We start from the raw sequence: 72,089 nt of genomic DNA, 5'->3' as shown, positions 1-72,089 counted from the left end.
ATTATAAAGTACTCAGCAAATGAAATGTCTATAATTACAAGGGTGCAGTCTCATATTTATAGTGGAATAATCATAAGATTAATAAATTAAGATTATTTAATTAAAGAGTTTAATTAATAATCTCAAATTTATTGGAGCTTGGAATTATAGGTCCATAGGTCCCCATAGCGGCTCTATCAACACTATTCAAGGTAAGAGTTGATGTGAAGGGAAAAATAGTTTAAAGACATATTTAAGAAGAAATTTATTCTTCAAGCCAAATATGCAATTATATGATAATAGTGATTAATTAATTAATTACAAATTAGTTGTAGTTAACAAAATTTTTTTTTAATTATTGTATAATTTTTTAAATTATATTAAATAATTAAATTAATTTTGAAATTTAATTAAATAATTAATTAATTATAATTTTTGAAATTATAATAAATTAAATATTTATTTTCGAAAATATTGGATTTAATTAATTGGTAGAATTAATTAAATATGTTTATTTGAGTGGGAAATAATAATCTGATAAGTTCAAATTGGATTTGAATTTAAAAGATTAATATTTATTCAAATAATTAATTATATTTGATAATTTGTTAAAAAGATAATTAATTTAAATTTGAATTCAAATTTTGAATTAGTTATTAGGTTGTTAGATCTTATTTGACAAAGTAGTTTGAATAAATAATTAAATAAAAATTGAAAAAACCAACAGCCTAGGCTTGGATTTGTAACCTTGGAAATCGTCTATGCATGGATCTGAAACCCTAGAAATTGCCCTATCATAGGGTTTACAAGCGTGAAAATCGTCCAGGATAGGAAAACCCTAAGGGTAGTCGCCCTGTACCCTAATCCCTTAAGCCAGGAAATTTCCCAGGCTAGGGAAATGATGGACCCAAAATGGGTACATTTTAAATGTGAAAACCGCAACGCACGAATCGTTCATATAGAATAATGATCGTGTAAGCAAGGATGTCGAACCCAAAAGAGTTGTCTAAAATCAAGAAGAAAATTATTTTAAACAAAAATTAATAAACTCTAACTTAGCTCCAAAGATTGATGAGATTTTCGTATCAAGAAAATAAAATAAAAGATAGTAATAAAGATATTAAAGTAAGAAAGAATAAACAAGATAAGAATTGTAAATAAGTTGTAAGAGCAATATTATTAAGATAATAAAATCCACAAAATATAAGTTCAATAATATTTATAAGTACATTGATTCCCAAGTTTTATTAATAGTAGAAATTAATCAAACTATCACCTATTCAATTTAGATATTCTTTTTAAGTACAAGTTATTATATTAATATAGGATTTATCTGCACTTTTAGCAATATAATATCAAAGTATTTAGTGTGAATCAATCTAATGAAACAACAATAAAATCAAGGAATATTATTATAAGGCAAAACATAATATTTTTGTTCTAAGCATTTGATTGCACAATTTAATGGCACACCTTAATCAAAGAATATTATGATTTTGCACTAATGAATGACAAAGTGTAAATATATGCTAATAATAAAAAATATATGATATTTAAGATGAAAGAAGATATTTGAAGAAGAAAAATTCATAAACTTTGTTGCACAAATGGGAAATCAATATACAAAGTAAATACTATATAGTTACATATTATTCCATCATCACCTTAATAATCTTAAAAATATTAGAAACTCATAACTACAATAGAAATTACAAAACAAAGAGAATACATACTTGAAAAATGCTCTTGAAAAACTCTAAAATGGAGGAGAAAATGGTAGAAAAGATTATGGTAACAAAAAATTAAGCACCCCCCAAATGCTCTTGAAACTACCTATTTATAGCCAAAAAAAAGTGTTTAAAATAATCAATTTAAATTAATTAAATTGAATAAATTAATTCTTAAATGAAGAATAATATGGCATATAGAGGTAAAATTTATAGTGTAATGATGAATTTTATGGTAAAATAGCTAAGAAAGTTGGGGGGGGGGGGGGGGGGGAGGGGGGAATGTGGAAATTTTGGATAGAGGGGAACAAGGAAACCATGGTGGGCTCAAGTTGAAGGGGAAGGTGGCTGGTGGTGGCAGGCGGGCCTGGGAAAGGTGGCAGGCCCACGATGGCTGGAGTGGCTGGCATGTGGGCCGAATGGGGCAGGCGGGCCCACGAGCTTGGAAGGAGGCTGGCAGCTGCTGGGTCGTGGGTGTGTGGCTGCCTTGCATGGGTCTGGCGTGGGCCTGGGCAGCTGGAGCTGGCTGGTGGCTTTTTAGAAATACCATTTTTTTCCTTTAAAATGCCACTTTTTTCTTCATTTTTCTTGCTTTTCAAGAACCCAAAAATACAACATATTTCCTATAAAATAAACATAAATTAAATATTTTTAATAATAAAATATACAACATAAGTTCCATGAAATACTAATTAAAACTTAATTTACTTAAAAATTTAAGCTCAAAAGTGCATGCTTTATTTCTAACTTAACAATACTAATTTCAAATAATTAGACTACAACATATTATAATAAAATATCTATAAAAACATATAAAACCCTAAAAAATAAGTTACAATAAGACTAATACATTCAAAATTACTTAAAAACTTAATATGTTACTTAAAAATTCAAAGACTAAGCAACAATTAGCATAAAAAAAGTGGTAAAATAACTCTATTTTGTAGAGTTATCAGGAAACCCTAGGGTGGTCGGCCTATTATGAGATGTGTAGGCCTGGAAATCGCCCAGGATATGGAAACCCTAGGGTGGTCGACCTATGATGGGATTTGTAGGCCTGGAAATCGCCCAGGCTAAGGAAAATGTAACGCCCCAACTCCAGGGACCGCTATGGTGCACATTACAAACAGTGCTAAACTCGCTAATCGAGTCATTTGGCCATAAACGTGTAACTAAGTACGATTAGCGGTTTAGGGATTAAAAATTTCGGTTAAGATATAACGTTTCACTAGAATGTTTACTGTATACATTGGGATCCGAAAAAATATAATTTGAAGGTTTATTACAACAAAATATTTACAACCAGCCGATCTAAGCGGCAAAACAGGGTTTAACCTTAGTTCCTCTCCTTCAAACCTCGGCCGTGGCGGTTGAGCAGCTGCATATGTACACATCTTCACCTAAGCTCTCCAACTTAAGGATGGTCCAACTTTCTTTTGCCTTTACCTGCACCACATAGCACCCGTGAGCCGAAGCCCAGCAAGAAAACTCAATATGCTCATGAACAGTCATATCATGATATCAAATCATATTTGGCATGCCTAGCAAACATAACTTTATTCAAGCATGCAAATGAATTCAGACAATGCTGGGGTATCCAGGATAAGAAATCCTGCCCTTCTGATTAGATGACTATCAAGTCAATCCTAATCAGATGAGTGTTTTAATACTTGAGGTTCTGTAAACCATACTGAGTGACCAACAAGCAAGTCACTACGGGGCTCAGCACCCAAAGCCATGCATATGATGATCAAAATGATCATACAGAGCTTATAGCTCTGAACAGATGAGTGATTATCACTTTGAGGTTCTAGAAAACCATACTGAGTGACTGACAAGAAAGTCACTAACTTAAACAGAAGAGTGGCTGCTGGGTAAGCCACTAGTCTTAAACAGATGAGAGACTGGTGGGTAAGTCTCTAACTTAACAGATGAGTGACTGATGGGTAAGTCACAAAAGCACTTATAATATTCATCGAACTTGAGGTCAGTCTGGCATTAATGCTCTTTGAGTCATCCAAGGCAAAATGTCGATTAGATCTAATCTTTATTGGCTTGCGTTGAACACGCTAAGGCCATCCTGACTTATGAGTCAGCACCGTATGACCAGTGCCCAGTACCACTGCCGAACCTGACTAATGAGTCACAGCTTCACAGTTGATACTGACACCTTTGCCAATTCTGACTAATGAGTCAGTACCATGCACAAGTAAGCAATGCTACCAAACATATGTCATATGTCGAATATTCAAACGTAGGGCATTCAGCATGCTTACTTAACAGTTGCTAGCACAATTATGATCATGCACAAACACAAAGACTCAAGCTCTGATCAATCTCACAGTCAATATTCATGGCATGCCCTAATCACATGTTTCTCGTGCATCACATGCATCACACTTAATCATCCAGCATGCCTCAACAATAACCATATGCAAATGAGCAAGATTGCTAAGCATTCAATATGCTATCAATGTTTACATTTAAACATCCAACATGCATCAAGAATGACCATGCATGTCACATATGGGGTGCAGTTTTCTTACCTTTGGTCCAAGCACAGGTTACCAATAAATAAGCTACAAGCACGATCCTGATTCCAAGCCCCTAGTGATAACCTAGTCATAACCATAATATAAAACCTCATCAAAATGAGTAAATAAATACTTCCAAGCCCAACCCAAGCCTCCGGGACAACAAATCCCACTCAACTAGGTAGTAGGATCGATCCCAGGCCCTTAGAGTTAAGTTCTCATGCTCAAAACATCAATTTGGCCAAAAATGGCACCAAGCGCCGCAGCCCTCCTGGCAAGCGCCGCGGCCCTTAGGCAAAACGAGAACCTCCATCTGCTTCTTCAAGCCTGGGCCGCGGCGCCCAAGAACAGGGTCACGACTCTACCTCGAACCAGCCATTTTTCCCCATTTTCAACCTTTTAAAACCTGCCAAAAACATATCCAAACATCTCCAAACTCAAAAATCAAAGTTCCCAAACATCCCCATCATCCAAAACCAACAAAACCCAAGTCTCAAATCACCCAAAAACTCATCAAAACACAAAGTCCAATTCAAGCTTAAAAACTTTAAAAACTTAGAACTTAAAACTTGAATTACCTCTAATTGAGTTGTTTCCAACTAAATCCTCTAGCTAATAAGCTTCTAATATTTCCTAGGATCGCTATGCCTCGATCCTCGCCTGATTCCGAGTCCTAGAATTCAAGTTATCTTCGAAAATGCGATCGGGAGACGAAAAGGAAACTTTGAGGGAGAGAGAACGTACAAAACGTTATTTTATTCTTTTAAAAGGTTACTTCAAGCTTAAGTAGCCTCAACCAAATCCTAATGCTCGGGGTCCCAAAAACACTCCCGGGGGCAAAATAGTCAAAACCTCCTGAATTTCCCCCTGATCTTACTAACTCCCAATTTATCACCAAATATTAATTCTCACTACTCAATAACCCGGTAATGCTCTAAATACCCCTTGACTCACTCCGAGTCAAGAATAAATCCCATTGTGACTTTCCCACTAGCTTACCTCCTAGGATCGTCTTGTGCTGAGTAACCCTGGCATAACCAAATAATAATATAGCACCACACACATATCACATATATGCCAAATATGCCCGAAATGGCCAAAATATGAAAATCACCCAATTACTCAAAAATGAATTCACATGCATATTTAATACACTTAAACATGCACATTATCATTTAATAACAAAATAAATCAATTATGGCCCTCCCGGCCTCCTAATCAAGGTCCTAAACCTTATTAGGAAATTTGGGGCATTACAGAAAATCTAAGGGTGGTCGGCCTACATACCTCTAAACCCTAAAGCATCACTCAAAAAGAAACAACGATCAAGAATATTTGATTGAAAACAAGTTTTTTGATTCAAACAAGTCAATTGTTTTAAATCCAATTGAAGCAAAGCAAAGAAATTCAGACAGATTCATCAAAGACGTAAAGATTGGGAGAAAATACTTACCCAAGAGAAGAGACGCATGGTTGATGAAGAGTTGGAGAATTTCACAACTCATAATTTCCCTGAAGTATGCGCATAGGTCTGGGATATGGCGAGTGAGTCCCTACTTATAGCCTCTCAGGCTGACCATATTTTTAGGAATTCAAATTCCTTGAAAAATATTTTGTATTTTTAGAGATTAATATCCTTGAAAAATATATTATATTTTTAGGAATTCAAAATTCCTTGAAAAATATATTAGATTTTTAGGAAATTAATTTTCCTTGAAAAATATGATTATTTGTAGGAATTACATTTTTTTTAAAAAAATATTATTGTTTATAAGAATTAAAAAAATATTGTGAAAAACAAATTATGTTTTTAGGAGCCGAATTCTTTGAAAAATGTAGCTATGTTTAGGATCAAAATCCTTGAAAGATACGTGCTGAGAAAATTATCGATAGTTTATAAAGTTCTACGTAATGTCCCAAGGGACTTTGCTGTTAGAGTACTACTATGATATGTTTCTCAGGCTAGATCAAGTTTATTGTAAAGTTGGACACAATATGATAAACCCAGGGGAAAAAATGAGAAAGCGGCACGTGACACCACAAATCATGGAAAAAATGGAAAAGTAATGAAAAAGACCGATGAACAAAGATGGATAGGTCCAGGAACTATAGGGAAGTTGACCAGGCCTAAACCCCTTGGGGTGTTCGGCCTAGCCCTAGCCCCCTAGGGGTGGTCAGCCTGACCCCAACCCCTAGGGGTGGTCGGCCTAGCATTCCTAAAAACCACATGGGGTGGTCAGCCTAAACTCCCAAATACAATTTGCTGGATAAAGTTCACGCTCGTTCAAGCTGAAATCAACAAGCCTAGCACCTAGAAGATCAACAGGCCTAGCTGTTGGGGTTTTATGCCCTAATTAAAACCCAATTTCTTTGTAATCTCATTTTATTATCAATAAAAGAATAAAAATTATTTTTTGACTTGGTCAATCACTTTGCGTACATGTTTTATTTTCATGATTATTTGTTTAATATAAACTTCTATTAAATCTCGAGCATATAACTAATCATAGTTATAGTGATGTAATCACAATAGAATATAGATATGACTATATGTTCAAAATAAGTTATTCCTAAGATTAGTCAGTGCACGGGATTTACACTGACTTGCCAATCTACGATATGATCTACTTACACATCGTAGTATTATGTTCTTTCCAGAACATTAGAAAAGTAGATAAGATCAGTTGTATTTGTTATATCAGACTGGACCGATATTGACAGTTAGTATGATAAGTAAACATACCGTTATTATCTATTCTAGTCATATCATATAGTTGACCATAGGTCAATTCAATCGAGTGGTTAGTATTCTAACTGATTGTATTACTTGACTTATTTGACTTGTTCGTTACCAACTTACCCTACGGACTAGCCCATACTTATATCTTGGGAACTCGGTAGTATAATTGAGTGGGAATGTTAATCATAGATATGAACATCTATAGCTTCTGATGAAGAAATGAAATGATGGTTTCCTTTTAGTTTGGTTTAATGTGCTAAATGATAGAGATCTCATTTCAGTAATTAATATTAGTTTACTAAAATATCATTTACAAGGAACTAAGTATTTTAAAAAATAAAATACAATGAGGGGTAAAACGGTATTTTAGTCCCATCTCATTGTAGATCGTCTATAGAGGATTGAGTGACAATTATGGTTGTAACAATGGATAAATAATAACGTATCTATATTTGTTATAGAGCGTTCTATGAATTCAAGAGTGCAATTCTGAGTCTTTAGTGGAGTCACGACGAATTAATAAGTTAGTAAATTTATTTGTTAGATTTATGATAAATTATTGGAGCTTGATTTCATAGGTACATGGTCCCCACTGTACCTTGGATAAAATCATCTATATAGTCTCAATTATTGATTTAATTATCAATTAGAATTATCAAAGTTAACCAGGTAAATTTTGGATAGTTTCACAGAGTTATGTAATTTAGAGAAGAAAAGAGAAATTAGGGTAGATTTTTAATTAAGATAAATTAGTATCTAAATTAATAAATAAGTTTAAATCAAGGTTCAAATTATAAATAATTAATTTGATAAATGATTTGAATAAATCTTTAATTAATTAAATCAATAGAAAATAATACAAGCATTGATTTTAAGTCCAACGAGCTTATAATCAAATGGGAATTTCACTAGCCTAAAGCCCATGATAATTTCGACCTAGGGTTGTTAATTGGCTATTATTTTATTGATTTTCTTAATTAAATAAATGACCTAATTGAGTCTATAAAAGGAATGCTTAGTGAGAGTTGGAATCAGATTATAGAAAGACTATCTGACTAAAAATCAGAAGATCTAGTAGGTAAACATAAGTCATTTTCTAAGCCTCATTATTCTTTTCTCTTCTTCGCTCTATATCTATCTCATGTGTTGAGAATTTCCCACCCTAGTCTAGGTGATTCTAAGGATATTTGGAAGGCTGTGAAGAAAATTGTAGAACGGTTCAGTTTCTTGGTAATACTTTGCGACAGAAATGATACAAGGGTTAAATAAATTGAAGAAAGGACTCCGCCGCGTATAATGTAAGTGTTCTTATCATTATTTCTTTTTAATTCAATTTTAGAAACATATTTTAGGTTTTCTTATATTAATTTGTTTAATATAAGATCTACATAAAAATAAACAAGATCCTATATAAGTTTTCCTAACAACTGGCCTCAGAGCCTTTGGTAATCTTTATTTTCATGCATTAACATGTTAAAAATTGAATTATTTGATGTGTTTAAGTAATTGGATGGACTTCATGTTTTTATGAAGCATATTGAATTCTATGTGAATATTAACAATTTTAGGTTATTTTGTTGTGATTTCTATGCCATTAATTTTTATATATGCTTTATTTTGTGTAAAACATGGTAAAAATTAATTAGAAAATGGTTTTGGTTTGAAAAATTGCACAATTTTTTTTTTCAGAAAATTTGGCCTGTCTACCCACACGTGCGCGCGCACCAGCACGCGTCACCCCCTGCGCACTCACACCAGCGCGTGTCCCCCCTACGCGTGCACACACCCTCGAAAGCCAACCCCCGCGCGCGCGCACACCCTCGTCAGCCAGCCCCTTCACGTGAGTGCACACGCCCACACCTGTGCACACGATGAACAGTTCCCGTCATGCGTATTGTTCATCCATAAATTTTTAAAAATTTTTTTTTTAAGAAATTAAAATTGTAAAATTTATAATTTATAACAAAGCCAAGAATATCAGATTTATTTTATCATTTAAAAATCTTTTTTAAAATAAGATATTTTTGTTATTTGAGATTTAAATAATTAGATATTTTCTACAAAGATTCAAATTCAAATTTAAAAATAAGGTAACAACTTAATTTTAAATCTTTTAATATATTAAAATATTAGAATTAAGATATCAGATATTAAAGATATTTTCTTTTAAATACTTGTTGTTTTTATTAAATCTTTATTTGAAAATATTAATATCTGATTATTCTATGGTTTTTAATATTTAAATTATTTGAAATTTGTTAGTTAGATGTTTTTATGGATATTTGAATGTGTTTAACTATTTTAAGATATTTTATGGTTGTTATAATTATTAATATTTTATTTTTTTTAGGTCTTGTTTGGTAACACTTAAATAAATACTTTTTTATTTAATTAATTAAAAATTTGATAATTAAACATAAAATGTGTTTGGTAACTCAATTTTTATTTATTATTTTTTAAAATTTTAATTAAATTTTGAAAATATAATTTTTTTTAAACAGTTTTCAATTTTTCCTTTCTTTTTTTCTTATCTTCTTCAAATCAACACCTCATATTGTTAAACAAAAAATAAAAATAAAAGTTATCAAACGTGTTTATTATTTTTTGTTTTTAAAAACAAAAAATAAAAATAGTTATCAAATATATTTTTATTTTTTTTAAATAAAGAAACAAAAATAAAATAATATTTCAATTTTTGTGTTTAAAAAATTCAAAAACAACAATTTTACCAAACGGGCCCTTAATGGTTAAAATATTTGCTTATAATTGTAACAACACAATATTTTTTTAAAAACAGTTAAGATAATTTGTAGTATCATTAGGTTGTGACTACTCCCATCCTTTCTCAACTTTCAATGGAGAAACTCAGTGGAGAAAACTTCCTTAAATGGAAGTAAAACATCAACATTGTGTTGATTGGTGACAACTCCAAGTTCGTCATGATTGAGGAATCCCCGGAAGTTCCAGCTGAAGGAGTTACCAAGTCTGTAAGGGATAAGTATGATCGTTGGCAGGCGACTAACAACAAGGCGTGCTACTACATGTTGACTAGTATGGTTGACACTCTCATGACAAAGATGGAGAATGCCAAGACGGCCTACGAAATCATGGATCAACTCCGAGACATGTTTGGTGCCAAGTCAGCGCAGACTCGTTTTGAGGCCACCAAGAAATATGTCAATGCTCGGATGGCACCTTCTCAACATGTTCGCGATCATCTGATCAAAATGATAAACTACTTTCAGGAAGCTGAACTGTATGGAGCAACAATATATGACAAAACTCAAGTCGGCTTAATCCTCAACAGTCTCTCTCCAGCTTTCCTGCCATTCACCACCAACTATGTGTTGAATAAACTCAACTATGGTCTGACGCAGCTCATGAATGAGCTTCAGAATTTTGAGTCTATCATGGGTGGACTGAGTAAGGGAGGAGAAAAGAAGACAACTCCTACTACTATTGTTGATCCAGCTAAGGCTGAAGCTAACCAAGCTTCATCTTCGAAAGCTGGAAACAAGAGGAAAGATGGACATAAAAACAACCCCAAGCCTGCAAAGGCTGCAAAGACGAGTGCACAACTAAATGCACATACGCCTAAGGGAAAGAACAAGAAAGGTAAAGGTAAGTGTTTTCACTGCAAAGAGAAGGGACATTGAAAACAAGATTGCCCTAAGTTTCTAGCAGCTGAAAACAAAGGTAATGATTATAGTTCATATATCTTATAAACATGTGTTTTAGAGAATGATAAATCTGTTTGGATTATTGATTCGGGATCTACTGACCATGTTTGTAGCTTTTTACAGCTTCTTGAATTGTGGGAGGAAGTAGACGAAGGCAGCTTAAAACTTAGAGTTGGGAACAGAGCGTTTTTTGCGGAACAAGCTAGAGGAAGAGCTCGTCTAAAGTTCGAAAATAAACTTTTTAATTTTAAATGATTTATTTTTTTATTCCGGATTTTAGTGCAAATTTCATTTCAGTTTCCATGTTGCAATTAGAACAATTTGTTATGACTTTCACAAGGTCTAATATATCTATTTCTTTCAATGGATCACAATTGTGTATTGCATGTTTGGAAGACAGGCTTTATATTTTGCGACCAAACGAACCCATTGCGCTTAACAATGATTTATTCAAAGTAGCTAAACCTAGGACCAATAAACGTTAAAAGACCAAAAATGACAACATGATGTATTTATGGCATTTGAGACTAGGTCACATTGGCTATGATAGAATTCAAAGACTTACAAAGGATGAGCCTTTGAGGGAACTCACCTTGGCTGAATTACCTATCTGTGAATCTTGTCGAGAAGGCAAACTGACCAAGCGTCCATTCTCTGCAAAGGGTGATAGAGCCAAAGAACCACTTGGACTTGTGCATTCAGATGTTTGTGGATCTTTGAATGTACAAGCTAGGGTTGGTTTTGAGTATTTCGTCACTTTCATTGACGATTACTCTAGACACTTATGTCTTTACCTAATGCATAGGAAATCAGAAACATTTTCAAAGTTTCAAGAATTCTTAGCTATGGCTCAGAACCAATTAGGTAAAACTTTAAAGATCTTGCGATTTGATAGGGATGGAGAATATTTGGATATGCAGTTCCAAGATCATTTAACTGAACTTGGGATTTTATCACAACTTACTGCCCCAGGTACTCCGCAACAAAATGGTGTAGCAGAATGCCGGAATAGAACTTTATTGGAAATGGTTAGATGCATGCTTAGTTACTCAACTCTACCAACTTCATTCTGGGGACATGCAATTGAAACTGTAAATGACATTCTCAATGTCGTGCCATCCAAATCAATCCTCAAAACACCTTTAGAACGCTGGAATGGTCGTGAACCTAGTTTACGCCATTATAGAATCTAGGGGTGTCCCGCCCACGTCCTGAGGAAAAAGGAGGGAAAGCTAGAACCGCGAACTAAAGTTTGCATGTTTGTTGGCTATCCTAAAGGTACTCGGGGTGGACTTTTCTATAGTCATTTAGAAAAGAAAGTGTTTACTTCTACGAATGCTACCTTTCTGGAAAATGAATATGTCCAAAACTTCAAACCACGCAATCTTCAACGTGAGTTGATGATGAAATTCTCACTCTTCATGTCCAACCGACGCAAGTTGATTTAAATGAAGAAAGTACCACTGTTTTTTAGCAAACAGTCACAAAGCCTCATCGTAGTGGGAGGGTTTCTAAGAACCCAATTCACTATGGTTTGGATGGTGAAACCAATATGGTTGTTGGTGACACTAGTATGATGATCCGTTGTCTTTCATACAGGCAATGGCTAGCCCTGAAAATGAACTATGGCTCGAAGCCATGAAATAGGAAATGGAGTCCATGTACTCAAATTATGTATGGGATCTTGTGGAAGCACCTAGTGACTTTAGAGTCATTGGGTGAAAGTGGATCTATAAGAAGAAACAAGGTGTTGATGGAAATATCGAAACTTATAAAGCTCGATTCGTGGCAAAAGGTTATACCCAAAGAGAAGGTGTGGACTATGAGAAAACTTTTAGTCCAGTAGCCATGCTCAAGTCCATTCGCATCATCCTATCCATAGCAGCCGCTCTCGACTATGAGATCTGGCTAATGGACATCAAGACAACTTTTCTTAATGGAAAGCTTGACGAAGTCATTTACATGGATCATCCAGAAGGATTTAAAGTAGCTGGATAAGAAAGAAAAGTTTGCAAGTTGAATAGCTCTATTTATGGACTTAAGCAAGCTTCTCGTTCCTGGAACCTTAGTTTTGATGAAATAATCAAAACGTATGGCTTTGAACAAAATATTGATGAGCCTTATGTTTACCACCTGAAGGCAAATAAAATAGTGATATTCCTAGTTCTTTATGCAGATGATATCTTACTCATTGGAAACAATGTTAAGAAATTGTCAGATGTGAAGAATTGGCTGAACACTCAACTCCAAATGAAGAATTTGGGTGAAGCAAGTTATGTTCTAGGTATCCATATCATCAAGGATAGAAAGAATAGACTCTTAGCTCTATCTCAAGCAGCTTAAATAGATAAAGTGCTTGAACGTTTCTCAATGACAAATTCCAAGAAAGGGCGTCTACCGTCCCACCATGGAATTCATCTTTCAAAGAAGCAATCTCCCCAGACTCCTAAAGAGGAAGATGCAATGAGAAAAGTTTCTTACACATTTGTAGTTGGAAGTCTGATGTGTGCTATGTTGTGTACTAGACCAGATATCTGCTATGTAGTGGGAGTAGTGAGCAGGTATCAGTCAAACCTAGGACCAGAACATTGGATAGCAGTTAAGCATATCCTGAAGTATTTAAGGCGAACTAGGGATTATATGTTAGTCTACAAGGGTGGTGTTCTTAACCTTGTAGGCTACACTGATTCAAATATTCAGGCTAATGTCAATGACAGGAAGTCTATTTCTAGAATGGTGTTTACTCTTGGGGGTGGAGTTGTGATATGGAGAAGTGTAAAGCAGTTTGCGATCTCAGATTCCACCATGGAGGCTGAGTACATAGCTGCGTCAGAAGCAGCTAAGGAAATAGTCTGGCTAAAGAAGTTCTATTCAGATCTTGGTGTTATTCCAGAAATGGATAACCCGCTTGTGTTGTTTTGTGACAACACAAGAGCGATTGCCAACTCGAAAGAACCTCGTAGTCACAAGAGGAGTAAGCATATAGAAAGGAAGTATCACATTATTCGAGAATATGTGGCCAGGGGAGATGTGAAGGTTATGAAGATTGCATCTATAAACAATCTTGTGGATCCGTTTATAAAGACACTACCAGAAGCTACATTTGATAAGCATGTCAAGGACATGAGACTAGTAGAATTAAGGCATTAGTTTCAATTAGTGCAAGTGGGAGTTTGTTGGGGTTTTATGCCCTAATTAAAACCAAATTTCTTTGTAATCTCATTTATTATCAATAAAAGAATAGAAATCATTTTTTGACTTGGTCAATCACTTTGCTCACATGTTTTATTTTCATGATTATTTGTTTAATATAAACTTCTATTAAATCCCGAGCATATAGCTAATCGTATTTATAGTGATGTAATCATAGTGATATATATATATATGATTATATGTTCAAATATAAGTTAGTCCTAAGATTAGTCAGTGCACAGGATTTACACTGACTTGCCAATCTACGATATGGTCTACTTACACATCGCAGTGTTATGTTCTTTCCCGAACATTAACAAAGTAGATAAGATCGGATGAATTTGTTACATCAGACTAGACCGATATTGACGGTAGATAGGATAAGTACCGTTATTATCTATTCTAGTCATATCATATAGTTGACCATAGTGCAATTCAATCTCAATTCTAAGTGGTTTGTATTCTAACTGATTGTATTACTTGAGTTCTTTGACTTGTTCGCTACCAGCCTACCCTACGGACTAGCCCATACTTACATCTTTGGAACTCGGTAGTATAATTGAGTGGGAGTGTTAATCATAGATATGAACATCTAAAGCTTCTTATGAAGAAGTGAAATGATGGTTTCCTTTTAGTTTGGTTCAAGGTGCTAAATGATAGAGATCTTATTTCAATAATTAATATTAGTTTACTGAAATATCATTTACAAGGAACTAAGTGTTTTAAGGATAAAATACAATGAGGGGTAAAATGGTATTTTAGTCTCATCTCATTGTAGATCATCTATAGAGGATTGAGTGACAATTATGGTTGTAACAATGGATAATTAATAACGTATCTATATCTATTATAGAGCATTATATGAATTCAATAATGCAATTTTGAGTCTTTAGTGGAGTCACGAGGAATTAATAAGTTAGTAAATTTATTTGTTAGATTTATGATAAATTATTGGAGCTTGATTTCATAGGCCTATGGTCCCCACTGTACCTTGGATAAAATCATCTAGATAGTCTCAATTAATTGATTTAATTATCAATTAGAATTATCAAAGTTGACCAGGTAAATTTTGGATAGTTTCACAGAGTTATGTAATTTAGAGAAAAAAAGAGAAATTATGGTAGATTTATTAATTAAGATAAATTGGTATCTAAATTAATAAATAAGTTTAAATCAAGGTTAAAATTATAAATAATTAATTTGATATAGGATTTGAATAATTATTTAATTAATTAATCAATAGAAAATAATACAGGCCTTGATTTTAAGTCTAACGAACTTATAATCAAATGGAAAATTTCACGGGCCTAAAGCCCGTGAAAATTTCGACCTAGGGATGATATATCTATTATTTTATTGATTTTTTAATTAAATTAAATGGCCTAATTGAGTCTATAAAAGGAATTCTTAGTGAGAGTTGAAATCAGATTACAGAAAGACTATCTGACTAAAAATCAGAAGAACTTGTAGGTTTTAGATTCTCTTTAGAAACATAAGTCCTTTTCTAAGCTTCATTTTTCTTTTCTCTTCTTCTCTCTATATCTATCTCATGTGTTGAGAATTTCCCACCCTAGTCTAGGTGATTCTAAGGATACTTTGGAAGGCTGTGAAGAAAATAGTAGAACGGTTTAGTTTCTTGGTAATACTCTGCGACAGAAAGGATACAATGGTTAGAGAAATTGAATGAATGACTCTATCATTCTGTTGCATAAAATGTAAGTGTTCTTATCATTATTTCTATTTGAATTCAGTTTTAGAAACATGTTTTAGGTTTTCTTATATTAATTTGTTTAATATAAGATCTACATGAAAATAAACAAGATCTTGTATAAGTTTTCCTAACACTAGCACCCAAGCTCTAAAGGGTCATTAGGCCTAGCACCCAAGCTCTAAAGGGTCATCGGGCCTATCATCTCAGTCTCATAGACCAACCAAGACTTAGTGTTTTCCCGAAGGTTTCAATCGTGCATGGTCAACCACGATCCAGAGAAACGACGAGAAGACCCACGATCTCATAATCATGGGAAGGTGGACGAGTATCTCCACTCCCAATGATCGTGTACCTAACCACGATCCCCAGTCTTGCTGATCATGTAACAGCCCCTGGGTACTATAAATAAAGGACCCAGGATTTCATAAAAAAAATGGGTCTTTTTTGGGGATTTGAGAGACTTTTGGATCGATCATTTGATTGACTTCTTGGTAAATATGTGACGAGTGAACTCTTCAGTTCATCTTTGTAATTGTCAATTGAGTGATTCAATACTAAATACTAAGTGGATTAGGTTATTACTGTTAATTAGAACAGGGCTGAACCACTATAAATTTTTGTGTATTTTGTTTAGATATTTGTACGTTGTCGTATATTTACATTTATATAATTCAAAATGTGTCGTATATCGTACATACAACAATTGACCAATTTCACAGGTCAACAAATTTTATAGATTATTTAAGAAAATTTGTAGCAATGATTGGCTTTGCAAAGATATGTCTTGATCGCATGATCAATTAGCTCCTTCATTATGGACCATCTACTCGCAAAATCGTCCCAAGTAATTTAACACCTAAAAGTCTCTTAAGAAGTTCACTCACTTTGAAGATAGAATATTTTTGTGAAGTCTGATTCAACAATAATAAGGACAAAAGGAATGTGGGGTTCACGACCCAAGTCTCACTACCACTACCACTACCACTCTAGCCCAATGGTAGTAAGTAGAGAGTGGTTGTCGGCTCTGTACAACTAACAGGTCAGAACGCGTTGGAAATGAAGTCATACTTGGGAAGTGGAGGTGTGGCCTCAACACCTAACACACCTTGGCAATCGCCAAGATGTGGTCGTACGAATACATCCTTGATCACCCGACTAGCTCGAGTCATTACTGTTCAAAGGTGCGAGTAGCCGCACACTATTGAATATTGGGAATCCAGCAAATTTTGTGCACTTAGTATATTCTCCCTACTTTGACATTATAACTGTATTTTTTTTTGTATGTAGCTAGGAAAAGTAGCTTGATTAACTATAAATAGAGCTTTCTACAAATAGAGTTGTAGCAGTATTTGTAAAACACAACACAACTTGCACAAGCCAGAACATTGTGAAATTGTAAACAAAATTTATGATTTTTGTTTTCAGATTTGAAAATATGAAATTTGTAGAATTTCGAACAATTTTGATGCAAATTGATGGTTCGATCAAAACTTAATATTGAAAGTAAATTTTGATACATAATTAATTGAAAATCAATGAAAAACGGGTTTTTTCAGCTTCAGTCCCCATTCTTTACACTTTATAACACTTAGGTCCCAAAAATTGATTTTGTATGAGTTAGGTCCCCAACCTTTTCAAATCGTATCATTTAGGTCCTTAAATGTTATTTTTATTTATATTAAAATATATAAAAAATACAAAATAAATGGTGAATCATTCTTAAAATATTTGGACATATAATTTATGACAACAACAAACATAACATGATAAAAAAAATATTTTCATGACATTTTTAAAAATATTTAATATTTTTATAAATTAAATTAATGTTTCTCAAAAAAAAAATTTACCAACATTGTTGTTTTATAATTAATATTAATAACTATATTATCTCGATTATCTTGATATTATCAATTTTTATTATGTTTATGCTTGTTTATTTCATACATTTTTTAAACTTAATAATTGTACGCCCTAATTTTCCACGGGCTATTAGCGAGCTGAGATATGGTATAATTATATCAGCCACGTGGAGGCCACATGCCCGGAGCTGCTGTTGTCAGGTCCTACCTCTTTAGCTCGAGGTGACCAAAGGCTTATTAAGATCACTAAGGATCCGAGTCAGAGGTATGAAGATCGCGAGTTAAGAAGGAATCCAGCTCGAGGCCGAGCTTGAGTTGGAAGTCGTGACCCTTTATAAAGTCAACCACGCAATGTAAACATGCATATATCAGACATCACATATCTGATATATCCCTGAATTCTCAGACACGCAGCATAAACATGCGTGTTCAGGCACCCACGACTGGGTTGGGCCGTGCGGCCCATTATCCCCCTTACCAATTGATTAGACCACACTTCATTTGTCAAGTTTTAGGAATTAATCATGAATGTCACAGAAGTGACATGATGGGTAAGAAGGTCACTGGATGATCCCCCTTGCCGATCCCCAGGTGTCCTCTCCTATAAATATGGAGACCCTGGGAGTTGCAAAGGGTTGGATTCTATTGTGTAAAGAAATACCCTGTAAAGAATACCAGAAATATAGCAATAATATTGGCTAGTGGAGTAGAAAGATTTTAACCTTTGAACCACCTAAAAAAGTATTGGTATCATCAGTTCATTTTAAGATTATTCATTTGTTTCGGTTCATTACTTAGCACTAATCCCATTCTCTTAGTTTCTTAATTACCTGTTGGTGAAGAACCGCGTCAACAGTTTGGTGCTTTCATTGAGAGCTTGTTAGATTGGTGCTATCGCAAATACCCAACCATGGTGATCACTCGCTCAAGACACGGTAACGAGGCGGACCAACATGATGGGCAGGAGGCCCATCATGCCTGTTGACCGCGTTTTTGGCCAACGACGTGAGAACGTCAAAACAATAAAACCTTCAAGAAAAATAAAACGACACAGACGGTTTTGAACAGAAAATAAATACCACACGCAATTTTTATAGTGGTTCAGCCCCAATATGTTGGTAATATCCTAATCCACTTAGAGTTGTGATTATAGATCTGTACTCAAGATCAGATGAACTGAGCCAACTGAGTTTCTTCAGTACATATTGCAAGAATATAAGAATTCTTTCAGATACAAGCACTTTCTCTCTCTAGAAAGCTCAGACCCAAAATTTCCCAAAAGTATCCAAAAAAGAAGAAGACCCCTCTTTCTGATCCCATAAGCCATATATTTATAGGCTTAGGATCATACATCTGATATCCCCTAGAATCGGGATATTTCATTATATTTATTATATATAAATTACAAAAATATTCAAAATTTAACAGAACACCAAATTTGTGGGAAGAATGAGAGATTCCCGCGTGTGCCAAGACCGGTTCTGGGAATCTTGACTTAGTCCTCCTCTATCTGGTCGACCCATATCTCCTTCAAGCTGGTCGAACACACCTCTACTGGATAGTCACGCACTTAGCTGGTAGGATATACACTTGTTGGTCAGACATGTGCATGCTGGTAGGACATACACTTGCCGGTAGGACCACTTGCTGGTAGGACATGCAAGTGCTGGTTGGACACATGCATGCTGGACATATGCAAGTGGTAGGACATGCAAGTGCTGGTCTAACATGACACTCTGGTCTAGCATGCCATGTCTCTCCTCTAACATGGCACTCCGGTCTAGCATGCCACTCTTGGGCAGCAATGTCACTCCTGGGCAATAATGTCGTGACTGGTCGGACAAGGTCATGCCTGGTCGGTCATGACACTTCTCAAGCCAGTCAAAATTTTATCACAACTCTGAGGAGTCAATGTATTTATTGACTATTTAATGTGTCTTTTACGGACCATGTACTGCCACTTGTCATCTCTATTGCCACGTCATCGATCTCCATTTTTTGGGGATAACAATGCCGCCATCTCCGGTGAGCAAAACCTTCAAGTTCAACAGCGGCCAGGCAAGCAGCCAATAGGCCAAGATGACACTGGAAGTTCGGTGCCCCGGCCATCTAATCCGAACCCAGATTTTTACACGGCAGTAGAAATGGAGAATGCTCAACTGAGGAGTCAGCTGGCGAAAGCTAACCAGCAAATTAAGGAGGTGTTGGCCCGACTACCCCTCTTACAACCGATGCTAACGTCGGAAAGAGGCAAGGAGAGACTCATAAGTCCCGCCAGGGTAATCGGTCCAGGCCTAGCCGGTCAGCCAGACCCCCGACATCCAACTTTACTCCCTCATCGCACCGCCAAGAGATAACCTTCGAAGAACTACCCAGGGCCGAGCAACAGTATAACCGCTCGGTCCGAACTTCAACTCCCATCTCACTACCACCCTCGAGCGCACCCAGGAGGGCCCGAGGGAATTCTAGAAGGAGATCTGGGGAGGGCTCACAGCGACAGCCCGTCCTGGCCAGCCATCCTGTGCCTCGCTCAGACTGCCAAGCGCAAGACCCGCAGGTTGGCAGGGCCAAGAGGCCCCTACCTAACCTGATCCACCCTGACGGGACCAGGATTGCATCCCTGGTCAGACATCCTCCTTCATCGATAAGATATTCGTCTCCTCCTTGACCTGTCCGAGATATTCCAGCTTATGGGAGCAGCAGGAGAAACCCACCTTCCGCAGGACCTTCCCATCATAGCAGGGCGCCCAGAGAAGTCTCGGATCCTCATCCTCAGAGGCGGGCTCCGAGCTTCTCAAACGGGAGCTACTGGACCGGAAGTCGCCGAAGTGACCTTTCTGGCGAAGACCTGTGCCAACGCCTAAGCTCGGCACAGATTCCTCAAGCCACCCCGAGGGGCGATCTCCGAGATCGTCTTACCTCTCGAAGGGGAAACCCAGTAGAAAATGGCAGCCGTGCTCGGCCAAGGGAAGACCTGTCCGAGGTACGCGACAGCGAGAATGTCCCATATAGCCTATCTCAAGATAGGAGGGACAATAACCTGCCAAACGTGTACAATGGATCTGGAGTTGTTGAACAGCCCCGGAATAACCAAGGAAATCAGGACAAAACCCTTGAGCGCCTGGCTCAGATGGAGGAGCTAATGAGGAAGCTCTTGTCAGAAAAAGAAAAGGACGAATACGATTCGGGGGATGAACTTGAGCTCTTCACCCTCAGCATAGCAGCAACAACATACCCGCCCGGTTTCCGTATCCCGCACTTGTCCAAATTCAACGGAGATGGAGATCCGTCAGATTATCTGGGTATGTTCAATACCCTGATGATGGCCCACAACATTGGCCCCGAGCTGAGGTGTTTAATATTTCCCTCCACACTGACGGGCCCGACCAGGCAGTGGTTCAAATAGAATAAAAAATAGTCAATCAGCTCGTGGAAAACTTTCTCTACTAACTTCAAGAGAGCATTCCGAGCTTCCCAGGCTGCCCGCGTCAAGGCCGAACCCTGGCCAACGTGAGGCAACAACCCGACGAGCCTCTGAAGGCTTACCTGAGCAGGTTCGCGAATGTCGCTGCTCAGGCTAGGGACGCAGATGACAGCTCCAAGCTCATGGCTTTGAGAACTGGAATCCTCGTCGGAGGGGGACTCTGGAATGAGATACAAAGGAAGGGAGTCAGCTCCGTAAACGAATTCCTAAATAGGGCCCAGGGGTGGATCAACTTGGAGGAGGCCCAAGCCTCAGCTGCAGGAACCAGCCAGGTCCCTGAGCAGCCCGCTGGAGTGGGAACGGAGGTCGTGACAGCGACCCAGAACGTTACACAGAATAACCAGCTTGGTGGAGGCAAGAGAAAGGGGAACGACAAGGGCAACCAGCACGGCCCGAAGAAGAATAAGTCCCTAGAAAAATTTAAGCCAGTCTACGCGAATTATACGGAGCTCACCCACTCTAGGGAGAACATCTTCCTAGCAAACTCTGCTCGCCTACCCTGCAAGAAGCCGGAGCCGTTAAAGCACCAGAAGGGGAAGCGAGACCCCTCCAAGTTTTGCTGTTTCCACAATGACGTTGGCCACAATACCGATGACTGCAGACACCTAAAGGATAAGATCGAGACCCTCATCTGAGCCGGCCCCTTGGATCAATATGCGCGGAACAGAGTTCCCGCGGCCCGTCCAGCTCCGGAAGTCTCAGTCACTCAGCCCGGGTCTCGGGTAGATTAGGACGTCCCTCCTCCAATGATAGGATGAGAGATCTCCACAATCTCTGGAGGTCCTCATTTGGTTGGCACGAGCAGAGGTACCCAAAAGAGGTACGTCAACGAACTTAAGGCTCATAATGGAGTAGAGTTCATCCTCGACCAGCATCTGCCAGAGCAGCAGCGATTGGAAAGGCAACCAATCATTTTTACTGAAGAAGATGCCAGCCACGTTCAGTTCCCTCATAACGACCCTCAGGTTGTAACAGTTCAGCTCGCTAATCGAAGGGTTAGGAGAGTGCTGATCGATAATGGGAGCTCGATGAACCTTCTATTCCGGTCCACGCTGGAGAAGATGGGTTTTTCCATCGCCAAGCTAAAGGCGACCTCCACAATGCTTTATGGTTTCTCTGGAGAAGGATCAGCGGCTATAGGGACGATCGAGTTAGTGATCACCTTAGGAGAGGGACCTCGGATAGTCTCAAAACTCCTTGAATTCGTGGTCATCAACTGTCCCGCCGCATACAATGCCATTTTGGGTCGACCTACACTTATATCTTTTGAAGCCATCACCTCCATCCGCCACCTCGCGCTAAAATTCCCTTCTTCCACAGGGATATGCACAGTTCGTAGCGATCAGCTTGCTGCCAGGGAATGCTACAGCATTTCCATGAAGGGAAAATTGAAAACTGGGCAGTTAACGATGGTCGTCCAAGGTGGAGAAGAGGAATCTCAGGAACCTTTGCCTAATCCTGAGATTGAAAAACCTCAGAGCGCCGAAGGGGAAAATATCGTCCTAAGTGAGGATATTGACCCCCGAATAGGCGAGGATAAGTCCGAGCTCCAAGCTATTGAAGAGCTCGAGGAAGTAAATATCGATCCACACAGAATCCCTCATGGATGGTTAAGCTCGGGAAAAACCTCTGTGGCAAGAGGAAGGCGGAGCTGATCAAGTTCCTGCAGAAGAACCTGGATGTGTTCGCATGGTCACACGAGGACATGGTGGGAATCAGTCCAAATGTCATCATGCACACCCTTCATTTGGATAAGAGTGTTCCTGCAAAGTCCTAGAAACAGAGGCGCCTGGGAACAACTCGAGCTAAAGCCCTAGAAGAAGAAGTAGCCCGGCTCAAGAAATGCGACTTTATTCGTGAAGCCAAGTTTCTGATTTGGGTCGCCAATCCTGTGCTGGTCCCGAAGCCAAATGGGAAATGGCGGACCTGCATCGACTTCTCCGATCTGAATAAAGCCTGCCCCAAAGACTGTTTTCCCTTGCCAAGGATCGACCAATTGGTGGATGCCACGGCGGGGCACAAGCTCATGTCCTTTATGGACGCATACTCAGGCTATAATCAGATCGCCATGAATCCGGCGGACCAGGAGCACACTAGCTTTATGACCACAACTAACGTCTATTGTTACAAGGTCATGTCGTTTGAACTAAAGAACGCCGGTGCTACATACCAGAGATTGGTGAATAGGATGTTCGCCAGCCAGATCGGGAAGAACATGGAAGTATACGTGGAAGACATGCTGGTCAAATCGAAGACTGCCAATAACCATATTTCTGACCTGGAGGAATGCTTCAAGATACTAAGGGAGTACGACATGAGGCTTAACCCACAGAAGTGCACTTTTGGGGTCGCGTCTAGAAAATTCCTGGGTTTCATTGTCAACACTAGAGAAATCGAGGAAAACCCCGATAAGATCAAGTCATTGCTCGAGCTTCCCTCACCTAGGTCGCGAAAGGACGTCCAAGGTCTGACAGGAAGGGTGGCAGCCCTCAATCAATTTATTTCTAAATCCACCGACAAGTGCCTGCCATTCTACAACCTGCTCCGGGGAAATAAGAAGTTCGAGTGGACAGAGGAGTGCGAAAGTGCCTTCCTCGACCTGAAAGCACATCTGGCTGAGCCACCCGTATTGTCCAAACCAACGACAGGGGAGCCTCTTTTCCTTTACCTAGCTATCACAGAAGATGCAGCTAGTGTCGTATTGGTCTGAGAAGAAGACCGGGTTCAAAAACCAATCTATTACATCAGCAAGAGACTTCTCAGGACCGAGTCCCGATACCCGTTGATGGAAAATATGGCATTCTGTCTTATCACGGCCTCCCGAAAGCTCAGGTTGTATTTCCAATCCCACTCAATACACGTCATAACCAATTAACCTTTAAGGCAGGTTTTGCAAAAACCTGAAGCATCGGGGCTGTAATGCCCCGGATTCCCTATTGTGGTTTAGCGGCTGGATTTGTAGGCCGGGAGGGCCGTAATTGCTTAATTACGCTATTAAATGTGTTTATGCATATTTATGAGAATTATATTATAGTATAATGTTAATTGTATGCATGTCGGTGATATATGTTGAGACCACATTATGATGTGGGTTTGTTCGAGCTGTTCGACATGAGACGATCGTAGATTATTGATTAGCGGTTTAGTCACAACGGGATTAAGTGTCGGGACTTGGGTTGAGTCTCGGGGTGATTTTGATGATTAGAGCGTTACCGGGAAATAAAGGGTAACGGGATGTGAATTATTGGTGTTTATGATTTTCGAGAATAACGGGAATTGGAGAGCGTTAATTATGATTAACGAGTTAGGAGGAAAGTACCAAAAATGCCCTTAGGAGCCTTTAGAAAGTATTAATTGACGTAGGGGTAAAATGGACATTTCACCCCTAGGATAGATATATCACTTGTTGGCTGAAGAAAGTAGTGAAAACAGAGTATGCAAAAAGGAGTTCTCCCGTACCTTCTTTTCTTCATATTTTCTTTGTGGTTTTTGAGCCAAATTTGAGGATTCTAGCTTGGGAAGCAAGCCTTGGGAGTTTAGGAGTGTGATCCACCATTGAAGGCCATCATAAGCCAAGCTTTGGGTAAGTTTCTAACCATAGTTTCTCTGGTTTGCTCTGTTTTGGTTTTGTTTTGCAGCTGAAATGTTTAGGATGAATTCATGGGTTTTGTTGGGAGTTTTGGCTAGGGTTCCCATGCTTGTGATGTTTGGGGTGTGATGGGATGTTTTTTGGGTTCATTTGGCATCAAGAATAGGCTTTGGAAGCTTGGAGATCGAGTTAGAAACGAAGGAGATGAAGAAGGTCGGTTCAGGGATGTTTTGGGCTGGAGGTAGCGCTACAGCGCCCACCCTAGGGCGCTATAGTGCTCCTCAGGAGGGTTTTTGGCCTTTGGGAGGTTCTGAGTAGAGCGCTGTGGCGCTAGGGGTTGAGCGCTGTAGCGCTACCCTGTTCCTTCCAAACCCCGTTTTGAGTGTTTTTAAGGGTTTTTGACTTGGGGTTTCAATCCTTAAGGCCCGGGATCGATTCTACCCACCGTGTGGGCATGTTTCGAGGTCCCGAGGATGGTGCTTAGGTTAAGACCCTATTATTGTTGATTCTCATGAATGGAGGTTATAATTGGTTGTGATTAGGTAACCGCTAAGGAACTAAAAGGTCGATCGTTCTCAGGGGTCGTCTTTATCATACTTCTCGCTCGAACTTGAGGTAAGAAAACGGTGTATGGACACAGTTGCACCCTGTACAGGTATATGACATGCATGGTTTGATATTGAGGCATGTTGGTTGTTATATGTGAACGTGGATTGCATATTAAATGCTAATGAATGCTGATCACCTGTTTAAGACACTAACTAGTCAGGGACCGACTCTAAAGTCGATGATCACGCATTGAACGACTCTATGGCATTAATGCGGGACCGGCCCTAAGGTCGATGAACTTATAAGCGCTTGCCTGGTCTACGACCAGATGACTATAGCCAAGGTATATGACCCTGGTGACCGTTTGTCACATGGCTAAGGGACGTTGTCCATAGTTTCGACTCTAGAGTCGTGAGGAAGGTTATGCTGGTGACTAATCACCATGCACCTGTCCTGATCAAACATATGAGAGAATCACTTATCAGTTAAGCCCTGGTGACCCTATAGTCACATGGCTAGAGGGAGTGTTGCTCATTATCGTGGCTTTTGGTTATTGTCACCTATTTGTTTGGACTGATAGTCTTGGATGGTTATTATGATCGCTGTTGATATTATATCATGTTTTATTATGTTTTCTTGCTGGGCCTTGGCTCATGGGTGCTATGTGGTGCAGGTAAAGGAAAGGAAAAGCTTGGCCAGCCTTGAGTGGAGAGCTTAGGCGTTGTGATGTACATACAAGGCCGCTTGACCGCCACGGTCAAGAAGTTCTCAGAGGGACTAGGGGTTTACCCTATTTTTGCCGCTTAGGCCGGCGGGGATTGTAAATTTGGAACTGTAGCGACTCCTTTGTATTACAAACTACTTGTAAACATTTTGAAAGGCTAATGAGCAGTTTATTTACTTAATGAAATGTACCCTTTCCTTTTTACTGGTTTTCTACCTTAACCTGATAACAACACTTAGATCACGTTTTTAACCAAAGGACTCGGGTAGCGGGTCAAATTTCCGGTTCACCGTTCACCGTAACTGTTCTGGGGTAACCAGGGCGTTACAGGGGCGCCTGTTGAAGTGGGCTATCGAGCTCAGTCAGTTCGATATTTTGTACACCCCACGAACTACAATAAAAAGCCAAGCCCTGGAAAATTTTGTGGCGGAATGCACAGGATTCAGAGAAAATTCTGTGGAAGATTCACCCCAGGTCACCTCGGCCCGGACATCATGGAAGATCTTCGTGGATGGCTCATCTAATGAGAACGGCTCCAGGGCTGGAATCATGTTGATATCCCCAGAAGGGCATAGATTCCACTCGGCGCTGAGATTCGGATTTAAGGCATCCAACAACGAGGCCGAATATGAAGCTTTGCTGACTGGGCTAAGGGTAGCCCAGGAGCTGAAGGCCAGCTCCGTTTAATGCTTCAACGATTCCCAGCTCGTGGTAAACCAGGTGCTAGGTGAATATCAAGCAGGGGGGACCAAGATGGCTGCTTACCTAGCCAAGGTGAAAGTCGAGCTGTCCGCATTTGAACGGGGCTCAATCTAACAGATACCTAGAGAGCATAACGCTAACGCATACGCCCTCGCCAAGCTTGCTACCTCCGGGGAGACGGAGACTTTGGGGTTAGTAGCAGTAGAGTTCTTGGAGAAACCAAGTATAGAAGAGGTCGGGGCGGAGGTCGAGATGATCGACGTCAGACCGACCTGGATGACCCCCATCCTCGAGTATCTCACTGTAGGAAAGTTACCCGAGGGGCGTAATGACGCACGGCGGATACTGTACCAAGCTCCAAGGTATACGATGGTAGACGAGGTGTTATACAGGCGTGGGCACTCCCTACCCCTCCTACAATGTGTTCTTCCAGGCGAAGCAAAGACCATCTTGCAGGAAGTGCACGAGGGTTTTTGCGGGGACCACACTGGGGGGCAAAGCTTGGCCCTGAAAGTCTTAAGGCAGTACTGGCCCACTCTGTCGAAGGACTCAGTCTTGTACGTCAAGAGATGTGGCAAGTGCCAGCGATTCGCCACTATTCCCCGAGCTCCCCCAGTCGAGCTGAAGATGATCTCGTCCCCGTGGCCATTCGCGGTATGGGGAATCGACCTGGTTGGCGCCCTCCCTACTGGAAAGGGCAGGGTCCGCTACGCTGTGGTGGCTATCGACTACTTCACAAAGTGGGATGATGCAAAACCTTTGGCAATAATCACTTCCAAGAAAGTCCTCGACTTTGTGGTCAAAAGCATTATCTGCCGGTTCGGGCTGCCAAAGAAAATCGTATCCGACAATGAGACTCAGTTCGACAGCAACCTCTTCACCGAATTCTGTGAAAGGTACGGCATTGAAAAAATTTTCTCCTCCGTGGCCTACCCCTAGGCTAATGGGCAGGTCGAAGCGGTCAATAAGATGCTAAAGGCGAGCCTTAAGAAGAGGCTGGACGAAGCCAAGGGGGTCTGGCCAGAACAGCTCCCCCAAGTGTTGTGGGCATACCAGACCTCGCATCGGACTCCTACGGGTCACACTCCTTTCTCCCTGGCTTTTGGGAGTGAGGCAGTCCTTCCTGTCGAGATAAAGGTATCTTCGCATAGAGTCCAGGCATATGACCAGGAGCACAACCACGAACTACTTTGCGCGTCCCTCGACCTGATTGATGAAAGACGAGAAGATTCGCAGCTCCAGCTCGCGCATTACCAGCAAAAAATCACTCGTTACTTCAACTCGAAGGTCAAAAAACACGCCTTTAGCATTGGCGACCTGGTCCTCAGAAGAGTCTTCTTAACCGGTAAAGATCCCAAAGATGGAGTATTGGGACCAAACTGGGAAGGGCCATATCAAATAACCGAGGTCATAAGGGGAGGAACCTACAAGTTAGCTCGGCTTAATGGAGGAGCGGTCCCGCGAACGTGGAACGCCATCCATTTGAAGAAATATTATCAGTAACACCCTTGTAAGGCTTATTCAGAAAGGCCATTTTTTGTTTATCAAGCAATGAGAATTAAATCTTTTTTCATTATTGTGTATATTTGCGAATGTAATCTCAAGTAACCACGAAAGACCCTTTCCTAATTACTTGGGGGGCATATGGTGCCTGGATATAACCAGGTCACCTTAAAGGCTTAGAAGTTGATTCAAATTGATTGATCGATGTTTTTCTTAAAAAACACGAGATATTGATAAAGGATTAATGTGAACTAAGTCCTATCCTGGATATAACCAAGTCTTAAAGCTTAGAAGTTGATTCAAATTGGTTGATCGGTGTTTTTCTGAAAAAGCACAAGATATTAATCAAGAATTAACACGAACTAAGTTTTCAAATTAACGTCCTGGATATAACCAGGTCCTAAAACTTAGAAGTTGATTCAAATTGGTTGATCGGTGTTTTTCTTAAAAAGCACAAGATATTAATCAAGAATTAACATGAACTAAGTTTTCAAATTAACGTCCTGGATGTAACCAGGTCCTAAAACTTAGAAGTTGATTCAAATTGATTGATCGTTGTTTTTCTTAAAAAGCACGAGATATTAATAAAAAATTAATGCGAACTAAGTTTTTAAAGCAATGTCCAGGATGCAACCAGGACTTATATTAGAAGTTGGCTCAAAAATTGTTTATGTTTTTTCCTAGAAAAGCATAAAATATCAATCGCAGCACCAACAAAAACTAAGACTACTGCCAAAACGCATAAAGGTAAAATGATGCAAATCAATTAGAAGCAAAAAGTTGGGAAAACCAATTGTCTCGAGGTTAGAAAACCTCATACAAAGTTAAAAAAAAAATGTATACAAAGGATAAAAGGAAAAAAAGTCCTAGGCCCCGCCAGGCTGCTCCGATGAGGTCACCACCTCGCCCTCCTGCTCGGCGGTTGCGGAGTTCTCTCGGTCTCGGAGGGCGCCTCGTGCTGAAGGCGAGCTTTAAATTTCTCCAAGAAGCTCTCCCACGCATTCGCCCCCATGAAGGAGAAGTCTCCATCTGGGTTATAGACCCAGCAGTGGTACAGCATAGCCTCCATGGAGGAGCTGGAGGTCGCCCTCTCCGTCGCCAGGGCGGCTTTGGCCTCGACTTTCGCGGCGTCCAGTGCGGCCCGAGCAGCCCTGGCCTCCTCGAGCTCAGTCCTCGTAGCAGCTAGCGCGGCCTTGGTAGTCTCGGCCTCCTGCAGCTTAGGCCGGGACGCGTCCAGCTTGGCCTGCACGGTTGCCAGGGCATCCTTAGCCTCCTGCGCCTCCTTCTTGGCAGTCTCAAGGGCGGCTAGGATAGTCTGGTGTTCCCCCCTCATGTCATCGAGCCTGGCCCGAGATCGGGATATGCTCCGGTGGAGAGCCAGGGCACCCTACAAAAAGCCAAAAAGATGATAAGGCAACTGCCTTAGATAAAAAATAATAAACATATGACGCATAGCGAGAAAGGAATACCATAGGTGAGGTCAACTTACCGTGAGAGCCATCCCCAGCGAAGACTCCATCACATTCTCTGGGCTCCTTGTCTCGATCGCCCTCAGGTCCCTCTCGGTGGCATTGTAATAATGGTCCACGGTGTAGCTCACCGTCTCGTAGACCGTTCCCCGAAAGACGTCGGGGATCTTCTCCAGAGCCCGGGGGTTCACCGGGACGCGCACCTCGGGGGTTGTGGCCGCCAGGGTCCCGGGGGGCACCTTCGTTTCCCGAGCTGGGTCGGGAAGTCACGGGGGAGGAGGGGGTATCTTCATAATAGGAGGAGGTGGAGGCAGTTTCTCCGAAGCTGCCGGAGCCTGATTCTTCCCCTTTGCAGGAGACTTTGAAGTACTCTCGATGGCCTTCTTTGCCAGCCGGAGCTTTTTCACCGAGGGCCCAGAGGTCCCGGAAGGGTTCCCTCCAGGGAACATGGCTCGCAGGTCATTGCCTCCGGGCTGACACATCTCCTCTAAGAAAGCAAAGGCAAAGTATTAATATACAAGTAGAAATATTTATGCAAGACAACAAAATTTAAAGAGAAAACAGATCTCAAGTATATTGAAAGGGATCCTACCCTCCAAGTTAGAGGAGGAATCTATGGTTACGACCATCGTCCCCGGAGCTGTAGCGGGTGAGTCTAGGATAATGACGTCGCGGGTTGGAAGAGTTTCCGGGTCCGAATCTGGCTCGAGACTAGACTCTTCTACATATTGCCTAAGGCCCGGAGCTATTGTACCCTCCCGAAGGGAGGGCCACGACCGAAAATTAGTACCATACTCCTCGAAAAAGACCAACCTAAATGCTATGGTGTTATCTACGACTACAGTGCCCCTAGGGCAGCTACTTTCGTAATCCAGCACGAGCTGGTTGACGCACTGGAGTAGGGTTATATTGCGGTCTGGGTCACTTCGATGACGTTGAACAGGCTGGTTGGGATTGAACCTAGCTAACCGAGGGTCTGCAGTGGCCCTATCTAAGTCCCTAAACATATAAGGATTATCTTTCCCAGAGGGATCGGCGGCTGCTCCGGACCGGACCCTCTCCTAGTCTGTTTCTTGGGCGACCTCCAGCGCCCACTTCCGCCTCACGAGGGGCACCTCGTCCTCTCCTTCCCCCGCGGCCTCCTCCTTGGGGATGGGTGCTATCTCGCGGGCTGGAGGGAGGCCCCGAGGTCTCCTCAAGGCCAAAGTCTGGCCGGGAGAGATCAGCTTGCATGCCAGCATCGTCTCGTCTGGCACAAGCTGGCGATAGCCCTTTTCGCTGGGGGGCAGCCCCGCCAAGGTCTCGTATTGACCCCCGAGGGTCACAGACTTGGCCGTCCTCGCGAAAATGGCTGCATGATTGTTTCTAAGTTAGGAACAAATGAGGGGAGCTATTCAATAGTCAACTCACGAGCTAAGAGTAAAAGATACTTACGAGGACGGTTGAAGTAATGAAGTTCGCAGTTGCGAAACCCCTTGGACATAAAGAACTGGTCTTTGAAGTCGTTGGGGTGACTGGGCAGCTCGATGACCGCAGCCGTGTTTGGAAAATTGGTCAAGTAGTAGAACCCGTCGCCTCGCCCCCGCTGCTCCGGCCTAGCCTTGAGGCAGAAGAAATATAAGATGTTCGCCGGGGTGGGGACCTCCCATTCCTGCTTCAAGAATAAATATTTCAACCCCGCTAACAAACGGTACGAGTTAGGGGGGAGCTGGAAAGGGGCCAACTTCACGTAATTGAGGAAGTAAGAAAAATATTGGTCCAGCGGGAGGAAGGCCCCAGCCTTGAAGTGCTCGTCGCTCCAGGCCGCGTATTCTTCATCAAGCGGTGCGCAGCTCCACTCACCTTCTAGGGGAGGTCGGACGATCAGGGCGCCCCTCCCAATCTCGATATTGTGGGAAAGGAATATTTTATTCACTTTCCCCTGGTCGGTGATCTTCAAGACGATCCTCTCGGCCTCGAAGAAAGCGTCGGGCGCCACCTCGAGCTCCTGCTCCACGGCCGGGCCAAAGACGGGGATTGGAGAGTCCATTACCACCCCATTTCCTTTGAATTGTTGAGAAGACGAGCTTTCAGCGGTCTTCTTAGGGGCGTTCTTCTTGGGTCCCATCGGGTCGCCTAGCGAACAAAAGAAGAAAATTTTAGAAAAGGCGACCTAAGCATAAGAAAGAATCTGGAGCTAAGTGTTTCCTTTGCACAGGCTGAGGTAATCTCAGCCCGTGGAGAGTGAGACCACGCGGTTCTATGAACACGTGCCTGTGCTCCCAACGAATCCTCGATTACTCGGAATTCGTGTGTCAGGATAAAAGTTTGCCTTGGAAGGAAAGTTTTAGTAGGCAAACAGTGCAAAAACCGGCTATGAAGCGTGTCCCCTAAGCTACCCGGTTTTGCACCCAAAAGATTGGATATTTCAAACAGGCATACCAAAAATCCTACCCAGAAAATTTCCCCAGAAAGCGTACCCTATGAGCCATGCTCCTAAATGGTTTTTTTCACAATCGATGCCCTAAAATAAAAACCTACGCCTATCATACCCACAGAAAACCAGCAGAATGTTGCATGCAGCTACAGGAACAACTTACCTAAGCTACAGTGAAGAGGAAATTTAAAGCAAGAATAAGCAGAAAACTTACAGAGTATTTTGCTGTGGGGAGGATGAAGGGGCCGTCTGGGTTGGAGCCTCGTCGGAATAGCTGGTGCCAAAGCCTCAAAGGAGCTCTTGCGCCTGAACTTCTGGAATGTTGGGAATAATAACCGGAAGAAAAAGAGGGTTTTTTTGAGAATGAGAAGGAAGAAGAAGATGGGAAATTTAGAAAATTTTCAAATAAACGGGTGGCCCATGCGTAGGGTGGCCACCCCTTTTATATACGTAGAAGGCCAAATGAGGAGGGCCGTTGGATTGCCCTGATGTGGGATACAAGGCTCTCTACTCGAAAGGTGAAACAACGGCCAAGTATAAGCTAGGCCATTTAATGCGGTTCTCGGAAGACGTACCGTCACCAACCACGATGCTCCACGTAGTCGGCGCCTGCGGAATGTGAAGAGTCCATAAGGAAGCCTAAAAGCCCCCACTGTGGCCCCAGGTGACGTCATATGCCACGAGCAGGGGCTTGGGGGGAAAATGTACGCCCTAATTTTCCAGGGGCTATTAGCGAGCTGAGATATGGCATAATTATATCAGTCACGTGGAGGCCACATGCCCGGAGTTGCTGTTGTCAGGTCCTAACTCTTTAGCTCGAGGTGACCAAAGGTTTATTAAGATCACTAAGCATCCGAGTCAGAGGTATGAAGATCGCGAGTTAAGAATGCATCCAGCTCGAGGCCGAGCTTGAGTTGGAAGCCGTGACCCTTTATAAAGTCAACCACGCAATGTAAATGTGCATATATCAGACATCACGTGTCTGATATATCCCTGAATTCTCGAACACACAGCATAAACGTGCGTGTTCAGGCACCCATGACTAGGTTGGGCCGTGCGGCCCATTATCCCCCTTACCTATTGATTAGACAACACTTCATTTGTCAGGTTTTAGGAACTAATCATGAAAGTCACAGAAGTGGCATAATGGGTAAGAAGGTCACAGGATGACCCCCCTTGCCGACCCCCAGGTGTCCTCTCCTATAAATATAGAGACCCTGGGATTGCAAAGGGTTGGATTCTATTATGTAAAGAAATACCCTGTAAAGAATACCATAAATATGGCAATAATATTGGCTGGTGGAGTAGAATGATTTTAACATTTGAACCACCTAAAAAAGTATTGGTATCATCAGTTCATTTTAAGATCATTCATCTGTTTTTGTTCATTACTTAGCACTAATCTCATTCTCTTAGTTTCTTAATTACCTGTTGGCGAAGAATCGCGTATATAAAGTTATTTGGCTTCGCGGATCTAATGTATATAAAGTTATTTATATGTGCATGTATATATAATTAGTTATATGTTGCATTATAGAGAAAAATTACAAAATAAAAATAAATATGTAAATGATAAATATTGATCATCTCGTAATAATTCAATTATTAATATTAAAGAATTATAGGTAAGAATTTTTTTTAATGAAAAACTAATTTGATTTGTAAAACTATTAAATATTTTTAAAACGTCATGAAAATATATATTTTTTCAATGTCATGTTTGGTATTGTTATAAATGAAGTGATTCAATTTTTTTTAAGATTGAATCACTATTTTTTATATTTTATTTATGTATTTTGTAGAAAAAATAAATAAAAATAACATTTAGGGACCTAAATGATACAATTTGAAAAAGTTAGAGAGTTAATTGATACAAAATTAATTCTTTCAGACCTAAATGTTACAAAGGGTAAAAAATGAATATTGCACCTGAAAAAAAAAACAAAAAAAAACACATGAATTTAGATGCCAAAAAGAAGTTTTTTTTTTTAATTTAGAAAATAATGGGACAAATATTTATAATAACAAGTTAAAATAACATAATAATCTATAATTTTAAGAAAAAACTTTCAAGTTATTATCCCAATTCTGACTTCTTTAGACATAAAGAAAAAACAGAAAACAGTAAAATACTATTTGCACAATTTGCGAAAGAGAAAATGATTAATGCCTAAAATTGGTATCAATTGAACAAGAATTAATTGATAATTTATATATCTCCTTTTTTCATTAGATATGAAAACTCAAACAAATGAAAATCAACAATACAATCAGTTCTAGATTTAGATATAGAAAAAGAATGTGCCCTCGAGCTGAGGTCCTAATTAAATAGTGCTAATTGGTACATACGCATTAAATCATATCACAATGAAAACGCACCCAACTAAGAATACAATACTAATAATAGAGTAATTAGAGCCCAATATACTCTTCATCAACTAAAGCTTCGGTAGACCTTCCTACCTAAACCGTAGATGTCTTTCGCAATTGCCTGGCTGCCTTGTTACCTAAAGGGGTCGAGTACGTCTTCCACTTGCTCTTCCACAAAGAAGTGCATTCTTTGGAATTGGGAACTCATCCCTCAAAGAAGTTGATGCTGTATATACACGCAAATATAGTTGTTGTCCCAAATATTGCCTAGCCCAGAACTCAGACCTCAAGTTCCACATACCCACATTGTCCAAAGCCACATGTATGGCAGTCCATGACTTGGGATATACCTGCACTCACCAATTCAAGTGTGTCGCACATCAAATACCATATTTCTTTTATGTCTGACATAGTTAAAGGTGTTAAAATCTATGATATTCGGGTACCTCATGATATGATCACATTGTTTGTTTTGGATTGCTATTGGGTTCTGATAGCATGTTAATATTTATGGAGTTTCAACTCACATCTATTCAATATTGGAGATTGTATCAAAGTTTTTTTTTTCTTCAAAATCATCTCTTACCTGAGTGGTGCAACGTGAAACTGCATCTCGGAGATTGTACTGATTCCTACTAGACGGTGTCCACTGGCCCCCATCCATTCTGCCACCAAATAATTAAACAAAATGTTTATTATAAATAAAAGACTCAAATAAGAGTAAATATACATGTCAATTATAAATCATTATTATTTGCTTACCCAACAACAAAGAAAGAATAGCCATCCAAATGCAAGCTCTGCACTATGTCTTCATTGTTTTGGAAGACAAATTCCACAAAAGTTCTATAATCAGCTCCAAGAACAGCTGTGTCAAGGTACAATCCACCACCACTAGGCCTATCGGAAATGCTTCCCACGCGGAAGCCCCCAAGTTTGAAGAAGTCAGCTATCTTAAGGGGAGTATCAGTTGGGCTGAAGGAAACACTGTTGAATCCGTATCTTTGCTTGCCGTTTATTTGTCCCGCGGAACTTGCAAGTACGAAGGTTTTGATCAAGGGTATAAGACCATAGTGGTACGACCCTTGTGGATTCGGCCTTGGCCCACTTGCTGTAAGATTCGTCCTGAAATGAACTTCCATGTTTAGCATAATATTCCATAACTATTACCCTTGTATAATATCATGGTATCATCTAAAAATTTATTGAATAAATAGACATGCAAAAACAATATACAATAAAAACAATGTGGCCCTTAATTGTTATATTTATAGTTTGGTTGTTCAGTTATAATCATAGAATTAAGACTCAACAAACATGGGTCACACACAGTGTATAAGTAGGAACAATAATAAAAGGGGAGAAATTAAATGAAGTACCTAATAGAGCGCGCCTGGTTCAAAGACCAATCAATTTGGATGGTAGGACCACCAGGAGGTGGGCCAGAGACTTTGCCAGCAGAGTTGCTATAATGAAGAACACCAGTTGTAGTGAGGGAGTGAGGGCCAGTGGTGAAACGAGAGGAAACTACTATGTAGTAATCTTGTCCAGGTTGGTCTGCTGTCACCAAAACGGAGTACGATTGGCCTACGTGTACATCCAGGGAGGAGTAGGTGGTCTGGAGTGTATGTGTTCCCTCTACTTCTACCAACTTCATTTTGTGATTTTGGATGCGGAAGTTTAGGGAATTTTGCAGCCCAACGTTTGAAATTCTAAGCCTGTAAGTTTTTCCTGTAATGGGAAAATTTTATTTATTTATTTACACCATGCCAAGCAATAAGAGTGCTATAATTATATAGCATGTGAGGCTTCTTAAGAGCTTACCTTGGTCAACAGTAAGAGAATAACCATTAGGCCCACGACCATTGATGAGAATTCCATCAGGAGAAGGCAACTTCTTACCCCTATCAAGATGATCATTCAAAACCTACACACAAACACAAACACAAAATATAATCATCGCTTAACATCTAATATAATCGAGTTATGGAAGATAATTAGGCAAGTACACAACAATGCTGTGAAAATGAATTGTCTTATATGTATATCAGCTCAACTGTGAACTTTAGAGCAGAACACAGTGATATTCTTTAAACGACTTGGACATGACTGAAACGACAACTTTTGAAAGAGATTTTATTTTTAAACGTACCAGACAATCACTATCAAAATTGTGTTCCATTCCAATACTATGAATTTAATCCTAACACTTGAATGATTTTTTATCTTTATTACCTTGTATGTTTAGTATAGAGTGAAGACAAAACAAGTGACCCATTCAAACCATTAAATGAAACGAATAAACATGGGCATCCGTCGTGTGCAAGTTTTTAAGTGTAGAAACAAAAATATTAAATAAAGGAAGTTGCATTATCCAAACATTTAATACTCACAATTAAAATACAGTTAGCAAGTTGGCCCGCGCACCAAAGCAGTGGCAATTACAATGATGATATTGTTGATTCTATTTCACTTAAAAAAATATGTTTTTCTCCTTTCTTTTTTTTCTTAAAAATTTTTTAGGGGATGCTTTTGAACTTGTTTGGCTTCGAAGGAAGGCAAGCGATATATTATTTAAAAACTTACAAGTGACATGAGTAATTATGAGTATAATGCATCATAACCATATGAAGGAAAGCAAAGAATAACCTAAAAAGTGTTAGTTGCTCTTGACCAGATCAAATGTAATAATTGAAATATAATTTTTTTTTTAAAAGAAAATAGCCCTTGGTACTTCTACAACTATTACTACTAGTACGAACTAAATTTAAAAACCGCGGTACACGAACGCAGATTTCAGCAAAAACAAGCAACATGGAGAAAAACTTTTGTCCGAGCCGAAAAGTAGTGGTGGGTCAACTCATTCACTGTGGACAATGTACAATTGTCTTGACTTTTGCTTAGTACACAATTTTTGGGAATAAAGGGGAAAATAAATATTATGTTTTACCGACAATAGAGATTGATTAGGAACCCAGCTGTCAAAAGACACAAAAAGACAAAGAGAAACTATTATTGTCCATCTAAAAGCACGTTTATATGACTAAAGCCACGTCACGGCCACAGTGATTTTTTCCTCCTAGCTAACGTACTGACCACTAAAAATATTTTCTAATAAAACAACTCATGGTGGTATTTAATTTCAAATTATCAATGTACCTAAAAAAAAGTAGATCACATGCACATTAAAACGACTAATAAATAGTTTGTATAAGAAAACGTGCTTTACCGTGTGGTTGGATTTGTACCAGTCCCCAATAAGAACAGTGTAATCACCATCAGGGTCTGGAAAAGGAACAGGGATTCTGGGCCTGCTAAGGATTCTAATACCTCCAAATCCACCAGCAGCTTTGTGGAATGCAAGAGAAGGGAAATAGTAAAAGCTCCCAATCTGATCCTTCACTTGGAGAATGTAGGTGAAATTCTTGCCTGGGGGTATAGGGCATGTCGTACCCCATACACCATCTTCAAAAGAATTCCTCCTGTTTTGAATTCCATTCCTATAAACACCACAAAACGACATCACTTCTCTACTAGCCAAAATTTAAACCCATTATCTAAAATAGGTCATTATTAATTATGCATTGTTATTTGAGCTACAAGATTTGTATCCATTTTGCATCTAAAATCAAATTTTGATAAAAGTATCCATTCTTCCATAATAGAAGTATCGATTTTGCATTGAATTATATCCAAATTGTTCAAAATTTAGTATATTTCAAAATTCTAATGAAATTTTTTTTAACAAAAATTAAAAAATCATGCTCAAAAGTATTTCAAACATACAAATATCTTAAGTGAATACTTTCTTGGATTTAAGTTTTGAATTGAATTTTGAATCTTAAAAGAAAAATTGAGTTCGTGGATAATAGCGTTAATGGCTGATGAGTAAGAAGCATTAAGTTGTTAATGGTGATGGGTGTCATCGCCAGTAATGGAATGAGTTAGAGACGGGATAAGATGAGGGACTTTTTGGTATTAAAAAAAAGCATATTTTTCCAACATTTATTAAGGTTGGTAAGCAAAGAGACTCAAAATTCCCTTTCAGTTTTCTACATGATTTCTTGGTTAGTTATAATTCAAAGAAAAATGCCACCATCAAACTTGCACCAGCTGTCGTATCTCCATTAAAATAATCATGTTTTCAATAATGACAGCTAAATGAAAATGAACCTCAAGGTGTCACTGTACTAATGGATACTTAATATTTCCTACAAATAATCCCCACATTAAATTAATCCTACTTAAACTTAAGTTGGTTTAGTCAATGTTAACAGTATATTTTAGATTTGGACTTGACAATGATAATTATATAAGTATGGTTTGTGGGACCCGTATTGCAAACAAGGCTATGTTTTTCGATAACCGATTTTGCTAATGACCGATAAGATAGGAGTTTATCTCGGTTGGACATTGAGTCACGGGCTTTATGTTTTGCCGTGACTATGGGAATTTAATTAATACCCAATAGTGAAAAGGGAATTTCAGTTGACACAAATCTGAAATTTCCAGATCTAAAAACAAAGTCGCCAACCAAAAATATCATAAGTAAAAAAAATCACATGATTCAAACATTCTCATAAATCCCACGATAACGATTGATTTACGAAAACGCCACCAAGCTCACATGTATACTACGTGCTTCTAAACTAAGATTATCGAGGGTAATATAGTCTTTCGAACAGCTTAAATCAAAATAATTGATCGTTAATTAGTAGAGAGAGAGAGAATGGTTTGGTTTACCAAGAAATGAGAAAAGGCTCGTCCAAGCTATTGTGGACATTGATAATGAGATTGTCGTTGGTAACTGAATGGATATCCGGGCCTGGAAATTGTCCATTGATAAGGATTCCCTAGAAACAAACAGATCGATCGATTCCTTTACAGTCGGATCAGATCGAAATGAAGAACAATAATAATAAAAAGGTAAATCAAAATAAAGCGCAGGTACCTGTTGGCGAACACCGAGCGGGTATATGTTACCATAAGTGACATTCCAGTCAAAGAATCTGTAAGGATCTTCAGCCCTAACAATGGCGAATAGAGAAGCGGTGAAACACAGCAGAGCGCAGAGTTTAACTCTGGCTAAGCTTGTTGGAGCCATAGAAACTGAATCAAATTGTTCAGTTTGTTTGTTTATTGATTGATCTGGTTTCTTGTACAATATTGGAGGTGTTGTCTTGGTTTGAAGAGAGAAAAAGCAGTGGAATAGAGAAGGGAGTAAAGACGAAAGGGAAAGCAGGTGTTTATGTATGTAAGTGCGGTACAGGAGAGAAGAGAAAGGAGAAGGTGTATGGTCTGCTGTAGCCGCAAAGAAAGAGAGGGAAATATAGTTTTTGCTTAAAAAAATGATTATAAAATTAAATATATATATATATATGAGAAAATTGTGGTGTCGGTGGTGGGGTCCTCGTGAGAGTGTAATTAGTTACTAACAACTAAACTAATATTAGTATTTGAAAAAGTGTTGTCTCCCACCCACATGGGTACGTAGGGTATGAATTTTGGCGCGACACATATTGAGTTGAGTTGCATGTTAAGTGTGACTCCTTTTCTTTTCAACTATTCGGTCCATTTAGGACCCTTCCTTTTCTTTTCTTTTAATAAAAAGGGAAAGAAAAATATGTATGAAATGAAGAACATGGTGAGGGTTCTCTATGTAATTCATTTGGAAGATTTGTTTTATTCTAGTAATTTTATATATTAATTAAGAACCCCATTCATTAAAAAAAAATATTGTATACGGCCATCGTAACCATTCATAATCATCATAAATTTTGAATAAAGGATAATCATACTTTATTGTAATGATCACAATATCAAAATAGAGAGCTTTGGCATCACCGCACAACGACGCCTACAAGCAGCATCAACGGACGCGTCAGGATCTATTAACACTAACTTAAGTTTTTAAACACAAGTCAGATGCTCGAGACTCGTTTGTTCTTTCTTCTCCAAACCTTTCTAGCAATTTTCCTCCCCCACACAAACGTCAACCGCCATACCAAGAATTTCAAGGTAGTTTGTTCACTTTTCTCGACTTATTATAGCTTAAAAATTATGATTTTTTTTTAATATAGAATTTAAATTAATTTCAAAGTTAACTAGAATCTATTGTTTAAAATTCAATATTTACACTACATAAATAGAAAATAATTACACTTGATTATACTTATCCTTAAGATTTTTGCTTCTTTAGGTTCACACTCTTTAAATATGCAACAAATGCTAACTAGTATTTTCAACGATATTATTGAATCCTAATAATATTATACTATATATTAAATCAGGGGCGGACTTAGAATATATTTTTATTGGTGTAAAAAAAAACATCAATTAACAAAAATACATATGAATAATATTCTTATGAATTAAAAGTAAAGTACACGTGGTAAAGTTTGAAATAAACAAACAGAACTATAAAATCTTAAAAAAGAAAAAAGAAAATGTAAATATTTTAGTAGGGTCAATACATTTAATTATTAAAATACTTAAAATATTACAAAAATATTAACATATGTACATATAATTTCTAAAAGTTCACTGGGGTCAGTTGACCCCACTCGTTCCACATTCGGTCTGCTCATGTATTAAATAATATATAGAGCTTTACTGTGGGATACCATAATTGACATATTGGTATAATTTTATATTAATCCCGTATATTTTATTTTAAATTAGTATAAATCAAATTGAATATTAAATTTGATCAATCATCATATACGTGTGGTGTCGAACACCAGATGGTGTTTCGTATTCATAAATACAATTAGTTGGTTATTATAAAAATAGTGAGCATTAGAGATTGTTTTGGTAGAAGAAAGGCAACGGAATTTGATATTTGCATTAAAATGTGATGGCATGGGAGAACCAGAAGGTGTGTAAGTGCCAGTCAGAGAGAGCACAACAACTCGAGAGAAAGAGATGTGAGACTTAAGCCAATTTAAGATATTGGCATGGGTCTCTAGCCTATGGTTGTGTGCTGTAATGCATAAATGTTGTTGAAAAATGATCCAACTCCATGATAATTAATATCTAATCATAAATTCATACCATAAATTATATTCTTCATTGTGACTCGCTACTCGCTTAAAAAAATGAATAATATCAAAAATCAAATTGTAATGGTATTCTAAATGAAACTCGAATAAGCTTATAATAACCATAAATTTATATTTATTATGATTTTTTATTTATTTTTGTCTGATATGTACGGCAGTAAACTTGAAAAACAACATAAATTATAAAAAAAAAATGACATAAATAAATAAAACAAAATGCTTTATGAAAACAATAAAAATTGACGAAAACAACAATAAAGTTGAAAAACGACATGAAATGTGAAATCGACAATAAAGTTGAGAAATGTGAAAACGACAATAAAGTTGAAAACAACAATTAAATGTAAAACACGACATGATTTGTGTAAAACGATATAAATTAATAAAAACGGCATTTAAGATGAAAAACGATTATAAAATGGAAAAACGACATGAATATAGGAAAACAGATTTTTTCTGTACCTTGAATTTGTCAAATTAAATGTCTAAATAAATTCTGAAAACGACATGAATTTTGGAAAACAGTGTTTTGTGTACCTTGAATTTGTTAAATGTCCAAATAGAGGCTCAAAAGTCAAATCTTATCGAAACACAACCTTATTATCTAGGGGAAATTTGACTTTTTATGCTTAATAGCATGGTGTAATACAAAATAATGCTAGGGATTTTTAACATTACAAAATAATGCCAAATTTTTTGCTAGTACCCAAAATACCCCTAAAAACAACTATTTCATCTCTTCCCTCCCCCTCTCTTCCTTCCTCATCTCTTCCTTCTTCTTGTTTCTTCCTCACTCTCACTCTCACTCACCTCACCTCACCTCACACCACCACTAAGAGCACCACGGTAGAGCTTGGGACCGCCACTAAGAAAGCCATTTGTAGACTAAAGTAAGGGTTGAGAAATCTTGGAGAAAAATTTAATGGGTAAGCAATTTTTTCTTAAATACTTGGATTAGTGATGTTTCCTTTAAACTTTTTGAGCATTTCGTATAGATCTGAGCAATATTTGTACATTTTTTTGGGTTTTTTCTGGTTTTTTGTCGATCTGCGTTTTCTGGGAATTTTCTGGGTTAGTGTTGTGCTCGATGGGTGCTCGATGCCTGCTCGATGCAGGCTCGATGACACACCAATTTTAGCGTTGCATGTTCTGCTCGATGGGTACTCGATACCTACTCGATGGGTACTCGATGGTAATGTTCATTCTCACTTTTTCATGCATGCTCGATAGATGCTCGATGCCTGCTCGATGCAGGCTCGATGACACACCAATTTTAGCGTTGCATGTTCTGCTCGATGGGTACTCGATACCTACTCGATGGTAATGTTCATTCTCACTTTTTCATGCATGCTCGATAAATGCTCGATGCCTGCTCGATGCAAGCTCGATGGCACATCATTTTTTACGTTGCATGTTGTACTCGATGGGTACTCGATACCTACTCGATGGGTACTCGATGGTAATGTGCATTCTCACTTTTTCATGCATGCTCGATAAATGCTCGATGCCTGCTCGATGGTACATCATTTTTTACGTTGCATGTTGTACTCGATGGGTACTCGATACCTACTCGATGGGTACTCGATGGTAATGTGCATTCTCACTTTTCATGCATGCTCGATAGATGCTCGATGCCTGCTCGATGCAAGCTCGATTGCACATATTTTTTTACGTTGCATGTTGTGCTCGATGGTTACTCGGTAGCTACTCGATGCAAGCTCGATGGTCATGTTTTTCAACATCATTAAAATACCATTTGTGTTTGTGTTTTTTTATTTCGGGTTCTACTGTTTACGTATTTGTTTCTTACAACGGTGTTTGGGAAATGCATGGTAGGAAATGGTATTTTAAGGATGCTGAAGGTGAAGTGATACCAGTAGAGAATGATGTCACTTACTTGCAACTACTTGACATACTGCACGAGACATTTCAGGTGGATAGAGATGTGTATGAATTGAAACTCGAGGTGCCATACGTATGCGGCGAGCAACCATTTGCACCGGTTCAATTGAAGAATGATCGTCAAGTTCGTGTATTCTTAGGAATAAGCTTGAATGAACGGGTAGTCTTATGTGTGACTCCACTTAAGAAGAATGTCATATCAGATCCTTCTCCTAGTGTGAACAAAAAAGACACGACTAGTATCGATCCATCTCTTGCAGGTAGCAGTTACAAGCATCTTAGCGAGGTGGGCACTTTTGTTCCAGTTACTGATCCGATGGCTACTATTCAGCTTGATATACCACAAGGAGGTCCCACAGGTGTGCTTGAGGCATATGAGTACGATCCCTATGTGAATGATGATCCAGTTGGTAATTGCTTTGAAGATAATGATGATGGTTCCGAGGATGACTCGTATTATAGTGCAGATGTTTCAAATGAGGAGTTAAACATTTCCCAAGCCCAACAAGTAGAAGAAGAGTCAGGACTGCCTCTTGCACAGGCACCTCTCCCAACTCAAGGACGCCGAGCACCTGCTCGAAGCAGTAATCAACCTGCTAGGACAGAAGATAACACTGGGTGGAGGGAGACAATTGTATCAAGAGAAGATCACACCAGATGGAGTGCCCCAATGTTTACAAAAGAAGATATTGAGGCATCTGCTAAAACCCATTCCTCATCATCTGGTGGACCAATGGGAGAAATATATGTTGGGAAGACTTTTGAGGACAAGAATGATTTAAAAACCAAAGCTGCTCTATTTGCAATGAATAATAACTTTGAGTATATGGTGAAAAAGTCTCGTACTGACGTGTGGCATATCACATGCAAAGATCCTGACTGTTGTTGGAGATTGAGAGGGAAAAAACAACCAATGTCCCCCATGTTTGAGATCACGGTATACAAGAGCGTACACACATGCTCACTAGAAGTGCGACAAAAAGGTCATCGTCAAGCTGCACCGTGGGTCGTTGGACACCTCATAAAGAACAAATACGCAGTTGATGGGACCAGTTACATGGCAAACAACATAAAGGAGGATATGAAGAAAAATTTTGGTATTGATATGAGTTATGAAAAGGCATGGAGATGTAGAGAGAAGGCACTTACGTATGTTAGGGGGACATATGAGGATTCGTATTGCAAGTTGCCATCCTACTTGCACATGTTGCAGCAAAAGAATCCAGGTACAATTACTGATTTTGTCACTGAAGATGGTCATTTCCTATATTGCTTCTTTGCCCTTGGAGTTTGTAGGAGAGGATTCAGATTTTGTCGTCCTGTGATATGTGTGGATGGCACGTTCTTGAAGAATAAGTACGGTGGCCACATGCTATGTGCCGTTGCTTTGGATGCGAATAGTCATTTATATCCAATTGCCTTCGGGTTGGTGGATAGTGAGAACCACAACTCGTGGAAATATTTCATGACGAAGTTGAAGGAAGCCATTGGGGACGTTGATGACTTGGCTTTCGTGTCAGATAGGCATGCGAGTATTATTCATGCTCTAGAGGTTGTCTTTCCTGATGCCTACCACGGCGCATGCTACCATCACATCAGTATGAATGTGAAAGCCAAGTTCAAGACTGATCACTGTCACAGTGAGATGTGGGCAGCAGCCTATGCATGGAAGAAGACGGAATTTCTAAAGCATTATGAAAATATTAAGCGAATGGATCCTCCTATAGTTGCCTATTTGGAGGGAATTGGTTTCGATAAGTGGTCTCGTCCTTTCTTTCCTGGAAAACGATACAATATAATGACTAGCAACTACGCTGAAAGCTTCAACAACAAGACCAAGGATGCAAGAACCTTTCCAGTTACAATTTTTTTAGAATTCATTCGGTTCACACTACAGTCTTGGTTTTCTGAACGACGTAGTGTGACAGAGAAGACTACCACCAAATTATCCACCCTGATGGAGGCAGATGTATCGAACAATGCTGACAAAGGAAGGTTCATGAATGTCTATGCCCTTGGTTAATTCGAGTTTCATGTAACTGGTGCAGACAGCGATGCTGAGGTGAATTTGATGACGAAATCATGCTCATGTGGGGTATTCCAGCTCATAGGCACACCTTGTCCCCATGCAGCTGCAGCAGCTATAGAGCGTGGAGTGAACCTTTACTCTTTGTGTTCACCGTTTTACACCATTGAGTCATGGAGGAATTCGTACAAAGAAACCATTTACCCAACTGGGAACGAGGATGACTGGATACTTCCAGATGACATTAAGAATATGGTAGTTGGTGTACCCATAGAGAAACAACAAGTTGGTCGCCCAAAAAAACCAAAGCTAGGAAGACCAAGGACAAATCGTTGGCCATCTGGCGGGGAAAAACCAGTTACAATGCTTAAGTGTAGTAGATGTGGTGGTCGTGGCCACAACAAATCCTCATGCAAAGCTCGGCTTTGAGTTTATTTTTTGTTGTATTTTATTTAAACTTGAAGTTGAAGGTTATTTTTCGTTTTCTTTTTTTATTGTCGTTAATGAATTTTGGTTGTTAATTGTCGTTAATAAAAAGATACTCGACTCAAAAAAATTTCTTAAAAATCTACATTTTAAGCAAATAAATATAACATGAGAATGTTCAATGTCTAACATTCTGATACCATAAGTCAACTGTCCATTTGTTTCTGAACAACTCCATGTTGTCATCGCAAATCGTGTCAAGTGGTAGCCTACCCAATAAGTGTTCGATGTGCTTGATGGCGTACACACCACAATCTCCACTGTAACCAAAACATAAATTGCATTAGTAACAAAATCAACATGGAATTTAATTTAAAAAACTTGAATAAAAACTAGACTTTTGTTTACCTGACTTTGGTTTGGGGTACTGAATCAACTGGCATGCGGTGCACATTGAACTCTTTGCATCTTTTAGCTTCAGGTGGAATCGTCAACCGAGGGTCGTCCTTGAAAAGTTGTGACTGTAATAACAACGATGGGAACAAAGTAGACCATGACTTCATAAAAGATTGCAGTTGTTTATCACTTATCACGGTCACGTCCGAATCATAAACATTCAGAGTCCAAGTAGAAATGGAGGCTTCAACTGCAAACCAATGCGCTTGAAGGTAGTTCTGGCACCAATATACAGTGTCTACTCCCTTCCACGATGCCAGAAATTGATTGTCAATTCCCGTAATCATTGATATCACATCTGAATCCCACAAAAACCTTTTCTTATCCGCTTCCTTGGCATTCTGATATGCATCATAACGGGCCGGTACCACTTGTGAGAACATAATATTCATCACAACACCATCTTGCCGATACGCCCCGGGATAGAACTGTCGACGCCTACGTAGCATATGCATGGCCGCATCAATATGCTGCAAAAATGATTGGAAAGTAATTAATCAGCCTATCGAAACCCCTATTGAACCCACTGCTTATACCAGATAACAAATATTAATAAATTTAATAAAATTACTTACCCCATCATCGATCCAAAACTGTGGTGTCTTCATCGTCAGAAACCAACTCGGACCATACACACCAGATTGGACATCCCTCTTCATCTTGTTCGGAATATCTCCAAGCAACCACTTGCCGACCGTTTTGTACTGTGTAGCAAGTGGCTTCTTTAGAGGGTCGAGGACTAATGGCACGTCATCAATCGCATCCAAACGAGCTTTCTTTCTGGTTGGGTCGGTGTAGTCTTCAAATTTCTTAGGTTTGCGTCTTTTCCTCTTGGCCAATTGAAACTCTACACCAGCAACATCCCCAGGTTCTATAATAGCAACACCTGGGGTCTCAGGATTTGCTGTGAGTACTATCGGGGGAGGAGTGCCTATGTCATGTGAGACAAAATCATCTGGGAGGTCAAGTGAGTCGGAATCAGAATCAGAATCATTTGGAAGATCTTGTACGAATGTCAAGATCTTATTGACAGCATCCATGATGACCGCCTGGTTCTCTAGGATGGTATCCTGATGACTCTCGACTCGCTCCAACCTCTCCAACACCTCCCGTAAATCAGGTTGATCAGGACTGGGGTGTACCGATGGGGCTGGGGCCGAGGGTGTGGGGTCGATGGGGACTGGGGTATCCTCATCATCAGGGCCATCAACAAAAATATTTGCTGCCTTCGCAACCTCAGCAGCTATCTCCGCCACCTTCTCAAAATCAGTGGGAGTTTCTACCTCTTCTTCTTGGCCCAACCCGGGATACAAGGGAGCATCACCCTCCGTCAGAGCGCTATAATAATCTATCTCCGAAGGCCGGGGCTTCAACATGGACAACACAATCAACTGCATCAAATACAAAGCATTAAGTCAGTTTGAAACCACCAAAGAATACTCTATTTTGACATAATATAGCAGAACTTACACTCGTCTTCTTGAACATCGGTGCAAGGTCGGCCTTCGAAATAGGACGCTCCTTATTGCTCGACCAACTAAGCATCCTCGGAAACTGGTTTCCATGGTTAATACCATACTCACGTGCAAACTGCTGGATGGCTTCATATGCCCAATACTGCAATGCAGGGACATAACCATACAAACTGTATTTTGCTTCTTTCTGTTTCCCCTTAACTTCCTTTTTCTTCTCATAGTTCCTTTTCTGATGATGCATGTCTTTCTTACATGAATCCATAAGCTTGTTAAAAGACACCTTCCCCCATGGGTAAGTAAAGAAGTACTCAGTGTCCTCCACCATCTTCAGCGAATCTATCCAGACATTTAACTTGCCCTCTCGTGCAAGTAAAACCCCCTCAACAAAGAAACATAGGCCCAACTTGTAGGCATCTTCAACTACAGTGCAGTTTTTTAAAGCAGCCTCCAAATGCATTAACTTCACTGTTTCTTCATCATTAAAGTACTCCTTGATTAAGCGGTCACTAGTCAAGTGTTTCTTCAAATCAGTCTCAGATGGCCCGGAACTGAAGTTCAACCCCGTAACCAAAGCAAACTCGCCTCTACCAAATCTGCAGGGTCTAGATCCCAAATGTAAATGCAACTCATCCTCTTTGAAGCACTGGATCTTGCGCAACATTAATTGATGCATGAGAGATGCAGAGAAGTCCAATTTCTCAGCCATGAAAAATTGTTTGAATGGGGATTCCTTCACCCTTTCTATCAACTCGAGCTCCTCAAACTTGTCCTTGATTGTTTTAAAGTAACCATTGCCCCTATATGTGACTCGTCCAGGAAAGTGATCTGTCAAGGGTAAAAGATACTTCGGCATCTGCAAAAAATAAAGATAACAATAATACAGTTAAATAAAGTCGCATGAAAAATCCATAAATAAACATACATGCAACCATCGAACCCATCTCGAACACCCATCGAACCCCAACCCGAGTACCCATCGAACCCCCTATCGAACCCCTAGAGCATGCATCGAACCACCATCGAACCCAACATAAGACCCAATCCATCGAGCATGCATCGAACCCCCATCGAGCATGCATCTAATTTCTTAGTTTTAAACCCGGAACCCATAATGGGCCTACCCCATCGAACCCCTAAGGCCTATCCTATCGAACCAACATCGACAAGCATCGAACCCAACAAATACCAAACCCATCGAGCATGCATCGAACCCCATCGAGCATGAATCGAACCCAACAAATACACAACCCATCGAGCATGCATCGATCCCCCATCGAGCATCGAACCTAAACTTGGAACCCTTAACGGCTTAACCTATCGAACCCCCATCGAGCATGCATCGAACCCCCCCATCGAGCATCGAACCTAAACTTGGAACCCTTAACGGCTTAACCTATCGAACCCCCATCGAGCATGCATCGAACCCCCCATCGAGCATGCATCAAACCCCCATCGAGCATCGAACCTAAACTTGGAACCCTTAACGGCTTAACCTATCGAACCCCCATCGAGCATGCATCGAACCCCCCCATCGAGCATGCATCGAACCCCCATCGAGCATCGAACCTAAACTTGGAACCCTTAACGTCTTAACCTATCGAACCCCCATCGAGCATGCATCGAACCTCCCATCGAGCAACCTTACAGACCCACAAAAATCCCAGGCTTCACTAAAACATACCCACACTATTCCATACCCAAAACAAACCAGATTAATCCATACACACAAACAATCCCACACTAATCCATACACAAACAATTCCACACTAATCCATACACATACACACAAACACAAACAATAAGCTTACCTTTGTTTTGGGTATGGAGAAACTTGAACCGTGGGTTTTGGATGACAGACGGCGAGAGGCAAGACGGAGGCGCGGGATTTCGACGGGGGCTGTGACGGGGGCTCGACGGGGGGCAGCGCGGCTTCGACGGGGGCCGCGACGGGGACTCGAACCGAGAGTTTGAGAGAGAGCTTGAGAGAGAGAGAAAGCTTGAGAAACCGATGGGGAGATTTGGGTAGTTCAATGGTCGGGGGGTTGGGAGTTTGTGACCGAGAGTTTGAGAGAGAGAGGGAGAATCAAAACTGGGATTGGGGGGAATTGTGACAGGGGTATTTTGGGTACTAGCAAAAATTTTGGCATTATTTTGTAATGTTAAAAATGCCTAGCATTATTTTGTATTACACTACACTATTAAGCATAAAAAGTCAAATTTCCCTTATCTAGTAATACAGGTGTACCTACAACTCAAATCAGTTATATGCAATTTACTAAACACAATATATTATGCTGTTTGTTCCGTCCACAGCAAAGTAAGTCACATTGTAAAAAATAAAAAAGAAGGCATGATCATAACCAAACCAAGGTCATAATATAAGTACATCAAAATCTGATGGTGGATCGTCCAATTTAAGAAGATTATAATTTATTTATTTTTTCTATCATCCCTTTATTTATATTAGTGTATTTAGATTTTATTGAGTGGGTAATAACAAGAGTTGGAGGGGGCTTCTAGTTGATAAGACCTTACATTGTACTACTTTTACAGGGAAGAAGTTAAATTACGAAGATCAACAAAGCCAGCAAGCACAGTCCGATTGCGTTCTTTCACCTTAGTTTGATATATGACCCTGCATTTATAGAAGCACCAATATTTCATATCCATGTTAGTATTCTACTTGTGCTTGTTGTGTTACACAATCCACCAAAACGACACAATTGACAATAATTACCTCATGCCTTGAAGCCACATTTCAGTGATCAATGTTTCCCCAGGGTACACATGCAAAAGGAATCGCCCTAATATGCTCTTCACCATGTTTGGATCTCCCTTGCAGATGCATTTAATGACAGCTCTAACTGCAAATCCAAGAGTGCACAGTCCATGCAGTATTGGCCGCGAAAATCTTTGACAGTACAATAGCAACATATTTAGTCAAATGTCGGTACATGTCAAATGCAATGCGATGAATTAAAGCTGTGATTTGAAAATATAAAAACTTGGGGTGAAAATGGAAAGTTGTTTGGAAGTTGAGTTTAGCAATATACACACCCTGCAACTTTTGCAAGCGCGGGATCTGAATGTAGAGGGTTGTAGTCACCTGATAGCCTATAAAGTAATGCCTGCAGAGAGGGGAAAAAATAGATTGAGATATTTCATGGTATCTCAAAGTCTAAGGAAAATAACAGAAATTAAAATGAAGATGAGCAAAAAGTACCAAGTTGTGTATATTTCTACTCTCCCCAATAAAGAAAAAAACCAAAATATGGAGTATACCACCCACATGGAATTTCCTGAAGTAGCAGAGTTAATATGGACCGCTAACATGTGAACCAATGATTAAAAACCTAAAAAACAGAACATCTAGCTTTCACTATCTAATGAGCAAGTTCCAACTCTTAGTTAATCAAGGTAACATGCCTGAGATGGTTGCGTAGAATCTTCAAACACAGTGAAGGGTTGTTGTTCTGGAATTTTAATTGCTGGAACCTGGTTGGCTGGATAGTTTGAGTAAGAAAATGGTTTAGATGAAGTTGAGAAACCGCCAGCACCTCGAAGAAAGGCAGTCAACCTGCAATATAATACCCAAGCTAAGTGATTGCATGAGAATTTTGTACCAGTTCATTAGAAAGGGTGCTTACCGGTTCATGCATAACAATTCACCAAATTCATTGTAACTTTTTGTTTCAATCTCAACGATAGCTGCTTTACCTATAAAAGAAAGATAGATAAGATGAAAAGTAGCCACCAAACATTTATATCAACTACTTAAATTTATGTTTTCGACTGAAATATCAAATTCAAGTGTCTCGTGTTCTTCATAATGCATTGTATATGATGTTTGTGCACATGTTCTTTGAATTGTTAAAAAAGTTACTGCCAACAGATATACGTACCTTTGTCATGCAATCCTGCCAGAGCAACCTTATTTTGTATCTGCCTCAGCAAAAGAATGACATACTATTCAGTTTCAGGATAAGAAAAGAATCATGATTTCGTTGATTCTATAACAAAACAGACTAAACTTAAGTGTTGTATAACAATAAAATTGTCCTTATAGCATGCCTGGTAGGGAGAGACAATAATTTGATTATACATACTTCGGCACTCAAAAATGTCCAAAGCATAATAATCTAATTTATACTACATTTAATGGGACTTGAACCAGCACACGCACACCCAATTAACAATTTGAGATAGCCTCAACTGGCATATTCTAATCAATATTGACTTATAAAAGAGAAGTATAGCACATTCTATTACTATCCACGATGGCTTGTGGTTAGAAAGAAGCCTTACACGACCACTTGAGGGCAGTGGCTTGTACAATTCTATGTATTGTTGTCCATGCAACAGGAGGCGTGGATCATATCTGGCGCAATAAAATCAGAATAAACATGGTTAACTACCTCACATTATGTGAAATACCTAAACCCATATTGCAGGCATAGACGTAAATAATCAAGCTGGTTGATGTAGAGACGATAATGAAACTAGATGACTTAACAAAACAAGACAAAGAAACTATTTGCATGTTTACTTCACCTCAATATGAATCACTTGCATTGTAATGTCAACTTAAAATTGGGAATGAAAAAACATGGTGGGCTTCACATACCACGGGGCAAAACATATCCCTGAACCCGAAACGGTCATGTATTTTTCAGTTTTTATACTTAAATTCTAAAAATCTTTTATAACTAGAATGGCAGTTCAGTAATTTCAATTCATTTTATTTATTATTCTAAGTTAGACTAGTTTAAGAAATACGATTAAGGATTCATATTCTAATACATGAAAACTAAGTAAACAAGCTAATGAGAATTATGCCTCTAATATATAACTTACTCTAATCCTGGTAGAAGAGAGCTCATTGATACAGACCCAAGGGCAAATAGAGCAGCAAATGTTGGCAATACCTGGAAAGAAAAAAAAAAGAAAGAAACATATTCGTTCAGGCTATGAGTCAACGTATCATAGAGAATCAAATTCCCGCGTTGCAAATAGTAAAACCTGTATAAACTCCTGCCCGTCCTCATGATAAACATATTTCAGTTCGTCACCATCCACGGCATCCCTAGCACAAGCTCCAATACCTAGCGCATAGAGCGTTGCATCTCTGTTTTCCAAAAACAATCATTAGCATATATAAATATATACATACAAGAATCCGAAAAACTAAGAAATTTACACGGAAATGATTACATAATAGAAGATTAAAGTCGAAAATTTGAAACTTCACCTCTCGGAATAGGTATATGTCGCCTGTAGTCCATCCGGGGGAGCGAAAATTGAGAAAGAAATGGTTAAGAAAATGGGATCGAACCAGAAAATTGAGAAACTACGTAAAGGGACTTTGTACAAACACTTGGTAAGCAAATAAAAGTACCTCCGGGAATTTTTGTGAGACAACGAAATGAGGATTGAAAGCCGGAGCATCTCCCGCCATCAGATCAAAGCGAACTTAGATTCCAGCCACACTCCACGGACCACGGGAAGAAGAAATATAATATAAACCAACACTCCTTTCAAAGCACGCATCTAGTCTAATCCATATTCATACATGTATTATTATTATTATTATTATTATTATTATTATTATTCAAATAAATATGATTTCTACTCAAAACTATTACCAATTCAAATGTCAGCCCTCGAACCATACTTGTTACTAAAATATGATATTTTTATTAGATCTCATCATAAGTAGTTAAAGAATGATTAAAGATATAAATGGTCCGGGGTGGAGATAATTTTTCATTTACCACTATCATCCTAGAATTGTACAAGCCACTGCCCTCAAGTATCAATGGTCCGGGGTGGAGATACTTGTTACCATTCACCACTTAATTTATAGCCGGGTAGTTTTGGAGAATCCCCATCGAGTATCAAACTCCTCGTTAGGGTAGGGAAATTTCATAAATAATACTTAATAATGCATAATATTACTAAAAAATTCTAGCATTATTAATATTTTCAATTTGATGCTAAACATTCATCTCATACCCAAAATACTCCTCACATTATATCAATAATCCTAAAACCTTCTCTTCCTCTCTTTCCCTTTCTCTCTTTCATTCTCACGAAATCATCCCTAAAACCTACATATTTGTATGATTTTCTTGTCAAAATCTTTGTTAGCCATCTCCATTGTCTCTGTGAAGTCGTCAATATCAAAGGCAACATCCATTTTGAGGATTTTTGGAGGAGAAAAACCATTGGTAATAAGATTGTACATTTTATGTATTGGGTATTATTTGTTTAAATTTTTTTGGCTATTTTGAACAGATCTGAGCTTATATCGGTGTGATTTTTTTTTTTTTTGGTTTTTTAAAGAGATTCCGCGATCTGCGTTTTTCTGCAACTTTTTTGCTCAATATGAGCTCGATAACGGTTCGATATGAGCTCGATGGTATGTAGAAGAAGGTCTTTTATGAGCTCGATGTGAGCTCAATTATAGCTCGATAGGTTTAGGTTTTGTTACTCGATTGTGCTCGATGACAACTCGACAAGGGTTCGATTGGACCCTACAATATTTGGTGTAGTTGTTTTCTCAATATGTGCTCGATAGGGTTCGATGGAAGGTTTGGTTAGGTTTTATGTTCGGTTTAAGAAATGGTAGCTCGATACTAACTCGATAAGAGCTCGATTGTGGGCTCGATGCTAACTCGATAAAGTTCGATGATAGCTCGATAAAGCTCGATAATGTTCTTTTTTCATGAATTTCTGAAAAAATGACAGTTTTCTTGACAATTTCAATGTTTTTTTTTTCCAACACAGGTTCTATTGTCTACATTTTTGTATCATACAATGGTGTTTGGGAATTACAATGAAATAAGTGGATTTTCAAGGACCCTCAATGCATGGTGATACCAATGGAGGATACTGTAACGTACTTGCAACTTCTTGACATATTGCACAAGGAACTTAAAGTTGATAAACAGATGTATGAGTTGAAATTGGAGGTTCCTTACACATGCGGCGACCAACCGTTTACACTCGTTCATGTTGAAAGTGATCTTGGTGTTCGTGCCTTCTTAAGAGTAACATCTAAAGAAAGGTTGGCCTTGTGTGTCACTCCTGTTAAAAAGATTGTCATTGCAGACCCATATTCCACTCCCGGACTTGAGGGAGCAGCCAGTACTTTAGGATGTCCTATTGGTGACCTGAGGGACAACCAGTATGAGTACAACCCCTATGTGAATGACGATCCAGTAGGTGAACATAATGAGGACTTAGGATACAATTCATTGAATGACGATCCAGTAGTTGAACATTTGCAAGTAGAACAAGCACAAGAACAACTAATACGTCATATTGCACGGGCGAACCCACCAAGTCAAGGACGTCAAACACCTGGCACCAGCTCTAGTCACCCTGGTGGAACAGAATATAATTATACAGGGAACATTCCAATATGTTCAACAGAATATCACAGAAAATGGAGTGCTCCCATGTTTACAAAAGAAGATATCATGGCTTCTAGTCGTTCTAAATCACCCTCATCCGGTGTAGCGTTGGGGGAATTACATCTTGGGAAGACTTTTGAGAACAAGTTGGAATTGAAAACCAAAGCGGATCTCTTCGCAATGAAGAATAATTCTGAGTTTATGGTTAAGAAGTCTAGTACTGATGTGTTGTATATCACCTGCAAGGATCCTGATTGTGGTTGGAGAATAATAGTGTACATACTTGCTCACTAGAATTACAACACAAAGACCACCGTCAAGCAGCACCTTCTATCATTGGGCACCTTATCAAGAACAAATATGCTACTGATGGCACTAGCTACCCACCAAACAACATATAGGAGGATATGAAGAATAATTTTGGGATTGATATGAGTTATATGAAGGCTTGGAGATGCAGAGAGAAGGCACTCGGTTATGTCAGGTGGCACCTGGAGAATCGTACTCCAAGTTACCTTCTTACTTGTACATGCTGCAGCAAAAGAATCCAAGCACAATAACTGATTTTGTCATAGATGACAGTCGCTTTCTTTACTGTTTCTTCTCACTCGAAGTTTGTAGAAGGGGATTTACATCATGTCGTCCCATTATATGTGTGGACGACACTTTCTTAAAGTCAAGGTACGGTGGCCACATGTTGTGTGCTGTCGTATTGGATGCAAATAACCACATTTATTCAATTGCGTTCGCGATTGTTGACAGTGAGAATCATGCTTCCTAAAAGTATTTCATGATGAAATTGAAGGAAGCCGTTGGAGTTGTTGATAATCTGTCTTTTGTATCAGACAGGCATGCTAGCATTATTCATGCTCTTGAGTTGGTCTTCTCTGATGCCTACCACGTCGCATGCTACCATCACATAAGTATGAATGTAATCGCTAAGTTCAAGACCGATCACTGTCACAAGGAGATGTGGAATGCGGCATATGCATTTCGGAAGTCAAAATTTCACAGGTTCTTCAACAATATAAAGAAAATGGATCTTGCCATAGCTCAATATCTCGAGGGCATTGGCTTCGATAAGTGGACTCGTGCTTACTTTCCTGGGAATCGATACAATGTAATGACAAACAACTATGTTGAAAGTTTCAACAACAAAACCAGAGACGCAAGAACCTTCCCAGTCACTACTTTTGTGGAATTCATTCTGTTGACCACGATTTTGGCCAACGATGAGTAGACATCAAAACTACAATAAACCTTCAAGAGAAAGAAAGATATTGATAATTTTTATAGTGGCTCAGCCCCAATATGTTGGTAATAGCCTAATCCACTTAGAGTTGTGATTTATGGATCTACACTAAAGATCAGATGAACCTGTGTCAACTGAGTTTCTTAAGTGTAAATGAAAAGAATACAATATTTCTCTCAGAATACAAATACTCTCTTAGGAAAATCAGAATCCCCCTAAATGATTCCATGAGCCCTCTATTTATAGGCTCATGGATCGTACATCAGATATATTCCTTTGACCAAGTCCTTAGTTCTTCCAACAGACTTTAATTAATAAAATATAAATGAATTTAAATACAATAATATAGCTATTATTCTGGGATATCTGAGAGATTCCCGCGGAAGTTGAGAATGATTCGGGTTGAAGCTATTACTGAGGACATAGGCAAGCACCTCTCGTCGGCAAAGCACACCTCTAGCACACCTCTGGTCGGTATAGGCAAAGCACTCTTCTAGCACACCTCTGGTCTAGCATGACACGTCTCTGGTCTAGCAAAACACTTTACTGGTTGGGAAAAACCAATGACTGGTTGCCCAAAATAAATGACTGGTCGTCCAAAACGATTGACTGGTCGGGCAAAACAAATGACTGGTCGATCAAAACGACTGACTGGTTGGCCAAACTCCTAACTAGTCATTCAAAAATCTTTATCGGTCGGACATAAATTCTATCAGGTAGGTCGGTCAGATCACTTTATCACAACTCCGAAGAGCCAATTCATTTATTGACTATTAATGTGCCATTTACTGACCATGCATTTTCACTTGTCACTTCTGATTGCCACGTCATTGAACTGAAATTTCGGGGATAACACATTCGTTTCACAATCCAGTCCTGGTTTGTCGCACGTCGTGAGGAGGTAGAGAAGTGCACATCCAAATTAGCAACAATATATGAGAAATATGTCTCAGGCATTGCGGATCATGCAAGGTACTTGAAAGTCCATCCTCTTGGACAATTTGAATTTCATGTGGTAGACTTAGAAGGTGATGGTGAGGTGAATTTGATGACCAAATCATGCTCATGTGGCCAGTTTCAAATAATGGGTTACCCTTGTGTTCATGGTGTGGCTGCGGCCATCTTGCGCGGTGTCAACATTTACTCACTGTGTTCACCATATTACACTACTAAGATGTGGAGGGAGTCTTACAAAGAAACAATTTACCCAATTGGCAATGAAGATGATTGGGAATTTCTCAAGAACATAGAGAAAATGCAAGTTGGGGTGCCCATTGAAAAATAACCAGTTGGTCGACCGAAGAAGAATAAGGTGGGAAGAAGGAAGACAAATCGCTACCCATCGAGTGGCGAAATCATTCGCAAAGAGCGCAGGTGTAGCATGTGTGGTGGTCTTGGCCACAATAGGGCTACATGCAAAGCTAGGCTATCAACTTTTTTTTCCCATTTGGACTTGTTGTATTAATAACCTAGCTTGTTTTCCCTTATTTTTTATTTGATTTTTCTTAAAAGTTATGTTAAGCTTGATGTAAACTCGATATGAACTCGATAATATGTATGTTAGCTTCTAAACTGACTTCAAATCGTAGCTCGATAATGGTTCGATAGTAGCTTGATAGTAATTCGATAATGGTTTGATATTAGTTTGATAACATCTACATAATCGATATGAAAATGATATTGCTCAATAACAATTTGATATAGCTTGATATTAGCTCAATAACAGCCCATGAAAGTTATAAAAAAAAATGTGAACTAGAAACTGTACATGTAGACTGTATACATACAATCACCAAGGTAACAAATTTTGATACCACAAGTATGTGGTCCACTTGTTCCTGAACACCTCCATATTTTCATTACAGATAGTTTCCAATGGAAGGTTGCCCATTAGATGCTCAATATGCTTGACAGCATACACACCACAATCCCCACTGTAAAAAAAAAGTAAATGTTAAGTGTACATTACTATAATTTTAGTTAGAAACAAATTTAGTATGAAGATGATGTTTGTTACCTTCTCTTTGATTGAGTGAGCTCGTGTTTCTGTTTGCAACGCCATGTGAACTAATGCGGCCTCTTTCCTACTGATGGAATTTTCAACATCAAGCTATCAGTAAACAGTTTACTCTGCATTAATAGAGAAGGAAGCAAAAAGCACCATGGACTCATAATTTCATCAAGATTTGCGTCACTAATCATCGAGTTGTCTGAATCAAAAACAGTGAGGGTCCAACTAGAAATGGAAGCCTCAATGGCAAACCAATGTTGCTGTCCATAGTTCTGGCACCAATATACATCCTCAACTCCTCCCCAAGATGCCATAAACTGCTGCTCGATGTCGGTCAACGTTGACATAACATCAGAATCCCAAGTATACTTTGTTTTGACGGTTGTTTTCTTGTACTGATCATATTGGGCAGGTATCACTTGTGAGAAATACATGTTCATCAAACTGCATTCTGTCGATATATATTGAGAAAATACTTGCGACGCATACGAAACATGTGTTTTGCCGCATCAATATGCTACAAAGAGAGTACGATAAAAAAAGTTAGCAAAGACCATCATAAATTGCTGCTGTCGAGCTCCATCGAGCTCACATTGAACTACTATTGAGCTCCATCGAGCTCACATCGAGTTAATCTCAAATAGTAAACAATAAGCCTATTTTAACACTCGTATCAAACAACTATCGAGTTCCATCGAGCTAACATTGAGCTAATATCAAACAGTAAACAACAACCCTAATTTAACACCCGCATTGAACTACTATCGAGCTCCATTGAGCTCCATCGCGCTAATCTCCAACAGTAGACTACAACCCTATTTTAAAACTCATATCGAACTATTATCGAGTTCCATCGAGCTAATATCAAACAGTAAACAACAGCCCTAATTTAACACCCGTATCGAACTATTATCGAGCTCTATCGATCTCACATCGAGCTAATCTCCAACAGTAACCAACAACCCTATTTTAACACTCATATCGAACTATTGAGTTTCATCAAGCTAACATCGAGCTAATATCAAACAATAAACAACAACCTTAATTTAACACCCATATCGAACTATTATCAAGCTCTATCGATCTCACATCGAGCTAATATCAAACAGTAAACAACAACCATAAATTAACACCCATATCAAACTACTATCGAGCTCCATCGAGCTATCATTGAGCTCATATCGAGTCAATAAAAGCATAACTTGTAAAATTGAAAACAAAACATAATTTCTACCACTATCGAGTCATTAGGTTGTTTAACGCCCAAATCGTGACAACCACTAAGCGGTGGTTGTAGTATAATCGGGCGGTCGATCCACAAGGAGGTAACCTAAACTCAAAAGATTAGTAGAAAATAATACAAAAATTAGTAACAATAAATAAATAAAAAGATGGAAATGAAAAGAGATTTGAGATTTTGATGTTGTCTTTTTGATGAAATGATAAAATGAGATATGTGAAATAAAGGTAAGATGTAATCAAGAGTTTGAGAAATAGAAAGGTTTCAAGAATCATCCATATGCTTGTTTAGTTACTTGGTTACTTGACTTACAAAAATACACAAGTGACTAGTTCACATCCCAACATTTACTTGGAAAATCTAACATTAAAGTCCATATTATTTTCTAACAAAAATCCATTTGAGTTATAAAATTCTTTACTTTAAAAGCACAATGTTAATCTTATGAAAAATCTAAAAATGACAAAATACCCAAGGGCAATAATGCAATAGAAGATTAGACATAAAATTATGTATCAATATTACTTTTACTAATTAGAAGCACATAGAAAGAGCATGACTAATCCTATATACTATTAGCATAAGTAAATAAAGATAACAAAATAGAGATGGAGATGAAAGAACATAAATAACTCAAATATTTTACATTAAGAACATAGTAAATCAAAGTAGCAAAATAACATCACTAGCATATGGAATCATCCCTAACCTTCCTAGGAAGATTAGGCCATTATGCTCATGATTCTCACAAAATTCTAAGAAGAAAATATGAGAAAAAAGTGAGTAGAAATTTTGCTATAGTTTCTTTACTCTAAAAAATTACATACTAAGTGTGAAGAAGGAGTCCCTATTTATAGAGGGAGAAAATGACCAAAAAGAAATTAAACAACAAAATGGGGTTTACAAAATAAATACGAAATATTAATAATAAAATATGATTTTGAAAAATCACATCTTATTATTAATATTAACCTAGTTATTTTGGTGTATGGTCATTTTTCCCTTTTCTAAAATACCACAACAACATGAGCTTTAAAGCTCAAAATAGCAATTTTGCAAAGCCCAATACCCACAAAATATGGGTTGAAGGTGGCAGGTGGCAGCTGGTTCATTGGCCTATTTCCAGCCAATGAGAAGTTGCCACGTGGGCGGCTTGTTGAAGGGAAGAGAGCTGGTTGACGTGGGCCTTTGCGTTGGGCCACTGGAGTGCTTCAGATGCTGAAGGAGTTTGGGTTGCTGGGGACAGGTTCGGACTGGCTGTGTTGGGCCTGGTGGAGCCGTGGAGCTGGGCTTGCTTGGAGGTGCTACGTGGCGTTGGAGGCTTGATGCAAGAGGGAAACTCGGCTGGGACTTTGAGGATGGCCTGGATAGGTGGCGCGCAGGGAGGCAATAGGCGGTTGCCTTTGGAGTGCTGCTGGGATACGTGGCGCGCTGGGAGGCAACAGGCGGCTGGCTTTGGAGTGCTGCTGGGACACGTGGCGCGCTGGGAGGCAATAGGCGGTTGGCTTTGGAGCAGAATATAAGCGGGCCTAGGCTCTTTTGGACCTATTTCTGGGCCAACTATCTTAAAAAATGCCACAGTTTCAAGTCTTTTTTCAATTTGGTTCTTTTTTCTTTCTTTCTTTTTGTTTGTTTCTAAGTGTCAAAAATACCAATTAAATCCTACAAAATAAAACAAACTAAATTAAAATTAAATATTTTCATTTATAAATTAAATCATATTAATTCCATGAAAATATTAATTAAAACTTAATTTATTTTGACTATTAAAATCAATAAATGTGTATTTTTGGGCACTAATCATAGGTATAAATGGCTTACCCCATCATTGAGCCATGACTGGGGTGTCTTCCACGTCAGAAACCACGATGGACTGTGATTCCTAGTCTTTACATCCCTCGGGGTCTTGTTGGGCATGTCTCCAAGCAGCCACTTGCACATTGTCCTATACTGTTTGCGATCTGGCTTCTTGAGAGGGTCCAGCACCTATGTAGCCTCATGTGTAGCCTCCTCTTCTGGTGCAGCTGCATCAGTGCGATGTCTTTTCCTCGTGGGATCAGTGTAGTCCTCAAACCAATCTGGCTTGCGTCTTCGGCGTCTAGTCCTCTTAAACTGAACCCCAACAACATCCTCAGGGTTGACAATAATGATTCCTGGAGTCGCAGCATCAGGTGTCATAATGATGGTAGGAGGCGTAGTTGGATCATCAACATAGTCTAAAGGAATATCCAATGACTCTGAGTTTGATTCTTCATTGGAGCCCCTCGGTTTCTCCTTAATAAATGTCAGGATCTGACTGACTATGTCCAAGATCACTAACTGGTTCTTCAAGAGGGTCTCCTGTCGACCCCCGACTCTGTCCAACCGCTCAATCAAGTCGGTGAGCTCAGGGGATGAGGCTGAGGCTGGTATTGGGGTTGGTGTGTGTTGAGGCTGAGGTTGGGGCTGATGTTGGGGCGAAGGCTGAGGCTGGGGCAACAGGAGGGGTGGAACCTGCAACCTCCTCCCCCGGGGTAGCATCATCAAATATCTTGGCTGCCTCGGCTGCCTGAGAAACTACCTTCGCGATTTTCTCAAAAGTCGCATCCTCCTCCTCATCAGCCTCCGAGGGATCCTGGCCAAGCCCAAGATAAAGGGGAAGATCTCCCTCTATCAAAGACAAATAATAGTCTTTTTCTGCTAGTCGAGGCTTCAACATCGGAAGGACAATCAATTGCAAACAACATAAAACATTTTATTAACTCAAATAATGATAAAAGATAAGCATATAGATAAAAAAAAATATAACTTACATTCTTCTTCGATAACATCGGTAAGATGACAGACTTGGTGAAATCCTTGTTCCTCCGATGCGACCAACTAAGCATCCTTGGGACCATGTTTCCCGAGCTCACAACAAACTCTGTCGCAAGCTGCTGGATAGCCTCATATGCCTAGTACTGTAAGGCCGAGGCATAACCATACATACTGTACTTGGACTCTTGCTGCACCTTGGCATCCTTCTTAGCATCATAGTTGGCCTTTTGCTTCACCATATCCTTCTTACAAGACTGCAATAGCCTCCTATAAGAGTACTTCCCCCATGGATAGCTGAAGAAGTACTCTACGTCCTCAACAATTTTCAGAATATCTTGCCAAATGTGCAACTTTCCCTCAATGGCATTCAGAACCCCCTCAACCAACAAACATAGACCAAGCTTGTACACATCTTCCACAACAGTACAAGTCTTGAAAGCATGGTCCACCTGTGAGAGCTTTACTTTCTCAGCATCGTTGAAATACTCCTTTATCAACCGGTCGTTGAGATTACACCCTTCCAACTCTTCTGGTGATGGGAAGGTACTGAAATTCAACCCCGTCACCAAGGCAAACTCTCCCATGCCGAATCTACAAGACTTCGACCCCAAGAAGAAATGCACCTCATCTTCGTTGTTGCTGGAAATTTTCCTCAACAACAGTTGATGCACCAAGACTTCGGAGAAATTAAACTCCGAAGCCAAAAAGAACTACTTGAAAGGGGATTCCTTAGCCCTTTCAAGCAGACCGAGCTCCACAAACCTAGTCTTAATGTGATTTGAAGTGTTACTACCCCGATATGTCACTCGACTAGGAAAGTGATCACTGAACGGAACAAGAGACTTAGGCATCTGCAACAACACATTAAAAAAATTGGTAAGAACACAAATTGTCAAATAGAATATGGAAAAAATTAAAAAAAAATTCATCAAAAACCGAAATTGTAATGACCCACTAATCTAGACTATTTGGACCATTAACGAAACTATACATAAAACTTACATTTTTATGAAAATACCATAAATTTTATTGAGTAACTTGTAAAATAAGAGTTACAAATAAATAGAATACTAAGAAGGATATGGAATCCCATTGTCTTTAAAAACAAAACATGATTTAAAATAAAAGACATTACATAAATGGTGCGGAAAATACATGTAAAAAGACATAAAACAGAAACTACATCCTCGAATCGAATAACGCTCGGCCCCTTGACTCCATTCACCATCGATACACATCCTCTAAGTGTCACGAATCTTTCCGCCTCTAAAGCTTATTTTCCTGCACATAAAACAAAAAGGAATGAGCCTAATGCCCAGCAAGGAAAATCTAACACATAGTCATAAACATAACTTCATAAGAAACATAAAGACTTAACATAATACATATAACATACACTTATTATAATGTACATTATTACTTGGGGTCCCATAGACTAAACAAGCATATGCCCATGGGATTAGTGGGGTCCTACTAGCTAAGTAGGTCATATGCCCATAACCCATTTGGGGTCTTGTTAGTCATATGGGCCATATGCCCAAGCCTACAAACATACATGCATACATATCATAACACATTTAACAACATAAAACATAAGATAACATAAGCATATAACATATTGATTCTAGCCTATTTTCCTTACCAAAGTTACTGGGATATGTGGACTGAGTTGGGACTTTTGGAATACTCCTAATAACCATAATGAACAAGAGTGAGTTGAAAGAAGAAAAGAGATGAAAAGGAAAATGGGAAGACTAAACCATTTGAGAATCATGCTTACCGAAACTTATGTGCTCAAGAACTTAGATTCCCTAACCAAAATGAAGATTAAGGTTAGAGATTGAGTAGAAGACTATGAGAAAGAAAATAACATAATACAGAAATGAACTAGAGTTTTGGTTACCTCAAAGACTTGAAAGACCAATCTACTCCTCAACCGAAATACTATAGAACCTCACTTCCCAAAGTGTTTGATAAGCTTATGATGTTTAAGCTTATGTTTTTCCCAAACCAGGTGTTTATACTCTCACACTCACTTAACACTAGCAGCTTCTGAACTTAGAGCAAAAGGTGAATAATGGCTGGGTACTAGGTCCTATTTATAGAGTTTGGAGATGAAAGGATCTTGATTTTACCTGAATAAAAATAATGGCTTTTTAGGTGAAAATCATTTGAATAATCGTTCAGCAGAGGCTGAAGACTCGTTCAAAAGATGCTAGACTGTTGAAGGAGTTTGAATGGCTGAAAGGAAATGAATTTAAAAGAGTTTGAATTTATGCTGAAGGAGGCGATATATCGCCCCCTGTAGGCGATATATCGCCTGGGCCAGTATGCCCGAGGCGACCGTGCATCGTCTCGTGTTTTCCGTATCTACGTGCTGCGATATATCGCCCCCCATTGCTGCGATATATCGGCATACGCTGAATATTTAAACACGAAATTACACATTTTTAGCTAAGTTTGAATGGAGTAAACAGCCTTGACTAAGCCTTCAACGTATTCAAAGCTGCTGACTGACCCTATAACATTCAAACTTTACTCCTTATTAAATTTAATCCTCAAAAATACTTAATCCTTAATCACCATTCATAACATGTGCTTAAAATCCTATTGGTTGATGTCTAAACCTTATAATATAATAAATATAATCCTTAATTATCAGTCATATAATCAAACCTTAGGTTATACTTAATATTCTTAAACTATAGGTTAAACTTAGAAAATCTATAAGTACTACTATGAGTGTCCAAATAATTCCCGGTCTGAACCAAAAATCCACAGTAACAAAGATAATACTAAACATACTATAATACTACTGAACAATTAGCTAAGTAAAGTTCTTGGACTCTACAGAAATAAAAACTGCCATCGAGCTTATATCGGCCTGTTATCGAGCCCTATCAAGCTCAATCGATCTATTCATCGAGCCTCTGTCGAACTTCCATCGAGCCACTATTAAACCTAATCTTTAGTATACCATCGATCTTATATCGAGCTAATGTCGAGCTTCCATCGAGCCTAACTATATCAACCCTACTATTGAACCATTCAACTACCCCTATCGAGTTCATATTGAGCAAGTATCAAACCATTCAATCTACACTATCGAGCTCCTATTGAACCATAATCGAGCCTATCAAGCTTGATTTATCTATTACCAAAGATCACTCGAGCCATTATCGAACATGTATCAAATCTATATCGAACCTATCGAGCTACTGGTGCAAAACCAGAAAAAAAAAATCCCAAAAAAATGATGAACACAATCCACAGATCACAGATTCAACAAGGGAAATTTCACTTTTCACTTTCACAAATTCAACAATATGCTCTATCAAAAATTGAAATGGGTTTGAGATTTTACCTTTGATTGTCAAACTTCGGGGGAAATGGGTCGATGTGGCTCTCGTAATCTCCGTGGGTCTCTGTTTCAACGGAGGTGGTGGCTCGACGGAGGTGGGCTCGACAGAGGTGGGGGCTCGATGGAGGTGGGCTCAATAGAGATGGGAGTTGAACGTCTCTGGGTTTTTTGTGAGAGTGGGAGAGAGAGAGAGAGAGAGAGAGAGAGAGAAACCGAGAGAGAAGACAGAGAACCAAAATTCTTAATTTTTTACTCGATGAAGGTGGGCTCAATAGAGGCAGGAGCTGAAATTGGGATCTCTAGGTTTTTTGTGAGAGTGGGAGAGAGAGAGAGAGAAACAGAGAGAGAAGAGAGAGAAGTGAGAGATTGATTTTTTTGGGTGTGGAAAAATGAGAGGGGTATTTTGGGAAATAGGGGAATGTTTAGCATCAATTTGAAATTGTAATTAGTGGTAGAATTGTTATGTAATTATCCCTATTAGTATGTATAAAAAGTGAAATTAATTGGGTTCCTATTTTAAATTAGTATTTTATATATTAAAAAATATATTTATATATAATAAATAAATACTCAAATAAGTTATATCATTGTATCCAAATATAATTAAGACAACAATAATAATTAATTTGAAGAAACTATAACGACCCCCCCCCCCCCCATGCCCCACAAATATAACAAATCATTGTCCAAAATACAGTAAACATTTAAAGTTGTGAGGAGAAACTTAAAGAGAGTCCAACAATTTGTGTAAAATTGTATTTCTCAGCTCAAATAATACTGAGAGGGATAGGTTCTGTAACGCCCTACTTCCTTAGAGCCGTTACTAAGTGAGTTTAAAACGTGCATTCAACTCGCTAATCGAGGTTTTAAGTCAAATAGTGTAATCAAGCCTTAAACAAAGGAAAAACTTGCGAAATAGTAATTTCCATAGAAAATTATAAAATTTTTACACTTGGGATCCCAAAATACAGTTTAGAAATATTTACAACACATAAACTGAACCAAGTCGGCTAGACGACAAAATCGAAGTTTATTTACAAGCATCTCCCAAAATCCTCTGGCTATGGCAGCTAGGCTGGCCAAACATGTACACGCCGCCTCACGCCTGCTATACTCATGGTTGGTTGATCTTCTATCTCTTTACCCTTACCTGCACCACAGAGCATCTGTGAGCTGAAGCCCAGCAAGAGAACCCACAAATAGATAACATATGCAACACATATATCAAGCATATAAAGAGCCCACCATTGGCTAAACACATACGGCCTAGCCGTCCCAGGCATTTACCAAGCCCTGGGTTCGCGGACCACGCCGTGAGGATATCTCAGGTATCCTTCTAGGGACTTGCCCTGGAAACTTCCACTCCACGTGCTCAACGTTGCTCCCGGCCCCTTGTCGTTCTCGGCTTTGCACTCAACGTGCCCAACGCCGTTCCCGGCCCTTCGCCGTTCTCGGTCTACACCATTCCCGGCTTAAGCCGACCATTCACATCATAATATACATAGCATAACAAGCAAATATAGAATTCTAGCGTAATCAGATAAAGGGCTACGCCCCGCAGTTCTAACATATTGGGCTTGGCCCTGCATATCAATCCATTCAAACACACTGGGCTCAGCCCTGCATATCATTCCATTCAAACACATTGGGCTCAGCCCTGCACACAAGCTCTATGGGAACAAGGGTTCTCTTACCTGAGTTCCGAGCTTTCTGAGCACCGATGCCCCGAGCACAGTCCTCCAACGTGAGCCTCGCCGAAACCCTAGTCACAACACATTAACAATGTCCATCCATCAAATTCTAATCCAATAAATAACTTAGATCCATAACCCTAACCTCCGGGTCCTTGAATTCTATCAATCCGGGTGATAAAATCCATCCCGAGCCTTACCCCTTGAGTTCCCAAGCCTAAAATACCCTTAAAATTCAAACTGGCACAAAGGGCCGCGGCCCCACCCATAAGAGCCGCGGCTAGCCTCGAAACAGAGGCTAGCACCTCGCTGACCCCCACACGGGCCGCGGCGCGCCCACCAGGCGCCGCGACGCGCATGAGCTTCTCGCCCTCCCATGGCCGCGCGCGCGCACGGGCCGCGGCTCTCATCACCGAACCCAGAATTCTTCATCAGTTTTCTACCTTTTCTTCAAGCCAATCCTCACCAAAACTCACCTATCTAACCCAGATATTTAACACATATACTCCAGCTCAATAATAACTCAGTAACAACATCGAAACCCATTAGAATCCACCCCAAAGCTCAACTAGACCACACAAGAACAATTCAAACTTGCTAACATGCATACTCTAATAACCAGCTGCAACTCTAGACTTATCCACCATAATAAAAGCTTACCTCTTGCTGAATTGAGCCTTAGAACCAGCCCCCTTATGCTCTAAGCTCCCTAAATCCCAGCTGAACTCCTTAGATCCTCAAGTTGTTTCCCAAAGTTTTCCCTTTGATTTTGCCTTAGCGAGTGAGAGAGTGAGGAAGATGAGAGCTATCTCAACTAAGAGAGAATGTATAAGTCGGTTTCCCCAAGGTTCTAATTAATTCCTCTTTTTGTTTTATTTGACTTAAGTCTAAAGGGTTACCTCAAGGCTCGGGGTACCAAAACATCCCCGAGGGCAAAATGGTAAATTTCCCCAATATTCCTGCCTAGACATTCTATCCTTAAATATATCTCCAAATATTTATTTTCATGTCCCAATAATCCCATAACACACCTAGTACCCAAATTACCCCTCGACTCGCCCCGAGTCGGAATCTCAACCCTGTTGCGACTCTCTGGCTAACCGCTCCCCAGGACTGTCTCAGATCGCTGCACAGACATTTCACATATATATATATATATATAACATATATCACATTCATGCCCCTAATATCCAGATGGGGCCCACATGCACATTTAACTCACTAAACATGCATCACTATCATATATTCACATTAATTCATCCATTAACATATTAAAGCATATTAAATCATTTATTGCCCTCCAGGCACACTAATCAAGGCCCTAAGCCCGATTAGCAAATTTGGGTCGTTACAGGTTCTATTTATATTGAATTGTGAGTATACAAAGAGAATAGCTTTGCCATTAGCAAGCTTACACGTGTAAGAATTTGTTAAAGCAAAATGCTATATTACAGAAATTTATGCTAGCAGATTTGTACACAAAGCAAACGAGAATATTCTTGAATTTCTGTAATTCTATTGTGCAGGAGCTGATGGAAATCATTACCAAATAATCTTAGAGTACTTGGCATCTCTTGACACCAACCCTCAAGCGAAAGGGTGATTCCATTACTCTGAGCTTGTCCAATAAGAACTAGAAACGAGTGTGTGTGAGCCCTTTTGTTAAACAGATTGTTATTTGGTCGTGTGATGGAACATACCGAATCTTGAACTATTTTTGTAGCACCTTGTCTCTAACGAAGTGGACATCGAGTTCAATATGTTTTGTTCTGGCATGATATACAAGAATAGCAGCCAATGCACTTGCACTCATATTTTCACACCAAATCGCTGGTGTTGATGGTAGTTTGAATCTCTTCTCTTTCAACAAGCCTTGTATTCAAGCATTCTCAGTAGCCAAGTGAGCAAGAGCTCGATATTCAGACTTTGTGCTAGATCAAGCCACAACCGATTGCTTCTTTGACGACCAAGATATAAGAGAGTCTCCCAAGAAGACACGATACCCTGCTACTGATTGTCTATCATTTGGGAAACATGCTCGGTCTGCATCAGAGAAGCCTGTGAGTGTCAAGTGATCACTCGGTGCGATATGTAAACCATGATGGATTGTTTATTTGAGATATCTCAAGATACGCTTTGTTGTACTCCAATGTGTTGTTGTTGGACACTTGAGAAATTGACTAAGTTTATTTACTGCAAACGAAATGTTGGGCCTGATATGACTTAAATACTGAAGTGCTCCAATAATGCTCCTATAATTTGATGGATTAGCTAGTTGATCTCCATCATTGAGTGACAAGGGTCTCCCTGCTACCATAGGTATTGGACTTGGTTTATGTTGCTCATATTAACTTTCTGCCGTAACTCAGCAATATACTTCCTTGGAGACAAATAAATGCATGTGTTGTCTTTGAACACACCTATTATGAGGAAATAATGCAGTGGGCCTAGATCTTTTAGGGTGAATATCTTGTTCAGCTAATCAATGAAATAATTAATCTCCTTTACACCATTACCCGTGACTAGGATATCATCCACAAAAAAGAGAACCATTATAACAAAGTAAGGATGTGTTAGCATGAAGAACGAAGAATCAACTTTTGAGTTTTCAAACTTCCAGTCAAGTAGTGTTCTTTTGAGCTGATCATACCAAGATCTAGGCGCTTGTTGAAGTCCGTAGATTAAATTATTTAACTTGCAGAGATGGGGCTCCATCGAGTCTTCAAAGCCTTGGGGCTACACCATATATACATCTTCATCAAGAGTACCATTTAAGAACGCATTCTTGTTATCTAGTTGACGAATATCCCAATTCTTTGCTACAACCAAAGTCAAAACAACTCGAACTGTGGAGGCTTTAATAACGGGGCTGAATGTCTCACAAAAATCCACACCCAGCATTTGATGAAAACCTTTCATTACCAGCAGTGCTTTATACCTTTGAAAGGTACCATCTACATTATGTTTGATCTTAAACACCCACGTGCTACCCACAACATTATATGATGAAGAAGGAGGAACCAAAGTCTAGGTGTTATTTCGTTGGAGAGCTTGAAATTCATCACTCATAGCAGCTTTCCATGTTGGGATTAGTGCCCTTTAAAGCATATGTGTTGAACAATGTTTTATGAAATGAATAATTGAAATGAATTTTATTCATATATTTATTGTTTATTATTATTATTATTAGAATAATATTATATGAATTTTAGAAAATTCTCAAATTCGTTATTGTGACTACAATCTTGTATTGGTATGAGATGACTAAGATTAGGGAACAAATTTAAATAGTTCGCAGTAAAACAAAGTTATATGGAATCTTTGGATTAAAACTATAAGTACGGTTCACTAGTATTATGAATACATGTAATCTAGATCTGAATTACTGGTGTAGTAGGACATTTTATTGGAGGTACTTTGTATAAAGTGGTTATACATGAGCAGGACCTGATATGTTATTAATACTTAATAATGCCGTTTACTTTATAAGTATTAATTTAACATATCAATAAGATGATCATATACAAATTGATCTCAATCCTGAAGTTATTATGAACTCCTGTTTATGTCATATGAGTTCTTTGATTCACTCATTATGGTTTGTCAAAATGATCAGTGATCTGATTTTTCTGTATGCAAGTATACGTAGTCGTGTCAAGTAGTAAATTCCATAAGATCGTCCCACAGAGACTATCTCCCAAGTACCACTAATTGATTTTTGAATTCTATTTGGTTAATTAGAATTTAAGTGAACAATTAAAAATAAAAGAAATTCTATAAACTATGAACCAAAATTAAAGAACTGGAAACAAAACAATGAATCACTACTTAAGAATCAATAATAAAAAAAACCTAGGAATTAATTTTATCAATTGTTCATTCTATTAATTTTAATAATCAATTCTAAATCTCTTCTTTCTATTCTAATAGGAGGTTAATATAATCGATTCCTATTCTTTTTCAAGATATAAGATCTCAATCTATATGCAGGTTTTCTACATTTCTGTGATAAACTTGAACATATAAAATGCATTAAACATGGAAACCTAATTACTACACAAGTCATATAGGTACTTTCGTCCAATATGCACCCTATGTCTATACAATGATAGCATATTCAATTCTCATCTTTCGAATTTTGAATCAAAACCATTAAATCAAGCAAATAGTGATCAAGTATTTACTAGCATTAAACACACATCATATAGATTAGAATAGAAAAGAAGTATCAATAGAAAATCATAATAAAATTAAATAGAATCTCAGTGACTACATTAATTCCTAGATAAAAGATATTAGTTCATAAATGCCATGATGAAAATAAACTGCAAATAATTGTTCATAAACTTACCCTACGAATTCAGATGAAAACAGAACAGAGAAAATAATCACAACAACCTCTTTTTATCTATGATTTATAAAACTTCCACTCCTCTAAAAATCGCAGAATAATGTTCCTTAAATAGCCCTCCAATGTTCCCAAGTGAATAGACCAAATTTCCCTTCAAAAAGTGGTTTAAAATCTGAAAAACGCGTAACCAGCGTTGTAGCGCTACTTTTGGAGCGCTGTAGCGCTATTAACAGTGCCAAAATGCCTCAAAATTTGGTGCACTAGCACTATTATTGTAGCACTGTAGCGCTAAAGTCAGAGCCAGAACACCTGAGAATTTGTTTACTAGCGTTGTAGCGCTCTTATTGTAGCGCTACTTCCAGAATAGACAGAAACTCGTTTCGAACAGCCTGCAG

At 39.1% G+C, this 72,089-nt stretch overlaps 3 protein-coding genes across 4 annotated transcripts; all 3 read right to left on the bottom strand.

The window, feature by feature from the left end:
• Nucleotides 1-34,058: 34,058 nt before the first annotated feature.
• LOC133831305 (L-ascorbate oxidase homolog) lies at nucleotides 34,059-39,559 on the bottom strand. The gene is made up of 8 exons (XM_062261554.1): nucleotides 39,183-39,559; nucleotides 38,975-39,084; nucleotides 37,461-37,731; nucleotides 36,056-36,158; nucleotides 35,611-35,962; nucleotides 34,994-35,356; nucleotides 34,818-34,896; nucleotides 34,059-34,581 (listed from the first exon to the last, which is right to left on the bottom strand). Exons 1-8 carry the CDS (start codon nucleotides 39,333-39,335, stop codon nucleotides 34,369-34,371), a joined length of 1,644 nt encoding a protein of 547 aa, XP_062117538.1. The 5' UTR covers nucleotides 39,336-39,559; the 3' UTR covers nucleotides 34,059-34,368.
• A 6,188-nt stretch (nucleotides 39,560-45,747) lies between these two features.
• LOC133831304 (uncharacterized) lies at nucleotides 45,748-49,790 on the bottom strand. Of its 2 annotated transcripts, none has more exons than XM_062261552.1 (5): nucleotides 49,386-49,790; nucleotides 47,573-48,430; nucleotides 46,678-47,493; nucleotides 46,055-46,572; nucleotides 45,748-45,966 (listed from the first exon to the last, which is right to left on the bottom strand). In XM_062261552.1, exons 2-5 carry the CDS (start codon nucleotides 48,428-48,430, stop codon nucleotides 45,825-45,827), a joined length of 2,334 nt encoding a protein of 777 aa, XP_062117536.1. In that variant the 5' UTR covers nucleotides 49,386-49,790; the 3' UTR covers nucleotides 45,748-45,824. The 2 variants fall into 2 exon arrangements, with proteins under 2 accessions (XP_062117536.1, XP_062117537.1); XM_062261553.1 differs by having other exon boundaries at nucleotides 46,678-47,469.
• A 144-nt stretch (nucleotides 49,791-49,934) lies between these two features.
• Nucleotides 49,935-53,129, bottom strand: LOC133831306 (enoyl-CoA hydratase 2, peroxisomal-like). Its single transcript, XM_062261555.1, has 11 exons — nucleotides 52,973-53,129; nucleotides 52,826-52,848; nucleotides 52,597-52,702; nucleotides 52,432-52,502; nucleotides 51,883-51,955; nucleotides 51,480-51,519; nucleotides 51,225-51,294; nucleotides 51,004-51,154; nucleotides 50,635-50,705; nucleotides 50,315-50,488; nucleotides 49,935-50,212 (listed from the first exon to the last, which is right to left on the bottom strand). The coding sequence occupies exons 1-11, from the start codon at nucleotides 53,030-53,032 to the stop codon at nucleotides 50,125-50,127; spliced, it is 927 nt and encodes a 308-aa protein (XP_062117539.1). The 5' UTR covers nucleotides 53,033-53,129; the 3' UTR covers nucleotides 49,935-50,124.
• Nucleotides 53,130-72,089: the final 18,960 nt, after the last annotated feature.

This window comes from Humulus lupulus, chromosome 4 (assembly GCF_963169125.1).
Source record: "Humulus lupulus chromosome 4, drHumLupu1.1, whole genome shotgun sequence".
NCBI lineage: Eukaryota > Viridiplantae > Streptophyta > Magnoliopsida > Rosales > Cannabaceae > Humulus > Humulus lupulus.
Note: the sequence above shows the minus strand (reverse complement) of the source record. Positions and strands in the feature narration are given on the sequence as shown.

Excerpts from the sequence above, each read along its gene's own strand:
- LOC133831305 (XM_062261554.1), bottom strand. The coding sequence starts at position 39,335 with ATGGCTCCAACAAGCTTAGCCAGAGTTAAACTCTGCGCTCTGCTGTGT. Across the intron at positions 39,085-39,182 it reads CGCTCGGTGTTCGCCAACAG|GGAATCCTTATCAATGGACA; the intron begins GTACCTGCGCTT and ends GTTTGTTTCTAG. Across the intron at positions 37,732-38,974 it reads GAGCCTTTTCTCATTTCTTG|GAATGGAATTCAAAACAGGA; the intron begins GTAAACCAAACC and ends TGGTGTTTATAG.
- LOC133831304 (XM_062261552.1), bottom strand. The coding sequence starts at position 48,430 with ATGCCGAAGTATCTTTTACCCTTGACAGATCACTTTCCTGGACGAGTC. Across the intron at positions 47,494-47,572 it reads CGATGTTCAAGAAGACGAGT|TTGATTGTGTTGTCCATGTT; the intron begins GTAAGTTCTGCT and ends TATTTGATGCAG. Across the intron at positions 46,573-46,677 it reads AGTTTTGGATCGATGATGGG|CATATTGATGCGGCCATGCA; the intron begins GTAAGTAATTTT and ends TCATTTTTGCAG.
- LOC133831306 (XM_062261555.1), bottom strand. The coding sequence starts at position 53,032 with ATGGCGGGAGATGCTCCGGCTTTCAATCCTCATTTCGTTGTCTCACAA. Across the intron at positions 50,706-51,003 it reads ATTCTACGCAACCATCTCAG|GCATTACTTTATAGGCTATC; the intron begins GCATGTTACCTT and ends CCCTCTCTGCAG. Across the intron at positions 50,489-50,634 it reads GCGCTTGCAAAAGTTGCAGG|ATTTTCGCGGCCAATACTGC; the intron begins GTGTGTATATTG and ends GTACTGTCAAAG.